The sequence below is a fragment of the Watersipora subatra genome, chromosome 2, assembly GCF_963576615.1.
Source record: "Watersipora subatra chromosome 2, tzWatSuba1.1, whole genome shotgun sequence".
Classification (NCBI taxonomy): Eukaryota; Metazoa; Bryozoa; class Gymnolaemata; order Cheilostomatida; family Watersiporidae; genus Watersipora; species Watersipora subatra.
In genome coordinates, this window is record NC_088709.1 from 18,882,095 (window position 1) to 18,954,183 (window position 72,089).

A 72,089-nucleotide genomic window follows, 5' to 3' on the forward strand; every position below is an offset into this window, starting at 1 on the left:
TTGACTGTCATATAGCAATTTAACCTGAAAAAAGCTAAAAATAGAAGTTCAAGCAAACTTAAAAAAGCATTGTGTTTTGTAGAGTCAACAATAGTTTCAATCATACGATCAATCAATGATACGTCATTTAGCATGTGCATATGCTATACAGTAAATAATGTCGTTGATTAGTACGCCTTGTATTGCTGAGTGTTAGAGTGTGTGGATTTGAAATTACATTTACAATATCCGCCAGTTCAAATCCATCAAAATGCGAAACTTTAACTCCAAGATTTGAATAGCTATAGCTGAACGTACACAGCTACAGAAACACACCCAAACTTCAAGACATATATAGAGATGCATATGTAATTACAAGTGTATATACATGTACATGTACATAGATGCTTTTAATTAGTGTGAAGAATAGCTACTAGATACTTGCAGCTTTGAAGATTTAGTGCATCCTCTCATCAGGTTGATGTTTAAAATAAAATTTAGAGAGCTATTTTTATAGTTATTGTTAGCTAACTTGAACTACAACGTAAGACCAATAGCAACACTGCTTTCTTAGTAAAATTTAGAAACCATTAGCAACAGCTGAACAAACATGAAATGAAATTTGCAGTGTTTCAGAAAAAAGCACAAGCACTTTACCAGGACACAGACACACATGGTTCTTTAGCATGAATTAAGGAAAGTTTAAAACCTTCAGAAAAAAAGGAACAGGTCAACTTCTAGACCCAGACGGGAGTGCAGTGCTGAAAAACAAAAAAGCTATTAGTGTACTACGCTGTACACTTTGTCGAGCTGCTAAATACTCATGGAACTGTATATAAAGATTCATTTGCACAACTCCTATTGATCATTTCAGGCAAAAATCACTAACATATCCTAGATTTTCAGAAAACTTTAAAGAGCAAGCTTGTCTACAGAAATTAATAAGACACCTGGTTATCCTGGTATTCCTGGTCAGCATTGAATACATGGTAGACTACAATGGCAAAAACTGATGCATTGTACAATTGTACATATCTGGAAAATCAAAGCTAGTACTTACGAGCTTGTAAGATGCAAACATTTTCCCAGTGTTCATACGAGACATCAGGAAATAATATGGCTATTATAGAAGAATTTTTCTTTTGTACATTGAAGGTAAGACCGTAGCCCTTACCATCTTTAGTTAATTATATTAGATATGCCATCAGGTCCTACAAGGGACTTGAAGCGAAGTTAAAAAACTAGTAGTTTTTTAGTATAATTATTTAATATTACAAATTTGTTTTATAAGTGCGTATCAAAACCCTTAAACATCATAACTATGCTCTTCAGTTTTTTTTCAAATTTAGGAAAAACATATTCACAATATATAATCATTCAAGAATGTCTGTCAGGGAGTGTGCATACAGAAAATACATAGTGCAGATCGTTTAAACCTCTCCGTTTTAAAACCAGATTACATACCACACAAAAATTTGTTCTAGAGATGTTATTTGCTGATGATAGCGCATCAGTTGCTGCGGTTGACATACAGCTACTTCTATACAACTTTATTAGGTCTGCATGTCTGCTTAGACTAAAGATTAATATTAAAAAAGCAGAGTATGTGTATCAATCAATCAAAATTCCTCTTCATTTTTCTGAATTCAAAGACATCTTTATCAACAAAGAATTACTAGTTCCAGCCACACATTTTACTTGCCTTGTAAACATTGTATATAACTTGTTTGGCATGGGCAAATTATTGGCAAACCCAGTGCTATTTTTAGCAAGCTCCAATCATAAACAAGTAGATGTAATTAAAATTGGTAAGTCTCATTTCAGCTCATATCGCAGTTCATATGCTCAAAATGGTTTATTGCCGCATATGGCTTATCCACGAAATCGGTCGAGGTTCATGGTCACCTGATATCGTCGATGGGCATTCTGCAACGTATATGGTCAAGTTGTCCCAAACGATCCTGCAGCCACTGGAAATGTGCGTTTTATCTCTATGTCTATGCTGGGCCGTAAATTTCTTTGTTAGGTGCTCTGTTGTATTTAGACAGCACAGCTTTCGGAGAGATAAATTTTTATTCTTTCACTTGACAACTCTTCAGCACTAATAACTTAAACATAACGCTACGCTAGATAACTAAATTACTAAGCTCCATAGATTTTGACTCATAGAAACACTCAAAGAACTTGTAGAGTGTGGTCGTGTCAGGAGAAGCAGAATGAGAAAAGGTCTGAACTGTACTGTACCATCTGTAATATTTGTTACATTTACTGTATTTATTATTATCTGTTATTAATGTATCTAATACAATAAACAAATAACTGTTCTTGTAGTTAAAAGTGGTTTATTCAATCTTGATTTATAATAATGGATGGGGGTTTATTTGGTAACATTTGGTGAATGATAAACTACACGGTGGTTCAGCAAGACCCATTGCTGGCTTTATATTTTTTAAGCATTCATCATGACCTACCACACTGTCGAAAAGTTTGACAGTGATGCAGTTTCATCATTATACCATGTGTAGCGTGATTATGAGTTTCATGATTCTTGCTTAGCTGTTTCCATGCAGTGTACGTTTCAAGAAAAGATGCAGAGTAAGAGCAAAAAAGCCCAGAAGAGTCTCCATAGATATAAGAATGCAATTGACAACCACTTTTAATGGTGAGAGCTGGTGCAAAGGAAGCACTATTATTAAATCAATGTGCTGTGGTGTGCTTTCTATTATTGTTCGTATTTTTGAATTACCAATATTGATTTTCATATTATAGATACTTCAGCTTGTGATATGGAAATTGGTGATTGCAGTAGGGATGATGCCATAACAGACTCATGCTGCATAGGTATTAAAGACCTAGCACACCTACCACAGGAGTTATCAGAATCAAGTGAATCAATTGGTTGCAGGCTCAATTAACCACACGCTTATACCCATTTAGCACAACCTATTCAAGGTGGTTGTGCCAATGGATCAGTACAACGACATGATGATGAAAACAGTCAAAGTTAAATCAAATCAAGTGCTGCCTTCTCTTCAAATAGAATATCTTCATAACTACATGTGGTGTCTGGAACAACTTGGTATGGACAGTCTTGGTCTATAGCCAATGAAGCTGGCCAAGTTTGGTGGCATTTGTGCATGGCTGGCTGTTTGTATTGCCAAAAATCTTAGACCTAAGGTCATTTGACTAAACAAGTTTGAATCTACCGCTATAATGAGCCTGCTGCAATCTGATTGGTTTTTTTTATATAGTCTGAGGGGGTCTTAAAATGAATATTTGTTTCCGTATACATCATATAATCGATTTATATTTATGTTTAACTATCACACTGGTTGTACTATCTAATGTGCTTTTGCTATTGTACATGTAGATGAAACTATTTTGACCAGACTGAAAATTTTTAGACACTGTAAAAAGACTTACATCTATACCCAGAAAGGGAATTGGGATCTACACAGAGAAGATATAGGGAGATTGTTTGCAGATAGGATAAAAGCACAAAAATGAGAGTTGGTGAGCATAGCTTTGTTATTCTGTTATTTGAGATGATCATGAATATATTGAATATATATCCCAAATTCAGAAGATAATAAAAAGCAATTATGTTTTTCAGTTTTCATAAAATTAAACAGATAATCGTCAGCCTGCCATTCATCAGGTTTGCTCAGACTGCAATGGAACCGTGTTTTGTCCACCTAGTAGATATAATATGGTTAGAATTATTTCTTTTGAATGTATGTTTTCAACTGAATTGAGTAGTTATACAAACATAGGTTAGCTCTACTATTAGCATAAGCTACCTTGGGTTACGTGTGCTAGCATAGGCTACCCTGGGTTACCTGTACTAGCACAGGCTACCGTGGGTGATCTGTACTAGCATAGGCTGCCGTGGGTGATCTGTACTAGCATAGGCTACTATGGGTTACCTTTACTAGCATAGACTACCCTGGGTTACCTGTACTAGCATAGGCTACCATGGGTTACATGTACTAGTATAGACTGCCCTGGGTGACCTGCACTAGCATAGGCTGCCCTGGGTGACCTGTACTAGCATAAGCTACCCTAGGTTATTTGTACAAGCATAGGCTACTTTGGGTAACCTGTACAAGCATTGAAATGTTTGGATGCACCCAACGCTATTATATGATGTTTCTTTGTTAAAAATTTTGATGTACAAAAATGTTCTTTGCATTCTAACAGTATATGTTCCAAGCTGGGCTAGTGTCTGGTAATTCAAAGAGGAAGCCAATTTTCATTCATTTTTTTTAATTTGATTCTCGTCATTGATTTTAGTGTTTCATCAGGAATTGAGGAGCCGAGTCAGTTTTTCATTTCTACTAGTGACGTTGAAGAGCAGATCACACGTATAAAGAACAGCAAACATAATTCGGTAAGTTTAGGGTCGTGAGAACTATCTAGCAACTTCAATAGTCTTACTTGCAGCCAAGTTTCCAAACCATGGTGATTAAAAACAATATAATCACAATTCAGTTGAGATGCATTTTTGATATCACATACCTTATAAAGACCCAGCATAGGTACCCATAGGTATAGCAGAATCAAGGGAACTGATTGTTTGCAGGCTTAATTAACCCCATCCACAAACTCATCTAGCAAGGTGGCTGTGCCATTGAATAACCAATCAGTGCACTGAATTGATAGTGCTGCCATCCACCCAAATTCAAATATCTTACTAAGTTTGATGAGTAAAATGTAGAATATCTTGAAAACTATATGGAATATTTTGACAAGAAAAGTGCTGGGCAGTCCTAGTTTATAGCCAATGAACCTGGCCAATTTTGGTAAGCAGGCTAACAAATTTACACTTAGGTGTTGTTATTGCTAAAAATCTAAGAGCTGGTGGATGCCATTTGACTCAACAGTTTTAATCAACCACCATAATGAGCCTGCTGCAACATGATTGGCACTTTTGTCTTCATAGACCACAATTACCTAGGTCGTTATTAAAGGTCTTCAATAGATGTGGTGATAGAAGGCTCGTCTGCCAAAGTAAAAGCATTTTCCAAGAAGGATGAGACTGGTTGTTTGCTAGCTAACTGCCGCCATTGTTTCCTGCTGAAGGGATTAGATATTACTAGAGGAAGATATATGCATATCCATACACTGTGCAGGTATCTGTGGTTGATCATAATACCTCATCATCGGTCCATTCAACCTTGTTTTTATTGTCGCAGAAAACATTCACAAGCCTCCTTAAAATCTACAACCTCTTTTCTGGCAATAGGAGTGTTTTATCTACTTGTTACAAAAGTCTTTCTATTGCAGAAATCTTAAATAGGTTTTGCTATGATGCTCGCTCCATAAAGCTAATGTGTTGTGTTTTTAGAGAGATTGTCAAGGTGCAAAATTCATTGCCCTTGATACAATGTGCAAATACTGGCTTTGGCTAGAGTGGCTGGATGGGCTACCAGAGCAGCAGTGCCCATTCCTTAGTATCATGCATGCCAAGGTTCACCATTGGAGTTGTCAGTAATCTGTCTAATGACTATTATAGTAATCATTCAACTACTTAATTTTAAGTTTCGTATTACCTAAATTTTCATTTTTTGCTTTTTTTCAGATGAAAGGGAGTGGAAGAGTCACTGTAGGAACAGGATTAAGTATTGGGAAAACCACAGAACTTGGTAATAGCTACATGTCCCAATTGGAAAATGTAACAAAGACACATGACATCAGATGGTGAGTTTATTCAGTGATTACTATTATGATGGTGAGTTGATTCACTATTTTATATATTGTCAATTGGAATATTCTTTAGTCTGAAGGCCTATCGGGTAAGTTATTAGCTTTGCATTTGAGAATTTTGAATGTACTGTACCACTGTGAAATGTTTTATAACTTGGTTAATGACAATACACATTGGTAACTTTGGCACCTATCTAAATCATAACAATGAAAGCTCTATAATCTCACAAGTGCCAACTTGTTGATGATATGACTTCCCAATTTATTCTCTTGTTTCAAGGTAGACGGAGACGCTTGGAGCAAGGAGCAGCTTTTTGGAATCTTTGAAAGTTTGTCAATCTGCCCAAACAGATATTTACATCTCTTTCCAAAGTGTGTATAAACAAGAGTCAGGAGACAAAATCATACTGTTCCGCAGGTTCAATTTGTTTAAACTATTGACAAAAAGTCAAACTTTTTCAATAAATAATTGGCTTTATTGCAAAACTGGAGTTATACAACAAGTGAAGAATTATAGTGCCTTGCGCGTTTCGTTTCAGGCCAAGAAACAACTACCCATTCTAGAGGCACAAGTGGATGCATACTGCCACTCATTTGGGTTAATCTATGCTGAACTTGAGGCCAGGGCAATCTTTGTTGCCAAGCCTCCACCAAGTGAGTTTTTTACTTATACTATTTCCGCATGCTTAGAGGATAAATGATTGTTTTTCTGTGTCAATTAGCAGTGGATGATTTGTATTTCATGATAATGCTCATAATAACATAAGTATAATGAAGCTCTGATGCAAAGATGAAATTTTGAGATTTATGCTGTATGGTGAAAGATGATCATTGTAGTTTATATTAAAAATGAGCTGTGCCTTCCGGCATTTCCCGGGTATTAAAAATCTTCTTATAAACAATAAGAAGTGATGAGAGTTGCTTTCCACTTTGCTATTAGCCTGGCACATTGCCAATGGAAAATTCCATTAAGCTTGCTAATAATCGCTAAGTTTTTAATGACAATACACCATGACGTTGCGTCAGCATTGTCCAGCTACAGCTATTTTAATGATAGCTATAGCCGGAATGACACACATACATACTTTTGAGAAAACTATATATATAGATATATGATTAAAATGTTGTGATTGTTATATTGTATTATTTTTCAGATTCAGATGACGTACAAGGTGTCTTAGAAGACCTAAGAGTCAATATCCTGCGTCAAGAAGATGTTCTTAAGAAATCAGGTAGGTTTGTCAGGTGATCTCTTTGAAAAAACTATCACAGTTGAAAGGTTTTTTATGTACAGTCAAACATGGATAACTCGAACTTCACGGGACCGAGCAAAAGTGTTCGAATTATCAGAGCGTCCAAGTTACTAGAGCGCTGTCACAAGTCCATGTATTTACTTATTTATTAGTAGATACATGTACATATACAAACTATAATAGAAATCAAAAGCACAAATGGCTTGTTTCAAATTAAATGCTTCTAATGTAAAGTTTAAAACGTTTTTATCAAAAAGTATAGAGATTTTTTTATCACTTGAGATTGGTTTGTTGTTTGAGGTGATGTTATTGCCAGGACGTTTTTTACATTGACATTGGCAAAACTTGATCGTTGTTGAAATGCTCAAAAGAAAAGACATCTTTTTCTTGTGAGCGTTTTACCCACGATCAATTTTGCCAATTTTTCTTGAAGTTTATGCAAAGACTACTTCACTTCACCTCGCTTCCGAAGGTTGATCGCTAAGCGGATGTTAGGTATAAATCAAATTTCACCAAACCTTTAAAAAAGTCGTTGACAAAATATTTTGCCGATGGTGGTAATAACGACGCTTATGAATTACGAAAAGTTGAGATTTACCTCTATGGCTTGGAATAAAGTGACTTTCTAAAGCGATAACAACCGTTTCGGTAGCCGTTGGGTAAAAAACAGTTCGAGTTATCAGTGTTGAGTTCGAGTTATCTATAGCAATTTATCATTACGTAGAAACGGACCAAAGAAACCATTCGAATTAACCATGTGTTTGAGCTATCCGTGGGCGAGTTATCCATGTTTGACTGTATTGTTATATCGAAAATGTCATTGCTGTTTATATTAACAGAGGGTGAAAAAGCTGCGCAGAAATTAAGAGCGCGTCGGCAAGCAAACCATGACAGCTATAAAAAAGGCTTTAGAGTACAGCAACCTCCATCCAGAACCAACAACAGAAAAGCAGCAAAGCTGTTTGAAGTCAGGGTTGTTTCCATGGTCAGTTGTTCGTGGAGGTAAGTTTTTTCATGAAATATCAATTACCTGCAACAAATCTAGACATTCCTTGTTCAACCCTTACACATGAAGACCCTAAATGAACAGGCCATTTTGAGGTCACTTTTAATGTTTTAGATATAACCCACTCACACGATGTTCTTAAGGCATTAGAGAGCTATCAATTGTGGCAGAGAACTCTAGAAGAAATCTTGATCCTAGAGCAGGAAAGGCAAACGATGATAAGAACAATATGTGAGTTTATTATCCGTGTTTTAGATGCTTAATATACATGATACTGTAGCAATAAAGATATCTCAGTTGTTTTTGCAGGTCCATTCTATAACAAAAAATCTGCAACATCACTTTGAAACACAATATACTATTTTCAGTATTGAGTTAAGCTCTGAGTTCCAATTTTTGGCTAATTTGGTCCTTTTCTTTTTCAGTTCAGCAACTGGATACATGCAATGGTCAAAAAATCATCTGTTTTCTTCTCTGAGGAAGTTAAGGTACGTACTATTAAATTTGGGAAGAACAGTATCGCAATTTGATCAAGCTGTTGCCAATCACTGTTTGCCAGGCAGCAACAATATTTCATATAGCAGAAAATGATAGATTGAAGAAACATTCAGCATTATTTAAAGCCATGAATAATGATTTACCTGGCTAGATCAAGAAAACTCAACTTGTCTATTTCATTCTTGGAATTATTTTATTGTCAGGGTATGCAACTAGCAGTGTCACTATGCCAGGACTTAGATATATCTGATGATTAGGAGGACGACCATGACTCTGACGGCACTGTTTATGGGGAATATTATGCCATGATCTACATGTATGACCACTTTTTGAAAATCATTGTTCTGTTTGTATGTACGATTCTGATTTAGCTTGCTTTTCACATGAAGAGTTTATCATTATTATTCATTTTTCTCGCATTTTTTATTAAATAGTTTCTTACATACGTCGAAGTATCAGACCATGTTAGACAAGGAACTATATTATGTAAAACACATGAGATTGATGCAATTATCAATTATTTTAATTTAGTTGTATTCAAATTCACGACAAAAAAACAAAAACTTTAGAATTAGATAACAGACTTTGCTCCAACATAAAAAAGCAGCTTCTGATGCTATTACGTTTTGGACTGTTCCTGAAGAGTTTTCAAATCATCTGTGTACAGGTTTTAAAGTTTTCTGATCTAGTCTTAAACCAACTATTTTGGCAAACCTGAAAATAAAGTGTCAGATTTAGACATTAGCTATTTTGCATCAGAATATAGATCTGATGATTGTAACAATTGGTGTTTTTAACCATGCTCATTATTAAAAATTATGATAGCAACAACAAAAACAATGAAATCATTCATTAATATTGATGCAATTTAGTCAATATTACCATTTTGTGACAAATATTTAACTGTTCACTTTTCATTATGAATTCATGAAATCAAAAACCTTGTATGTCAAACTGACTGCCTATTAGAGGCAGCAACTAATCAGAGAGTGGCGCTGTAATTTTCAACCCTTCCCTATTAGTGGAATTTTTTCAAAGGTCGAGTTTATATAGAAGTGAGATTCAAATAAAAGTTTTACAATGTTTCATGCTAAACTGGAACATTCAGGCATGTATATGCATAGTTGAACAGTTACATTGACATGTATCTGTTCCATAATGCCTCATTAACATGGTACTTCAACAAGACAATACTTTTGTTTCTGTTGAGTGTCTATTAGCAGTGGCTTCAGCAGTACATTCATAAAAATATTACATCTATACTCCAGACAGAAAGAACAGTCAATACACAGTGTGTATGTGTTGAATCCCTTCCTGACAGCGTATAGTATAAGTCATTTTCTTAAATGCTCACACAAACAGATTCGTTTTAACTAGATCATTTGAAAATCTGCAATCAAGAAGATGACTCATTTAAAAGTATTTACACAGATCAATGATACTGGTAAATACAGATGAAATACAGTGCAGTTTGCGTAGTCAGGTCCCTTTAGGCCTGAGCTCTTGGCATCAATAAGACAGAATAGCCCAATAACGGAAATTTCTAGTTGACCCATAACGACATCTGTAATGACTCGTGTACACAGGCGCATACATACACTACATGAATTTGTTATGTTGTACTATATTGTCTTGCAATGAGTTAGTGTGTGAGCCGCATTAAACTGAATTATGTACATATACATATATAATAGTGAATCATCTGGTGAATTGAAACATTTGGGTCACATGAGCTAGCGTTAAACCGTAGTTACTGGTACATATACATACATGTGTACATGTGTACATGTATATCAAATTTATGTCACTTTTTAGAAACCAAGAGTTTTTCTTTAATGAGTGTTGTATTCTTTACAATAGAATGTTGACGCGAATATATGATTTTGCGAATTGACTTTAATAGTTGTATCAGTATGATAATTATATAAGTTATCATTGTGTTTGCCCAATATAGTCTTTTGTTAACCGATGTATCAAATGCCGTAAAAACCACTACTTGTGGACATTTCAATCAGCTGCGCTTATCCAGCCGACAGCCGGATAGTCATTAGTTCGTTGGCTTCTAAAGCTATCTTATAAGCCATCTGCTGGCATCTCACTAACTTGCTTATTTTGATAGCTTGCTCATTAGAAGCTACTTCATGCTTTAATAATTGCTAAAAAAGATACAACTGATCAAAAAGGATTCTCCAACACGATTCGTAACACTTCTACTTACGGCGGTGTTTGAATTTACTCTCCTGAAAACCTATCATATAACCTATTAGCTGATGGTGGCACTTTGATTGTAGGTAATCTTTCATTTCAACTTTATTCCTTACAGTGTAACAAAATGTTATATAATTATCTTCACACACTACTGACATGTGAAGATTGTATTGTACTTTAACTATAACTATACCCAAGCCTTCATTCCGGCGCCGACCACAGAAGGAAGCCAAGGCAAAGCAGCAAGTGCAATATCTCTTCAACAAATGACTCATCGAGCTTGCTGGAGGTGCTTAGAGCTCCCCGATGGGGCTGGTCCAAAAGCTGGATGAGAAAAGGCTGATCTGTGTTGACTACCATCAGGTGAATGCATTTACGGAACCGGACAGTCACCAACTTCCTCAGATCAATGACCGTGTTGACCTCTTTCTCTGGCAGAAAATTCTTTAGTACACTGGATCTGTCCAGCGGCTACTGGCAGGTGCTGCTGGATGCTAACACTCAGGAAAAATTGTTGTTTTTTAGACGCTCAGTTTGAAAAGGTTGAAAGTTCTGCTATTTGGACTCTCTCTTTCGCACTAGTCACCTCTCAGAGTCTGATGGAGCATATGCCGCACGGTCTGCACTTGCAAACCATGCAAGTTGAAATTTATTACTGCAAGTGAATAAACTATTCAATAATTAATAACAGCATCGTGCATATTCAGTGTGTATATAGGTTTAAATAAGCAGGTCTTAAATATACATAATATTTAGACATGTATTTGGCTAACTAGAATTATGAATCTGAGTTAGCTACTGTAATTCCAATAAATATACTTTGTATAAAAACATTTGCTAATCACAACCATGATTTTGGCAATTTGTTTTGTTTTAACCATATGTAAGCATTTTTTTTTTAATTTTTTAGATTATTTTAAAAGTTAATGCCATGTGTTTGCTGCTTATACACAATTCAATGACTAGAACATTCTTGAACAATAAAATGCTAGTATTTGGTCAATGTTTTATGATCTAAAGCTAATATGATAAACTGAGCTAAAAATTAATTTGAAGCAAGATCTCATTTCTAAAAACAAAAAAATTGTAATTTAGAACAGCGAAAGTTGAAGACAGGTAAAAATATGGTTACAACTTACGGTTGTATATATACACCCATATATTTTTATATTACTATAATCAATTCAATTTGGTATCTGTGAAATTGGTATATAAGAGAACATTCAAGTTTATGTGGAGATATCAATTGTCAAAAGTGAGTGTGCAATGAATCATCAGTTGAGGCCTGCACGTGCTCTTGAACTCCGAATGGTTGTATAAACCTTGCTTTCAATTATATGTACACGGAATAAATTTGGTCATTATTCTATGAAATAAAGGACTCAGAAAAATGTAACAACGCGATTATATTTTTAGCATTTGCAGAATGTAAAGAGTTAGGCAGACACGGGCTGGATAAATTTTGGTAGTGAACTCGTAAGCATAGATAATATAGTCAGCTCTCATGTATTTGAGTGGACAAAAAGAGCTTTATATTTATGTGTGCCTTTCTGGCTTGATTGGCTGGCTGACTGTCTGAGAGTGTGTTCTAACCCTTTTACAAGCAGAAGGACTTTGTAATCCTTTTCCAACGCAGCTACACATCATGAGTATAGCTAAGGGAGTATTTTTTGTAACAAAAAAACATTATTGGTTAGCGGCATGTGTTTGTTTACATTTGTATTCAATATGAAAATTCAATATATCAACATTCAAAAATGATATATTTTAAGTCTCATAGCTGTGAACATTTATTGTACTTGCTTGCTTTTGCATGGTTTGAATTTTATAATTTCAATTTTATCTCATTGACTTTCACACAAACCTGTGATAAAGTATCAAATGTAAGTAAAAATGTTCCCAGTGCTGAATGATGCCCGATGGAAAAAAGAAAATGTGTTCAGTTTGTGGTAAACCATGAAAAATGGGCAATGGATACAAAGGAAGAAGGAATCTCGACCTGGTTTCCTGATTGTGGTAGGAGACTCTGCAAGGGAGAATTATTTTGAAATCGTCATTTTATTTAAAAGTATGCATGTATATTTATATATATTCATATATATATAAATATATATATATAGCATCCACTTTGTGTATATATATATCAGACTACATATATATATATATATATATATATATATATATATATATATATATATATATATATATATATATATATATATATATATATATATATATATATATATATACCCATATTTCCGAGTTAGGAGTTGAATAAATATATACCAGTTAGGAGGTTGCGGAATATAAGGGATTAGGAGTTAACGCAAATATATATGGGTAAGCCTCCTATATGGTCTAATTTATCTACATTGTAGATATATATATATTTATTCACCTCCTAATTATTATATATTTTTATGGAAATTTTAGGAGAATATGGTATCATACAATATATATTCATCGCCTTATCATACTTTGTATATATACATACTAGAAAAACTGTCAAAACTTGGAGAATGTCTAGATGGTTGTTGTAAATTACATATCAATTTGAAGGTAAAATAATTCATACCTCAATGAGTAAGCAAAAATAATGATTACCAGTTAGCAGATTGCTACAAATTACACATAAATTAGAATGTTACCATTGTAACTTATGTAATAGTTACAATGGAAACATTACATAGCATGGCATAGCTTACATACCCTTTAGTAAGATGCCGTAACTTATATCATTTAGGAGTTTGCTATAACTTGTTTCTTTTAGAAGCTGCTCTGATTTACATATAATAAAGTATGTTGCTATAACTTATAGATCATTTGAGAAATTGATATAATTTGAATTTCACATAGTTGGTAGCAATTATCTATATATCAGTTAGGAGGCTGCTATGGATTATATATTAATCAGGAGGCAGCTGATATTTATATATCATTTAGTAGGTTGCTATAACTTACATATCATTGCAGAGGCTGCTATGAGTTTCATATAATTTAGGATGATGCTATCACTTATAGATCACCTAAGACTTTGCAATATTTTGAATTTTCCATCGTTGATAGCTATTATTTCTATATCAGTTAGGAGACTGCTATGAATTACATATTAATTAGGAGGCTGCTGATATTTATATATCATTTAGGATGTTGCTATAACTTACATATCATTGCAGAGGCTGCTATAAGTTACATATAATTTAGGATGATGCTATCACTTATAGATCACCTAAGACCTTGCTATAATTTGAATTTTCATAGTTTATAGCTATTATTTATGAATCAGTTAGGAGGCTGCTATGAATTATATATTAATTAGGAGGCTGCTGATATTTATATATTGTTTAGGAGGTTGCTAGAACTTACATGTCATTGCAGATGCTGCTATGAGTTACATATAATTTAGGATGTTGCTATCACTTATGGATCACCTAAGACCTTGCTATAATTTGAATTTTCCATAGTTGATAGCAATTATTTATATATCAGTTAGTAGGCTGCTATGAATTATATATTAATTAGGAGGCTGCTGATATTTATATATCATTTAGGAGGTTGCTATATCTTACATATCATTGCAGAGGTTGCTATGAGTTACATAGAATTTAGGATGTTGCTATGACTTATAGATCACATAAGAGTTTACTACAATTTGAATTTCATATAGTTGGTAGCTATTATTTATATATCAGTTAAGAGGCTGCAATGAATTATATATTAATTAGGAGGCTGCTGCTATTCATATATCAATTAGGAGGTTGCTATAACTTACATATCATTGCAGAGGCTGCTATGGGTTACATATAATTTAGGATGTTGCTATCACTTATAGATCACCTAAGACCTTGCTATAATTTGAATTTTCCATAGTTGATAGATATTATCTATATATCATTTAGTAGGCTGCAATGAATTATATATAAATTAGGAGGCTGCTGCTATTTTTACATCATTTAGGAGGTTGCGATAACTTACATATCATTGCAGAGGTTGCTATGAGTTACATAGAATTTAGGATGCTTCTATGACTTATAGATCACATAAGAGTTTACTATAATTTGAATTTCATATAGTTGGTAGCTACTATTTATATATCAGTTAGGAGGCTGCAATGAATTATATATTAATTAGGAGGCTGATGCTATTTATATATCATTTAAGAGGTTTCTATAACTTACATATCATTGCAGAGGCTGCTATAGGTTACATATAATTTAGGATGCTGCTATCACTTATAGATCGCCTGAGAGTTTGCTATAATTTGAATTTCATATAGTTGGTAGCTACAGTACTATTTATATATCAGTTCGGAGACTGCTATGAATTATATATTAACTAGGTGGCTGCTGCTATTTATATATCATTTAGGAGGTTGCTATAACTTACATATCATTGCAGTGGTTGCTATGGGTTACATAGAATTTAGGATGTTGCTATGACTTATAGATCACAAAAGAGTTTACTATAATTTGAATTTTATATAGTTGGTAGCTACTATTTATATATCAGTTAGGAGGCTGCAATGAATTATATATTACTTAGAAAGCTGGTGCTGTTTGTATATCATTTAAGAGGTTGCTATAACTCACATATCATTGCAGAGGTGCCATGTGTTACACATAATTTGGGATGATGCTATCACTTATAGATCAACTAAGAGTCTGCTATAATTTGAATTTCATATAGTTGGTAGCTACAGTACTATTTATATATCAGTAAGAGGATGCTATGAATTATATATTAACTAGGTGGCTGCTGCTATTTATATATCATTTAGGAGGTTGCTATAACTTACATATCATTGCAGTGGTTGCTATGGGTTACATAGAATTTAGGATGTTGCTATGACTTATAGATCACAAAAGAGTTTACTATAATTTGAATTTTATATAGTTGGTAGTTACTATTTATATATCAGTTAGGAGGCTGCAATGAATTATATAGTAATTAGGAAGCTGTTGTTATTTATATATCATTTAGGAGGTTGCTATAACTTACATATCAATGCAGAGTTGCCATGGCTTACATATAATTTGGGATGTTGCTATCACTTATAGATCAACTAAGAGTCTGCTATAATCTGTACAATAAAACAACAATCTGTATAAAACAACAATAATTGTTGTTAGAACTTACATATTGTATAGTATGTTAAACTTTAACGTAGGAATCAATAAATTTGTATTTAAAACAACAACAGCCACCATGCTTGATACTAAAAAATTCAACTAGTCAAGTACCATAGAATGGTCGTTGCTTAGTCACCAAACGGAGTAAATTTATTCAGTCGTCAAGTTTAATGCGATATTACAAAAGCCTCAACAACAAGAAGACCCTGCTGCCAGTTTAATTTTGCAGCTTCTTGAGTAAGTTGTGGGCTCGGGCATAAGTCATCATTATAATTTTCAAACACCAATTTCTTTTAACAGTATACAGCTCTGGCATTTTTGGTAGTTTGCCTCAATCTTCCGATCATGGCTTTTTGAACTCTCAATTTTCTTTTAGGCTGCATAACTTTCTGCTCACTAATATAAACGAATAATGTAACTCAATATTTGTAAATATGGTCTATGTTATAGTTTCTTATTCAGTCACATATCGCTGCTGCACTGCATACAAAAACTTAAAAAAAATTAGTTGGTAACAATGCATGGACGCAACTCAGTTACTGTGATTGCTAAAATGAAACACACACATTTTTGCTTGCTGTGCATATTATCTACAGTAATAATATGAATTACTTGCACAACATACTTAGTTACTCAATCTAACATACAATAACAGCAATGTCTTTCTATTCATCTTAAGCCACTCTTAGAACGTTAAGTAAAAACATTTCCCCACTCGGGAATGGAGTGTCAGGTTGCAAAACCTGCGCAATACCACAGCACCATAAATTGGGTAGATTCCAAACAAGCCCATTGTGCCTATGTAGAACCCAGGGAAAAACTTAATGTCACATAGAGAGCTAATAAAAATACAATAACATTCTATCTTGAGGGCATTTTCGCTTTTCAAAACTTCTTTCTTACTGCAATTTATTGTTAGCAATGATCAGTCGGGCTGGACCCAGCACAGTACCAAATTTTTTCTAACTTTAGATCTCTTGACTTTGGGTGGTTTTATTGATCAATAGTAATACTGAGTGCTATTATTCACATTTTACCAGTAATAATAATGCCCTGAACTGTCAAGAAATTGATAGAACATTCTACTCAGACACATTCACTTAAATTTGGAAAATGACCCAAAAAGATATATTTCTCATTGTGTAGTGAATTTCTGATTGTTTTTAGTCAAGCACAGCGTTCTAAGTAATTTTTTTGTGCTTGTCGGTTTGACAGTAAGTTGTCAGTAGACTGGCTGCTGCGGCATATTTCCTTATATTTAGTTTTTCTTTAAAAGAATTATTATAATTTATCTTAGAGCTTGTTTCTTGAATAATACATCATAGTGTACAGTGCAGTACAACAGATAATATCTATTGTCGGTATTGTATTATCTATCATAGTCATTGTTTTATGCACATTTTCTGTACATAAAATAATAGCTAAGACTGCTTGATACAAAATAACTATACAAGTGCATTACTGCGGAGTTGGTCTCTTTTAGTCTTCAAAAAGAGCACATTTATTGACAAATACAACGCAATGATAATAAGAAGGTTCAACAACATAAAAAATTCAGCTGGCATTTTTTCTCGCAGCCTTCTTTAGCAAGTTGTTGGCTCGAGCCCGAATCACTGTAACACTTCTGTTAGGCAGCGTTGAGTGTTTAGCATCCAACACTGATCTTGTTGGCAGTTTGCCGGATTTTTCAGTCCAGTACTTGTCAAATTCTGCTATTTCCTCTGCACTTTACCGTTTTCTGCTGACTGAAATAGTAAATAATGTGAATTATCATTTATAAAAATCTGATAAGCTATGGCTTTGATGAATCACATATCATTGCTCAGCTCCATTCAAAAGTTAAATAAGCTGGTTTACGTGCTGCAAGTCAAAACAGAATTGATGGTTTCTAAGATACAAGTGAACAATAAGGACATTAATGCTCGTTAGTGTCATTTCTCATTTAGTAATATAATACTTAACCAATGTATTGTTATTCAAAACACACATATACTGTAGAAGGTACTTTGATGACCACTTCTATATACTACTTTAGTAGCTAATTATGAAACTAAATGGGGTGCCACTTGCATGCATGCGATAGAGCAGTTTGGATTTCTATTTGCTTCAAATTATTAGAGAAATGATCAGGATTAACATTTATTGAGCAGTCTCAATGGCCAGTGTTCAGAACGATTGCTGCTAAGCTGAGTGTGACCTGACTGGGTAGCTATTTATTGAGTCATTAATTAGGCTAATACTTGACCTATGGGGTCAAGCAATGTGGTTAAACACCATTGTTCAGGTGTTCATTGAAACCACTAATGCCTAGATTGCTCTAGATACCTAAATGCCTCTGACTAGGAGAGCTATGTTTTGTAACCTGACAGCAGCAGAACACAAAGACTAGTGTCAGCATTTATGTAGGCAACGAATTTGACTGAAATACTTGAAAAGTTAGACACCTTTATTTTTTCTACTGCATTTGAGCTACAGCAAAATAATCCCGCTTGGTTCCCTAGTACATTGTGTTAGTTTAAAGCCACTTATCATAGCATCACCCACATTTAATCTGATGTCTGAAAATCACTCTTCGGTGTTGATAATCCATGTATGTCACTCTGCACTTATTTAAAATCAATGCATTTTTGATTAGATGCTACTACACAAAGAGAAATATACCCTTGGGTTCTTTTTTTAAATTCATGCATTAGTGATTTGCAAATATATGAAAGCAGAGCCTTATTTAAAACTAAAATCTTGTTGCGTCAATATTTGCAAAGTTATGCTTGCTATTTTAACCTTGACCCAAAACTCCAATATTATAACATTCTGAAATACAGCTAAATTGACATAAGGTAGAATCTTAATTCGAAGGCCATGTTCATTCGAGTGCTATTCTAGAAGTGTTGAAAACTAGAGTGTCACCCTTTAATTGACAACCACATCCAGCTGACTGCGACTTCAACATTCTTTGATCTTTGGATCCGATTTTGGACAGGATGGATAGAAAAGTGTTGACAAATTTTTACTAACAATGACTCAGTTACAACAATAGCAATTAATACTTTTGTCAATGCATATTGAAGCGAGTTTTCTAACTTCTTAGCTTTACAGTGTTTCCGTTAAAGCTTTGAAAGCAGCACCGTGGAAATAATTAATAACTCTATCAGGCTGATAATAATTTTATTGTTTAAGCGGCCTTGATAGTTCGGCATATATGAAAAAACGGTTTAGCAAATATGATGAAATCTGTTCTACTATTTGAGGCTAAAATTTCTTGCACATGCTACAGCATTAGAATAAGCAGTTAACGATGGCATTTTGCAAGCTCAACGCCCAGTGTATATGTTATCACTGAATCACAGCTTAGTTTGTGTGTTATATAGTTTTTTATGAGTTTTTTTCAAAAGAAGTAACGTTCACTTGAACGGCGGCGTTCTATCTTTAACCGTCATCTATTATAGTACAGGTCTAGTAGAGGGGCGTTTAAATGAATGGGGATTCAATTAGAGATTACATAATATTTTATTAACCCTTTCACCGCTGCATGCGCATTTAGGCGAAATCAATGGACGACCGGCATATGTGCATGTTGCGAATTTCCTGGCAATTGCGTAGTAACTTAATTTTATTATTCGTTGACAACATAACTAACAGTCTTTAAGACTTTTTATGGTATTGGCAGTGTTGTCCAAAAGTTTCCCTGTAAAATTACCCTAAACTCACGAAGCAATTTTAAATTTTTGTTTAGGACTTTTCAACATAAAAAGAAACATTTGTTCTTTCTGATTTTCGAAATATTTATTGCTATTATAGCTTTCGCAAGTACATCCAGAATTGAAAACAGATAATTACTTATGTTGATAACATTATTGATGATTGTTGATGACTGACGGATTAAGATCTTAGTGATTACACATATAATTAAAGTAGCAGCTCCAATAGTGACTCCAATGGTGGTCAAAGTAATAGTTTTTGTAAGAGTAAGGAACATGGTAGAGCATTGTTTTTTGAGATTCGAAGGGATCGTAGCTTCACATAGCATTAGCAATGCACAAAGTAGGAATGCATTAAGTTTTTTGAATAGTACTATTTTTTAACGTGTTGGAAAAATAAAATCTATAACAAAAAGGTTTTAGATAGAGTTGAAGCTAATAAAGATTGAACATATCTTATGAAGCACAATCGACAATTTTTGCCACTATAATGGGAAGGGTTAAAAAGTGCAGTGCCATGGTATTCAAACATAGATTTTATAGTAACATTATTTCTTATAAATTTTTTGAAATAAAACTTTTATTAATGTGGCACGCTCTTGTGGAAACTAACCGTTAATCAGCAACATATCCCCTTCAAGAAAGCGTCCAGCTGTGCTTCGTACCATTTTCCATCTGGTGGATATAGTGCTTGGATGCGGTGACCAGGTTTCTACCAAAATAAGCAAAACAATTTTAATAGCCCAAACAGATGTTATGCAGATTAAAAAGTGATGCAAAAGATGCCTGATGTTTTTAGGTTTTTCAGCAAACCCGTGTCCCTACCTCCCATTACTAAAATTCTATGAAGCTGTAATATTTTATCTCATGCGATATTCTTCTACAAAATTGAAACATAGGTTTTAAAGCTTCAACAAATTAAAGGATTTCATTTACTCCAGTCACTTACTTATGACTCAGCCTCTAGTTTAAATCCGTATCAAATTACGACTAAAATGCATCAACTTGTTAATTACAATGAAAATAATACATTATCATAACTTTATACTGCCCTAAGCAAGCAAAACGCCCTATCTGAAAAGTTTTTCAAAATTCACTTTTTTGTGCTTATATGTAATTTAGGTTGAGATCTAACATGTCTCGAAATTTCATATATCTGAGACCACCAGAAATAGCACTTTTCACAATGTGCAAAACGCCCTATCCACATTTACCACACATAAAGTGGCAATCAAAGCGCTCTATCTGCAGATACAGCGTTTTGATTGGCCTGAACATACACAAAGTTGGACATTATGAGCAGCATTATGTAATCAAAGAGTATATAAACAAAGGGAAGCGAAACTGAAGCATATATATTTGGTTCTTTCAAGGCAGCTCATACAAGCTAGTGCACTTCTAAGTGCTCAATCTTATTGCTATATTTTTTATCATAATATATTTATTATGACAAGACGATATCTAAGTGACAAAAATCTCGATTTAAAGATCCGACTCAGAGATTTGATGAAAAATTTGTTTTAATTACATGTCCATTGGAAGGTTTTGCTTTTTTAAAATACTGACATTATTGCACTCAGTTGTTTGCTTTAAATTATTTTTAATAAAAGCGTTTGATCTTTTTTAAACTACTATTTTACTTATTCCTTTCATTTCATGACATCTGGTTTGAAGGATACCTAGATCTTTGATCATCTCTTAACTTTTGAGCTAAATATGGCTATTACAGGGTTTTAATCCATGTGTTGACTGGATGAGTAATAGGAATTGCAACATGTATCATTTTGTTGACTAATTGCGGGTTAATATCAGAATTTAAACTTGTAATCCTTTGATAATCCAGTCATGGCAAATGGTCTTGTGGCAAACTAACAATGAGAAACCAGTCCAATTAAGCAATCAAAAGGCCCTATCTGCAGTGATAGGGCGTTTTGATTGCCTAGTGCCAGCTTAGTAAATTGTCAATTTAAGCAAACAAAATGCCCTAAGTGAAATAACTCCTTTGATTTTAAAGTTTCACGAAAAAAAAATTCAGTAAAGATTGTTGGATATCTCACCATAATAAATAAAAAAAAAACAACTAAAATACTGCTAATACTGATGTCAGGCTCGACCAAAACGTGTTTGTTCTTGTGCTGAACAATTTACAAATATCAAGATACAGCGTTTTGCTTGCTCAGGGCAGTATAGTATAGGCTACTAATAATTCTGCCTGTTTGGTGCTATCAATCAGCTAACACTACTAATCAGAATAAAAAGCATCCATAATTATTTTAATGCTTTTTAAAAAGTTACAAAAGTTAGGAGCATCGACAGAGTCACAGATATTCATCAATTGCTGGCTACTGTGCTATATGTTACCATAACTATTTTAATGTGTGTCGGTTAATCTCACAAAGCTACCCTTGTGTATAATTACAAAGTTATCATTTTATGAAAATTAGTAATAATTTCATTCTTTTAGCATTATAAAGTTGGGGTTTCTTGACCTTTTTAACTTGACAATATTACGATCTTGCAATTAAGGCAGTAAAATCCAAATCCAAATTAGCTGCGAAAACCTATGCATTGTTGTTTGCCGTCGCAAATTGATGACATGAGTAAGTTGCTTAGATATAATATTTAAAGTGGCTCGCCCTAAAGGTCAAAAATGGCCACTACCGGTCTAACCTTTTGCATTGGTATTGAGGCGAAGTAAAATACTTTTTCATGATGCCTTTTCACCATAATATGGTACAATTAATTCAATGACAAAATTGGCAAAAGTAATATAAAACAATTGTGACAAACAAATATACCAATTGTGACATGATTAGTCTGTTCTTCTGTTGCTGCAAAACCCTAAATGACTAGACGCGTGAAAAAAGCATGATGTTTAGCGGCTACAATCTCGCTAGAAGGTTGAACTTATGTGATAAGTCTTTAGGTTGTGTAGGAATGAGAGGTTGGCTTGTTTCTTACAATCTATTTAATCAATTGATTAAATAGATTGTAAGAAGATAGCATGCAAGAAGATAGCAATTGCCATGCCACATTAGGAGAATGAGTCACTTTAAGCACAAACCACAATTGCATAAGTACATAGGTCATTTCTGTTAGTGAGAAGACCTTGGAGAATAAGACCACATTATGCAATTCTGTGAAGATTTTATTACTGCAGTTATACTTGTGCTGCAATATTTCTAATAGAGTGAAAAGCAAATGAGCTGCCCAACCACAACCTCCTTCATTATAAAGTTACAAAGAATAGGAATAACAACAATAGCTTTCATTCGGAGGCTGAGGCTATTGAGAAGTAGAAAGTGAATTAGCTAAGCAGGCAATAGTAGAACACACATAATAAGAGCATAGGCATCATGATTGATGTGTATGCAGGCAATGAATTTATGTACAATTTCACTACCAAATATTTTAGTAAAGCTAGACACCTTTGGCTAAAGAGTGCTAGATATAGGTCAAAACAAGCCAGTGACAAATCTCATGTTATGCATTCTTGTTTGGACACTTTATTTCTAAAGTGTTTAATGCATTGGAAGTTTAACATAAAAGTGTGCCAAGAATGCACAAAGAACATTGACAGCAATATATGCATAGTACTGACAGCAATAACTGAATAGAACATGATGTTTAATTAAAATGTAACATAAAAATAAACGTTTTATTTTGTTTTGGTAAGCTTGCAGCAAAAATGTTTGCTGTGCACATAAAATATTGTTTTGCTCCAAATACTTTACAAACAAGTAATAATAACTTTATTGATGCAAATTGTACTGAAATTATATTTGCTACGAGCACCAATGGAAGTCAAAATAAGTAATACAATTCTTACAGACCTTTTAAAAACAATGGCCTTTGCTGCTACAGAAAAGTGAGTAGACCCATAGGAAGAGAAGTATATGTTCTTATACTGCTAAAACTACCTTTGGTTCAGAAATGAGATTTGAAAAGAGCAATGAATTATTATAAGCATTGGCAAAATGTTTGGGATGGATAGGAAACAAAGCTGGGTATTGCACATGCTGGTAATTTAGCTAATGTAAATAGATTTCCTACACTACCTAATTGAAAGCATCAATGCAAAATCTAAATACATGTAAATACTTACTAGCCATAGTACAGAGTGACCTTTTAATGTTTGTCAACATAACATCCGTACCGCTTTGAGCATCTTGAAATTATATTAAAGTTGCTTTCATTATGAGCTCCCTTTGACATTTTAAAGTATTAAAATGGCCAAATACAAGTTGCATTTTCAGAGAACTTTTAAATTCAAGTCATATGCCACAAAAAGTTCCTCTGCGTTGTTTGTAGTATATTCTAAAAGTGCTAACACTACATTTGTTTTAAATTTTAAAGTTGACACAAATAATTGAGCAAATTATGTAGCTTATTAGTAAAACTTTTGTTAACATCAGCAAACAAACTGCATACATGCTGCCCGATACCGAAGGCCAAAAATAATAATATATATTGCTATTTATATTTTAACCAATAGTTTTGCAGTTTTGTTATTGTACAGCAATTTGTATAAAACCTACTGTATTTCAGGTTTGAGTAACTATGAGTTTTAGTAGTGTTCTGGCCCTTCCTATCGCGTGTTTTCAATATTTTGAGGTAATAATTAAAAGCCATGAGTTGAATTGCGCAACTTCAGCAGCATCTTATATATATATATCATTCGCCAAACTCATTGTCTTGAATCATCAAAGTTCACTAAATCATTCAAAAGGAAATACATACACTTGTATCTCTAATTCTTTTATAGCTTTACCCTTTTACTGCCACCCATGTACAAACTAAGCTACCGGCCTACCGCCAGTCATTTCACCGAAAATTGCCAATTTAGCTTCATGATATGTACATGAAGCATGTATACTATTTTGTTTCAACTTCAAAGTTTATCTATAAACTTTTTGTAATATATTTTATTTTGCTAAAATGTTAACATATAGTGCTATGCAAAAATCAATGTACCTTCACTTTGTGCATTGCTAAAGCTATGTGAAGCTACAATCGCTACGAAGCTAAAACGATGCTCTACAATGTCCCTTACACTTAAAAAAACTATTATTTTCACTATCATCAGAGTCACTGCTGCTAATTTAATTATCTGTGTAATCACAAAAATCTGAATTTGAATTGACTATAGTGTCATCAACATACATGTAAGTAATTATATGTTTTCTGACTTGCGCGATACTTAACAAAACTTACACAAAAAATGTCCATTTTTATTTTGGAAATTCTCAAAAAAAAATTTGAAACTGCTTGGTTATCTTAGACTAATCTATTAGAGAAATATTCGAACCACACTGACAATACCATCAAAGTTTTAAAATCATCCATTATGTTTTTAATGGATAATAAAATTAGGTGACCACGCAATTGTTGGAAAATTCGCAAAAATGTGCATACGGCAGTCGCTGATAGATTTAGCATAAATTCGCATTCGCAAAACCAACAAAATATTTGTCAATCTCCTGCCTCTAAACATGATATCTCAAATCTGATAATTACTCTCAGTGTTGACTGAGTAACTAAAAGTGGTAATGAGTAACCATGGAAAACTATTCATTTTATATAATTATGCAATTGCTCAGCAATTGCCTCCATGACTCATAAAGACTAAGAAGAGCAATACTAAATCTCTTTGCTATGCTACATTCCTTTGATTGGTTTGCGCTATTTATATTATGTAATCTGCCAATAATAGGTGAATAGAACACAAAAGTGGCATAATGGTTTATGTAAGCATTTAAATAATACAATGCCTGTAAAAATTAACAACTTTTCTTACTGAAGCTATGGCTATATCAAATTATTACACTAATTTTTGGCTCGCATGTATAATGTGCTATTTTACAGCAACTTATTGCAATATCGCATACCTTTAATTTGATGTCTGCAAATCAGTCTTTGGTGTGGGCCATCAATGCTTCTCATCCAGCAGTTATCTATAACTAAAGCGTCATTGATTATTTGCAACTATACAAAGAAAAACTACTTTTGGGCATGCTGTTACATTCTTACGTCAGGTATACATTTGCTAGTTACAGTAAAACTTTGTACAGTATATTTTGTGTTGGTGAATTTAAAGTTTTGCTTATCATAGTGACTTTGCCAAAACGTCAAACTTTACTACATTTCAAAATACAACCTTACTGATATAATGTTTTATAGTTTGTAATCTATAATTATGTATATGTTAAAAAATATTATAAATTTCGGTAGATGAAACCTTGATTATTTTGACATATTTTTTATGCAAATCAACGTGTAATTAGCAACATACCTTTTCTAGAAAAGAACATCCAACTTTGTCTAATACTCTCTGCCATCTGATAAATATGCCATCTTGGCAATAATGCTTACCAAGTTTCTACAAAAATGAAAAGATAATTCAAGTAGCATAAACAGATATACAAACCAAAATGAATGCAAATACACATTTTAGTTCACTGGTTAGGTTTTTTTTGGCGAACTTGAATGTCTGCCTCCTACTACTGAAGCTCTATAAAACAGCTAAGCTCTTAATTACCACACAATTACTACACAAGATTCAAACTAAATACTAAAAGTTTCAAAATTCAAAGGCTGCATATACCCACTTACTTGCTTATGCCTATGTATGTACTACTATTACTTACAAAATCATAACTGAAATACGCAAACTCTCACTATTCATGATAACAATAATACAATTACTTTATGATCATGTTATTCTAATAACAATTTTGACTGTTGGTAGAACCACATTAATAACGTTACTTATCATTATAAAAAAACATCAAAAATTATAATAATAATAACTGAAAATAGATTAAAGTTGGAGAATTAACTGATTCACTAAAATAACTATTAATTATCAGCTGGCGTGTCTGTGTTGATGTTACAAAACTGAACATTCGTGTAAAATAATAAAGTCAAAAATTAGGACTTTACAAAAAGTTATGATTTTTTCCTTTTTGGTAATATAATGCTGACCTTTCTTGACTTTTCTATGCAGAACAATATCAGCAGTTGGATGACATAAACGGATGTAAAAAAATATATCAAACGTGTTCTGTGCTACATTCCTTAAAAATTATAATAATTGAAACATACTTTTTTCACGCTAGTCCTATTTCAATATTAAATAAAGTTTATACTGCTTTTCTACAACTGTATGTTTCAAGTAAATAAACTGTAAATTGACTAAAATAGCATGAACAACTTACCGAATGTGACTTGCTCCCTTACATGTAGTCATTCTGCTGCTACCAAGCTCTAGTAGACTACATGGGTGAAGAACTAATAGTCCTAACAGCCACAGCAACATTTTAACAGCCACATCCCTCTAGCTGTTATATACTGTGGTTATACTTTTGCCACTTTACTTCAATAAATTTAAAAAATCAATTCTTCGACTAAAAAACCATCTCTCAGGTATTGCGTTTGGATGCAAAGTTTCAAAAAAAGATTTATTTTGTGGCTGGATGCAACGGCATCGAAAATATGAATTGTACTGATTATAGACTTATTTAAACTTTTACTACAGCCATGCTTAAACATCAGTTGAAACCATAATGTGCAATTATTGTGAATCTTCACAAAAAAGAGCAGATCAATGAGAAACCTTGCAAAAAAGGGAGTGCTTAAATGGCAGTCTTGAAAACTATAAAGAAGGTCAGCAAATAAATTGTAATGTATTGTAGTTTGTTAATATACAACTTTATTTCTCAAATCTAATAAAGCTATCATGAATATTAGCAAAACTGACTGTATCCGACATAGCTGCTAATTCTTTGTATTTGCTGATGCTTAGTCATAAACTTATTGCAATATGTTTTTAAATAGATTGTGCTATTAACTGAAACGATACCAAAACAGTTAAAAGTAAGAATGTGTTAAAATTGATATATGCCTCCTAGTTCCATATATAAGAGCCTCCTAGGGTTTATAATTTATTGATAGAAAATTACACATTTTTGTTGGAGTTGTCTCCTCTTTTCCATATATATGAATATAGATATATAAGGCGATTATGGGAATCATGTTTAAAATACTTCTATAGGGTTGTTAAGCACTATAAACACTGCTAGAATTAGGAGGCTCCCTGGACGCCTCCTAATTTTTCAGAGCCTCCTAACATGGATTATATATCGATAGAAGCCTCCTAGTTGGGAAATATAGTTCTATATATATTTATATATACACAAAGTGGATGCTCAAGTGGATGCTCTTTAGACATTTTATCTGAAGAATGTGATACTTATTGTACCACATGAAACTATTAGTAATAAAATGTTTAACTTATAGAGTGAAGTTCCACTTATACATATTTTATATATATATTGTAAATTCTAAAATTCCAAACTCTCATACTGTGTTGAGGCAAGGGAAAATGCTCCAGACTGCTATTTAAACAAAATTGAAGTTCTTCAAAACCGTTTACTCAGAACAATTAACAAGAACGCTTACGATTTTTCTGCTAATTCGTTATTCAGCCTAAATAGCATTTTAACTATTAAAAAGTTATACAAATACAAAGTACTGATAAAAGCACACAACACATTTTATGAAACAAACCAAAACAGGACAATGACACATTTAACTACTCGTCAAACACACATAAACCTAACAATATCATTGTTTAATTCAAAAGCTGGTCAATGTTGTTTGGATTATCAAGAGTCATTGCTATGGAATCTACTACCGGTTACACTGCGTAAGTTGTAAATGCTAATTCTTTCAAAAATGAACTGAAGCACTACCTCAGACAACCAGACTAGACTAAACTAACTAGACAGACTTCTGCTGACTCTACTTTCGGGTTCCGCACCTTGACTAGCCTCGCTATTGCGCACAGGGACTTCATCATCACCTTCGCTGGAGTGACATTTTTTATTCTATATTTCTTGTTCTTGTACAATGTAAGAAACACTCTTTATATTATTTTTTTGCAGTTATATTATCGATGAAAATAAACAAACAAACAAATTAATGGAGTTCTGTTAGATGGTTGTAGTTCTTAGAGTTTAGAAAAAAGTATAGTCAGAGTATATATTTTTTTAGAAAAAACTATGTCATTTTTAACGAAGTTGTTATATCGTCCTGGTGCATGATTACCTTTATCTACATTCTTTCAGCTATTCAAACAATTCAAACAGTTTAAATTTTATAAGCTAATATTATATATTTACCGCTGCAAACCCTTATCTTTAAATATTTTTATTTAAAATTATATGTGTTTATTCATATATATAAGTTTATTTTAAATATTTTATATCAATTTTTGGTAGCCTGCTCTGACTATTATGAGGCTTCAATTTACAAGTATAGTTTTATTAGATCACCTTTATATTTTCCTTATTCATTACCATTGCTCAGACATTTCTACTGCAGCCGATACATACAGTCACTAACAACGCAGCTAGAAACAAAATTTTGACTGGTTACAGAAAAAAAAATCGTTGGAATATTACTATTTTTATGTGGCAACTTTGAGAGAATTTAAGGAATACTTACTAGTTTATTGTTAAGAAGAACAAGTTTGTCAGGTTTCTGCATCTGAACTTTAGTTAAATATTCTGTTGCTAAATGGATATAAAAAACAAACATTTTTTAAGTTGAAGACTCATCGATATGCATCAGAGTGTTCAAACAAAAATAAATCAGCAAAACTCTGCTGATTAGTTATCCAATATAGTCAGTCATTTTCATGAAATTTTAGGTAAATGCATTTAGTAGCCAACCTATTAATTTTTTACCAAGCTACCTAAAACAACTAACAAGTAACTCAATCCTTGCTGGCAGCTACATGTCACCCAAAAATATGATTTCTTAATAGCTATTTTTTCAAAAGCTTTGCATAGCAATTGATACTTGAGAAACTTGTGGTAAAGAGATTCAAGATTCACTCAATGTCTAACACATTCTGAGTGGCAACTTTTTTTATGTAAATGTTGTGAGCTGCCATTAGCAAAAATACAATGATGGCTCCAAAAGTCATACCACTAGCTCTTTTTGATATATTTTAGTTTTTGTTACATTTATACTAGTTTTTGTTGAACACACACAACTACATTCTCATACCCATTTTTCTATTTGTGTTGAAAAAAGTTCTTGACAAGTGAAATACACTTTTAAAGTGCTCAAGTTATTGGCCAGATTGTAATAAATATACTCCAAGGAACCCTTCGATTATCTTCTTTGTAATTTGTAGATTGTTTTTACAGCTTTACTTGTTACTACATTTTAAATCATTGGAGCTCTGTTGGATGATTGTAGTGATAATGTTTGTTAGTGTTTTTATGTTTTATAGTAAAGAAACACACCACCAAGACTAATTTTTTATAAGCTACCTTGGGTGTTCCTAACACTTATTCTGGAACAGTCAGATTAGCTTGAAGGAAAGCATTTTGCAGCGCATCCAGTCTGACAGAGCCAGGTAGCCATTTCACTTTTCCAGTGTGTGAAGGACAGAGGTGGATCATTAACATGCCCACATTGTCAGTGTGATACACAGGGCCTCCAAGTTATGGTCTAGATCCAAAGGACCCAGCAGTTTAAGGTTGAAAACTTGCTGAGAGCTTTTTGTCAGATCGGCATTAAGCAGGGCTTGAACCACCAACCCAATGGTTGATAGTCAAAGACACTACCACTAGGCTACCCTGACATCCTAAAGTACAATAACTACAACAGCAAAAAAGTGATTTTAATTGCATATATTTATAAGCACAAAGCGGACATTATTTTCTTGGGAAAAATATAATCTTATTCATGACTAGCAAACAGATAAAAAAGCTAAAGCAGCAGCTTTTAAGGAAATTGGCTAAAAGAAATGTCTAATATCTACATAGGTAGCTTCTAAAGCATCAAATATTCATATGATTCTAAAAAGACTGTCACTCATTTCACGACATTATCTAGTAATGGAATTCTATGAGCATATGTCAGTTCATTTTTGGTAACAGTTCACCATCAGTAGCTGAGCTCATCTCTTTGCAAACTTTAGTCTCTCTTGGTTTTGGCTACAGCTCTTCATGATGCACTGTTGAAAGAAGTTACATATAATACATACAAGGTAAGTGGTAGTAGGTGTGAGCAATAGTTTGTTCTTTCAAATAATAGCTAGATGTAATAAAAAAGCATCACAAATGTAAGTAAATCAGCCTTTGCTGTTTACGATGTTTAAAATTTATCAGATGTTGAGAAGATGCTTTAAAAAATCTGCTGGTCTACAGTCTCGGTTACATTAAGTGCACAAACAACTATATTTTACTAGATAGACTTCATAGGAGCTTCTGGAAACAGCTTCTCACTCTTAAGAAGCTGATGAGATTTTACTGGTGAACATTGCTAATAGTAATAAATGGCGAGTAATGACAAAGACAACTGGATAGTTGTTTCCGTTCAACTATAGTGACAGTTTTATTCACTGTTACTCACTCTATTATGATGTATTGAGCTTATAGCAATTGTACCTGCTGTGTTTGGCTTAGATTTGAGCTGGTTATCTTGACTAGCTTGCAGGTGCTTTCGCTGCAGTTCTCTGTCAGCATACAGAATTTGTCTGAGTTTCTGCTTTCTCTCTTTGTTAGGAGTTGTCACAGTCTTTATGCCATTGCTGTTCAACTCAAGGAATAGATTTGTTGTCTTTTTAAACTCTGGCCAAACAGGTATACCTTCTGCAAGTGTTGTAGGCTCATTTGGATTTCTGAAAGTAATATTTACCTACCAGTAAGATTAAAATACAACCTATCGTAATAATTCTAACAAACCGTTCATTATGTTCTGGCAGTGGTGATACAAATTACCTTCTAGAGATTGGGCAATACATATTGTGAAAGTTGGTAAAAATTAGCGGGTTGTAAAGGCAACCGTCATGTTCTCTTTATTGCTCCACAAAAATCAAAACAACTGAGTGCAAGGCAATAAGAAATATATATTTGATAATATACATAAATATACAAGCAATTCAATGTGTGCACATACACTAAACAGCATGCAAGTGTCGGCCAAGGATCTCTGTCTTCTTTGACTCATTCAGGGTTCTCATAAACTTTGTTGTCTTTGTCTGGCTCTGCCCCATCAGTAGACTGGTATACTTTGGAGCTTGTCTAGCATTCTTCCTATTTTTAAACGCTACAAGAGTATCTTGCAGACCCTCAGAGGCTTGCTACAATTTGAGCAGCTAAGGCTCTCCCCGGTCAGGAGGTGGTTTTGCCTCGGAGCACTCTTTTCTCTGTTCCTTTTTTCTTACTATTACTTCGATAGCTTCGGTTCTAGCAGCTTTCTCATTACTATCATTTTGATAGCCTCGGTTCTAGCAGCTTTCTCATTACTATCACTTTGATAGCCTCGGTTCTAGCAGCTTTCTTATTAATATCACTAGAATAGCCTCGGTTAGAGCAACCAGAGATTCGTCGCATCTTGCGGAGTCAAGATCTTTGATCCTACCGTGTTCCCTTTACTGCTCCTCAAAAAAGCAACACCACTGAGTGCAAAGCAATAAGAAATATATGTTTGATAACATATATAAGCATACAAGCAATTCAATTTGTGTGCATACACTGATCAGCATGCAAAGGACTGCTTGGGATCTTTGTCCTCCTTGGCTCATCTGGGCTCATTGTGTACTATTTCATCCTTTACTTGCTCCACCCTATCAGTAGATGAGTTGGTCTCTGCAGCTGACCTTTGGTTGACTGAATGTCTCACTGGCGGCCATGTCTTTTTGCTGAACCAGGGCTCAGCTTGGTAGTGACGTCACTCCTAGGTCAGTTAGGAGCCGACCTTCACCTCGACGAACTACCGCCATTGGGTAATAATTAGGTTTAATCTGCTTAGTCACTAATCATAACTCTACGAAATCAATTTAAAGTTTAATATTTATTTTTAAAGTACAGCCAGAATCATTAGCAAGCATTACATTTAGCTTTCTTAAAAGTATTCTTTTATCTAATCTATTATACATATATTGCCTGACCTGGGTAGGACTAAGATAAATAAATTAATTTACAGTAGTGTTATTACAAGAAACTTTATTGACCTCTTCTAATTTTTAAACTAAGAATAACCAATGGCTTAATAGAATTTAGCCTAGTTTACAACTAAGAAGGAATGCTATCTACATATATGTAAAGTTAACAAGTGGCATCAAAATTCAGAGCAATTTGCATTCACATTTACTTGTTGAAAGTCAACTTTTGCCTCGCCATTCCTGATGAAGGATGATGTTTCAAAGAGCTTGAATCAATAGGTCAGCATAAAAGGTCTAAAAACTTTCAGTATCTGCTCATTTTTTTACAGAACCAAACAATATGCCACTCTAATTACTATAATATATTTTGCAGTAAGCGACTTGACTGAACTAGTGTTCCATGTGAAGACCGGTTTCAAAATTTAAGCTAGTTAAAGATGCCATAACATAACTAGCTATGACGAGCAAAAATAAATTATATGACAGTAATTGTGCACGGTTTATTACTATAAGACCTATACTTTAATATATTACAGTCATACTTCGACTTACGAGCTTAATGCGTTCCGAGTCTGAGCTCGTATGTTAATTTACTCGCATGTTGGTGCACTTTATTTATATATAGAACCATTAAATATATATTGATTGGTTTCCATACTCTAAAAATGCAAATAAAACACTCAAAACAAGATATTGTAACAAAAAGAACATGTTGGTTATTGTCCTAATTTACCAAATGTTTTAAAAAAGCAACAATTAAAAAATAATGCAAGGAAATGTGATTAATTAAAATGTAAAATTAAATACATACAATAGCAGCTAACGCTAGCATTTGCCAGAGAGGGAGATATAAGTTATCATTCATTACAACAGTTGACTTTGATAAATTTGGATTTTATCAATGTTTTAAAAGACAAAAGTAAAAGCAAACCTAAAAGCAAACTTTCATTTTTAACTTAACGTAATTAAAATTTCTTCGACGTTCGTAGTTTGAAGTTTCTCGCTGGTTAGCTAATTTTTCCTTTTTTCGCTTTCACGACTAGCCGGCCGTTTTAAAATAATCCTATCTAAAGACGTTTGCCTTTGTTGCCCTTTCAACATGTTGCGATTAGGATGAACACAGGTGTCATCACAAAAGGTTAATGCACGACCACTAGCCAACTTGTCCGAATGTCTATTTTTTATAGTTTTGCTAGATAGAACTGGCTTTTTCATATACATTTGTAGCATCGTTTCAGTTACGCTGTCGCCGGCCAATTGTTTATCCAATGCCTAAGCAGTCTCTCCATCAGCGATCGTGAAGATCGCTGCGCCGTTTAGAAGCTATGGCCAGTCATTTTGCATTCTAAATGCCCTGAGTATAATCCTTCGGTTTGATAATTGTGGATGTATTTCTGTCATATTGCTGAGCTAGCTCAATCACGCATACACATTCTGCATATTTTTCAATAATTTTCCGTTTAATATCAACTGTTATCATTCGCTTTTTCTTTGCATTATCTTTCATTTTACTGGCAAACTTTCGGTCAACGCAGAGTACCTTTAATTCACATAATTCTGCACTGAAAATCGCACCAAAAAACATGGTACAAAAGTATAACCTGAGCAGTTGAAAAATACAGAGTGATGCTGTTCTCATAAAACACTTCCGGTATACTTGGCAACTGACTCAAGTGCTCGTATCTCAAACATGGCCTGTATGTTAGTGCTAAAACTTGCTTAAAAGCTGGCTCGTAGCACAAGTTTCTCGTACGTTGGAGCACTCGTAAGTTGAAGTATTACTGTATTTCATTAACTGTTAATATTTCAAAAATTTATTAAATTTTTAGCTGAAGTGATCTTACGTCAGTCACTAAAGTTTATAATAATAAGCAACAAAATCATATTCACGATTGAACAAAATATGATGAAATTACACTGTATTATGATATTCATCGATAATGATCCATCATCAACTGGAAATGCAATGAGACTACAATATGATTAGAAAGAGATTTGATTGTGACTGTCTTGTAACTATAATGAGACCATAACATGACTGTAGTATGACTATGAAACATCTAAGTAGCTATACCTATATATAATTATCATGTTACTATAATATATTTATTGGAATGCAATCAATAGTAAGTCAACTATTATTTTAGAGGTTTTGCTGTGAGAATTGTTTCTCTAAATAATAACCAACTAGAAATAACATCCTGTATATCAAAAGCTATATTTGGTTGGCCTCAAAACTAAGGATTACCAGTTTTAAGGTTTTATACCCGTTTAATGTTACAGACTCAGGAACAGCTAAGTTCTATAAAAAATATGATGCCAAAACTAAATTAATAAAATAACAGAATAAAATTTTTCAAATAGAAAAACTCATAGTGGAATACATTTGTTAGCTTATGAAAGTCTAAAAGGAGTTACTGGATAAATATTGTTAACTATAATGTTAGTAATACTCAACCAGATAGAACACAATCGCTTAAAATTTACATAAAATCAAAATTAAATAATAAAGAACTACAATTTAAAAGCTGATATTGCATAGGAACTAAAGAAGATATTAGCTCAGCACACTTAACCTTGTATTTCATATCAGGTAGTTTACTATCTACCTTTTTCATGAGCTCTGGCTAAGGTATGACTACCTTAAAATGAATAGTTCTGTTAAAATATATAAAGAAGGAATGCTATATAAAATGGTTTAGGCAAGCACAAATTGCAGAAGTGTGGTCCAAAAGAGCAGTAAAAGCAGGTTACACTGATCAGCTCAAAATATAGTTTACCCTGATTTGGCGAAGTTGCTCCACAATTGCATGATTACATTGGACAAAGCCTTGTCTTCATCCTCTGATAAACTTGTTAAACCTTTAGCTACGGTGGAATCTGCATCTCGTAGGTCTACACAATTAAAAACACTATGTAATTTCTGTGCTTATTAGCATATCTTATATCAGCCTATACAATCACACACAGTCACTGACACTATACATCAGATCAGTCCATGTAATCATACAGAGTCACTAACACCATACTTTAGATCAGCCCTTACAATGACACAGAGTTACTAACACTATACTTTAGATCAGCCTATACAATCACACAGAGTTACTAACACCATACTTTTAATTTGACTATTCATAGATAGCTACACAAACACCCTATTAAGGTCACAGCAAAAAGGTAAGAGATTTTTTTTAATCTGTCAAGTTGAAAATGCAATCTATCCATAGGTTTGTCTACTCTTGGCAAGCTTAATCAACTCTCGGTGAGACAACCCTAACTATTTTTATAAACTGAAATAAAAATCATCTCGCCTAATTATAAAATATTGTATAATGGTATTGACTCACCAAAAATTACCACTTTCATTATTCTTAGTTAGAGCACATAAACTATCAGCTAATAAAGAAGTAAGTGTAGCTTGCCTGTATGTAGTTTATGATGCAGCTATAGAAAATACCTTTTATTGTATAGGTATTAGCTTCTTACGTCATGACCTTAACTAAACTAATAGGAGCTACTACCATACCTGTCCAAAACTCAGATTTATCATCCTTCAAAAATGGAGCGCCAAATACAAATAAAATTTCATCAGCATGATCGGCAGCCACTTGAGCATTCCAAGATGGATGAGGCCACATAGTGTTAGTTCCTTTTCGTTCAACCAGCTCAGTGAAGTAGTAGGCGTAAGTTGATTTGGAAGACTCTGAGTGCTCTTCTAAGTTGAATGTTATGTCGATGCCAAATAAATGATCTCCTGCGCAATATAATTTACACATTGTAGAGGGCTCACTAATTTAACAGACTGGTAAAGTTAAAATACAGGTACTTTTCCTGCAAGCAGCTAACATTAGCACATCTTATGCCACCAAGTTTTGAGCAAAAGAAAAATTTTGAGATTTCATTAAGAGATGAAGGCACGTTTTTGGTCCAGCAAAAAAAGTGATCCATGTTCACTAAAGAAATTTTCTTAAAAAAGACAACAAATACCAGTTATTTGAGCAAAGATTTGTGTTTTTAGTTATACCAATAGCATGTTCTGAATATCAAATAGAACTAAATTATTTGGCCGAAGTATTTCTTTCATAATCCATTAAAAACTAAAAAGTTACAACAAAGATTGCATGGCACTATTCATAATAAAATAGCAATAGTGTGGTTTCAAAGAACATTTGATATCATCAAACATTGCTGGATAAACTGGAAAAATGAATGTGCCTTCATTCTGTGTGTTTTAAATAGCAAAGGTCAAAAGGTTGTAAGAGTAAATCCAAAGATTTTTTAGGGCTTGTGAGCACTTAACCGTAACTTATGATCTTACCAAGGAACTCAATAAGGTGAGATGTTCTTTCAAAATCATCATCCGTAGAATTCAATTCATAAGCTGTAGTGATGTATTGTAAACACAGCTGTGGAGAAAGAGGAGCAATCTCTGTTCTACATTTCCTCAACAAATAGTCTTCCATGGCCTCATTTGATATTCCCTCGCTGAACAAGGATGCATTAAACAATAACAGTTCAAATGCATAGACTATTAAACCTTCCTGACCATTCACTCCAGACATCAGATCAAACCTGTAGGACAGAATAAGCAATGCTTAGAGAATATTCTTGCATTTAACATTATTTTAGTCAAGAGAGAAGTATTCTAAGAGTTATATGCATTTGAAAATAATAGAACAACTGCAACATAGACTAGTAAACTTTTGTGAGCTTTCACTCAAGACATCAGATCAAACCTATTGGACAGAATTAGCAATGCTTAGAGAATATTCTTGTATTTAGCATTATTTTAGTCAAGAGAGTGGTATTGTAAGTTATATGCACTTGAGAACTATAGAACAACTGCAACATAGACTAGTAAACCTTCCTGACCATTCACTCCAGACATCAGATCAAACTTATTGGACAGAATTAGCAATGCTTAGAGAATATTCTTGCATTTAACATTATTTTAGTCAAGAAAAAGGTATTGAAAGAGTTATATGCATTTGAGAATAATAGAACAACTGCAAAACTACTATGAGAGGTAATTTTTCAATTATTTTTATGTTTTTTGTTTCAGCTGATTAGATAGTATAAAAGTGGCCACCGCTCTAAATTAATACAACTTACAATTGACTGGCTAACTAACTTGCTGTAGTTGCACATTGAAGCAGTTTGTCTAGGTCGGAGTAAAGCAAAAATTAGGAATTTCTAATGAGTCATTCCTTAAAGAGTATTGCTTAACTATTTAACAAGCCTTGGTATTTTCTTGAATTTTTTCAGCTCCAAACAAAAATAGGAATCGAATTTTGCAAAGAAAACTGAGTGCACATTACTAAGAGAGCTACATTACTACATTACAAACAGAGCAAATCTAGTATTATGATTGGCTTAGGTTTAAATTTTATTTTATACTCAACCTGTAACCACACTGAGAGAAACAGCTATTATATATGAGAAGTGATAGAAAATAAACACAATAGTTTACTAGAACCAGTTTAATATACTGACATGTGGCACACCTCAGTTATTGGTAGTCTGTATTCGTAGTGAAACCAACTGTTATTTCCAGAATTTCCATTTTACTTTTAAATTGAGGTGTTTTTAATGTTGTAACCAAACTGCATGACAGGGAATAAAGAAAGCCATGATCCGTTGCTAATATTCCACAACATGAATAAAACTTAATGTTCTCCTATATTCAATGTTTGTAAGTTATGCTTAAACACTATATTTCTAAGTATTGATGATATGTTGAGTCCTTGATAGTAGACATATACAAGGTATGAATGTATTTATTGTTTGGTATTCGTGACATGGCAGATAATGACAATGTATGGCTACATATAATAGTGTATACCTCTGATATGACAGGTAAGTGCAGTGTATGGTTATATATAATAGTGTGTACCTCGATATAATAGATAAGTGCGGTGTATTGCTGTATATAGTAGTGTGTACCTCTGATATGACAGGTACCCACAGTGTATGGCTATATATAATAGTGTGTACCTTCGAGATAACAGGGATCTAAAGTGTATGGCTATGTATATTAGTACGTACCTTTGGGATGGCAGGTAGCTGTTCACATTTATGTCATCTGGAAAAAAATCCCCATCAGCTGTTGGCTTGAAGGCTGAATTGAAATGTTGTTTTATTTTTGCACTTGCAAGCAAAGAACTGAGTGGCACATTTCTAAGGCACTCATAAATGGAAAGATTTCCACCATCTGGACAGTGATTTTGACGGAGTGTGTTTTCCATTTCTTTCTTTGGGCTGGTTACCAAATCCCAGCTCCACGGTAGGAAGAGAGTACCAGACTAGAACATGATTTCACATATGTCTAGTAAAGTGAAAATGATGGATCCCTCAAACATCACAGTCATTGGACAAACAGACATTGTTAGTCTTTCTTAGGTCTCTGCATACAAATCTTTATTTACAAGTATGTCTACCTTGAATGGTATTTTATACTTCAACAAAAGCCTTCAGCACTACTACCTTTTTACATTAGAGCTGCTTTACTTAGTACAGTCAGCAATACAATAAAAATTATACTCCCTGAGAACGCTTGCATTTTAGGGATTTACATTACATGAACAGTAAAATACATGAGAATTACAAATCAAAAAAATAAGTAATGGATAATGGGAAAAAAGCTTTTAAACAATTTTCTAAAAAATAATAATAGTAAAAGGTAGTAGTAAAATATGCATATTTAGTGTGTGGTATCGCAATAAGGATATACCTATATAATATGTAAGAACATTAGAAATAATAAAAATGGCTTAGCCTAGTGGTTAGGCATGTTAGCATGCTTTTTAGCGTGCTAACATGCTTGTTAGCAGACTTGCGATTGAAATGTCGCGAGTCGAAAACCTCTGCAAAATGGATTTTTCATTGCTAGATTTCTAATTGCTATAACTCGACAGCGGGATGAGAACACAAAGCTCAACAAAAAGACAAACAAATAATGATATTTTTATATAAATCAATTTAATTAGTATTAAAAAGTTTTTTGTTTTATAACATATATTTATATTTAAATCCATGTTACAAAATATAACACAAATTTTAAAGCATAAATTTTATGATACATTTTAAAATGCCTTCAATGTATATTTAAATCGATTTTCCCATTTTTCTAGTCTGTAAGGTTTATGCTGAAATAAAAAGTAAAAAATAATATATGTGTCTAAGATAAAGAAAAACTAAAATATAGATTTACTAGCATACTGTAAGAGGAGAGCTTGTATGTCAGTTGTTTTTTCCAAAGGCAGGGTTAGAGGTTGAGATAAAAGATGGATTTCAGTGAGCCTCGAACTCGTGACATTCAGATTGAGTGACTAATACTGTAACACCTGTACCAATCGACCACCTTCAGGCATTTTTTCAATAATCTGGCAGTTACATATTATCCTCTGCTTTATCGGTACACCTGACAATCTGTCACGGCACAATAGACTGGGAGAGTACTAGTATATAATAAAAATATCTCAACGGGTTATTTTCTATCCCAAGAGCAGAAAAAGAGAAAACAATATTTTAAGGCTAACCAAAGATTTCATTATTCAAATCAAATTTGAGAACTCCATCAACTTGAGGCTTTGCGTTATATGGAATTTTTTATGTAATACGAAGCCAAAACTTTACATAAACTGTTTGCGATAAGTGGAATGTATGTTATAGGAGGCATAAGTTATAAGACCGTTGACTGTACACTGCTTTTTATACAGGTAAAACCATCACATGGCTATATTAAACATCTTTAATGATATATTACTACCAGTTGCTGTTGTTAAATGTGTTTGATTGAAATATACAAATGTACGGAATTATAGTTCCTGGTCTAAAGGCTTGACAACTCTCAAAGTCATATCTCAAAAGATAGTTACCGTAAAACCTCTAATTGAACGCCACTATAGAGGATGGGTTGAAAAATAATGTTCTATGATGTTTAATTACAGGTTTTACAGTATTCTGTCATTCAATACAGCTCTCACAATTCAAAGCTAGCAGTATCACTTTAGACCTTAAAGGAGGTTCTGCAGCAGTAATGCTTGGGCACTTCAAAAAAATTATTGTAGAGCAGATAACCCCATCAATTAAGAGTAAGTACCTCATGAAACTACCTACCACCATTCAGCGCGTTTATGCATAAGTGGGAATGTAGGTCAATAAAAAATACAAATACTTGTTACTTAAGTTACCTAATTGCCAATCCACTTGATTAACTAAAGTACATGTATTTAGTGCTTAAATTAATACATTACTAAAATGCCATTCAAAATGTAGATAGTTTAGTATTTGTCATAAAAGTGAATCTTGAGACTGTTAGAATTATAGATACTCAGATGCTAGAGATAGTAAGTTTATTATCACTGTCTAAAAATAGGAGTGTTTGTATATTGCTATTACAGTACCTCAAAATTCATCAAAGTTTGATATTCATTTGATATCAAACGCTGATAAATAGAATGAAAGTCTAATCTAATTTTGATTACACTTTTGTATTCAAACTTAGATATTCTAAAAATGGTACATGCAAAATATCCTATTTTTAGCTGCTCTAAAATATAAAGACATTCTCATTGTTAAATTTATTTTGCTTCTGTTAAAATATGCAGGACTGTGTATTCAGCAGTTAAATTTGATGTTTTCAGAATTTTAACAGCCCAACACAGTAAGGTCAGACCAAAGTCAGCAAATACATCATCGGCTTCATTGTGCATTTCACTATGAATAAGTTATTATATGACAAAGTGTTTAAAATTTCGTATTAATCTTTTTTTAAAAGAAGAATTTATAAGTATTTGTTTACAAGAGCAGAGTTCATCAACTAGCAAAAGTCGAAAACTGAGCACCATCCTACCTCTTGTATAGCACGCTGAAAAAGTCCTTCACTGTGCGGACTCTGTGTGTGAGCTGCAATGCTGCCTCCTCCTGCTGACTCACCAAATATGGTAACTCGATCAGGATCACCTCCAAATTGTGCAATGTTTTCTTGAACCCAAATCATGGCAGCCCTCTGGTCCCAAAGACCAAAGTTTCCTGTTCCTGTCACAAGTAGCTCAATTTCATTAAATGATCTGTTACTTTTTATAGCCTGTACATGTAGTACATGCAATATTTGAAGATATGGAACGAGCGACATTGGGCCAAGTTTTACACTGATAAGGTGCTGCATTCTCTTGCACCCTTTTATAATGACAGCAGTGGTAATTTTAACATATTTGCCTAAAACACTTACGTCCTTCCTACATATTAACTCTGTTACCAACAAGCTGAGTTGCTTGGCCAAAGGTTCCTATCCTGGCAATGATAAGCTTGCAATTACGGATTTTTTTTTCATAGCAATTAAAATTGTTGAGAATTATTTAATAAAATAGCCCTAAACATGCAGCTTCCATTACCACCATATTATCATCATAGAAATCCCTTTTACCTATAGCATTGAGCTATAGCAATGAGGTATACTTATAGCAATTAGCTATACCCATAGCAATGAGCTATACCTAATGCAATTTGCTATACTTATGACAATTAGTTATACTGATAGCAATGAGCTATACATATAGCAATGAGCTATACTCACAGCATTAGCCTATATCTGTGGCTATAACCTGAACAGCTACTGTGAACTGCATGTATAACAATAGTTTATACCTATGCTTACCCATATAGCAATGACCTATAGCTACAAATATTATATGCACATCTAGCAATGACTGTATCAATTATTTATAACTATAGATAATACGTGCACATATAGCATTTAGTTATACATATAACAATGTGTTATACTCATGGTTACTGCCTACACTTGTAGCAATGTCCTATAGGTATGCTATACAACATGAACCATGGGTCTATACAGTGTACCAACAAGAATACCATTGGTCTTTGCTTTTTCTAACCTGGTCCATCATAAAGAAACCCAAGTGGACCTAGTCGGTAGTTGATAGTAACAACGATAACATCGCCAAAAACTGCCAATGGCGCTCCAACATAGCTTCGTCCAGATCCAGCTACATAGCACCCTCCATGGATCCAAAGCATCACAGCTTTTTTCAGCCCTTTCTTTACACTTCCAGGGACAGTAACATGGAGAAACAGACAGTCTTCATCTCCAACGACTCGGACATGGTCTGAAAAATTCTGACGATGTTAGAAAATAATGCTTTGAAAGGTTCCAGAATAACAATACTGATAGTGGCTACAGCTTTGTCAAGCAGATTCCTTATGGCATCAAAGTGGTACAAGTTAGAAGTGTCTCTGAATGGCTCTGAATCTCTTAATTAGAGAATTGAAGTGAACACAGAAAGAGTGTATGAAGTAGTAAGAAAGTGAAAGGTAGGTTCAACAAGAGGTACAGTTACATATATACTGACTTTGTAGCTTTACAAAAAATACAATAGCTGATCCAATTCGTGAAGCATCTAGAAATACTAGTTGCATTTTGAACATGCAGCATAATCAAAACTTACTTCTCACTGAGTTTAGGCATTAAACAGCCTTGATATACTAGCTACGTAAATCAATATACAGGCTTCATGTTTAAACTCTGTCATTGAAGATACATACAGTAAGCTCAGCTAGCTTAATGGTTTAGAATGCTGGTTTTCAAACCATAGGTCGAAGTTTGATTTCCACTTTAGCAATTGGAAATGGCATCCAATGACAATCCTATGACATCTAAACTCTCTGCAACTTTGCAACCAGTTTTTGAGGTCTGCTTTCTCTTCGGCACACACATATCCAGCCAAGATCACAGACACCTTGTTTGTGCAACAAAGCTCTTAAAACACCTACACTCTCTGCATGCAATAAGCTAAGCAAACTTCATATTTGATCATTGAGGATATGCTCCCATATAAACTCAGCTATTGGACGATTGTGGGAATTAATGCTTCATCCAATGGCAATCAAACCAGCAAAATAACTGGCCGTTGCTTTTAATTAAACTAATTGATCAAACATCTTTGAAGATTGACTTACAACAAAGTTCACATTACAGTTATTTGGTTTCAAAAGATTCACCATGTCGTACTCTGTTGTGTTGTAGGTGCAGAATATGTGGAAATGTAATTACAAGCTCTTAAAATCTTCTCATTGTCATTACATTTGGTTATTGTTTTGTCACGTGATGTTTTCCCTGGAATTGAAAGGCCGATAAAAAGCTCAATATAAGACTTTTCATAGCACCAGTTTATGATAAACACTTCGGGTTTTACCAAAGACCTCGTATCAAATATAGATACTCGCTACTCTACAGCTTTGTTTCGGCTTTGGTCTAATCGTCTAGTCGTAATCTGATCATGTGACCCAATACTTTGTGATTAATTTCTGCAGCATTTTTTGATTATCAAAGGTGACCAACAGGCTCGTCATGTTTATCAGACAATGATATGTACTCCTTCGAGCTAAGGTGAAAAGATTAAATAAATTTTTTTGGTAGGTTATAGGATATCAGTGCTGAAAGTGACAGCATTACAATGACGATAAAGTAGATGCGTAAGAACGATAGACAGGGTTTTATTGAATGTGTGAAGTATATTTGTGAAAATATATTGACGAATGAGGTTGCTTAAAGGTGTAAACAGAAACCATCTCCTACAACTACGTCACATTTGAGCCGTTTTGGAAAGAGAATCCAATCTACAGCGATCTTGTGTGGCTGCGATTAGCTGTTCGTTTTTGAGCTTTTAAGAGCTTGTAATCACATTTCCACATATTTTGCACCTACAACACAACAGAGTAAGACATGGTGAATCTTTTGATACCGAATAACTGTAATGCGAATTTTGTTGCAAGTCAATCTTTAAAGATAGCGATCTTTATAGAACAACTAGCCCAGCTGGTCCAAACTCTCGCGGACAAGGTGGAACGGCTCCAGGAGCAGATTCACATTCAAACCAAGAGGAGCCAGCCAGCTACTCTTTGCTGGGGATGTGGTCAACCGGGGCGCGTACAGAAAAATTTCCCTCGCCACACCAAACCGGCTTCGGGAAACGAAGGGCGGCCACAGCAGTAGCTCCGACTACTGGCTGTGTCAAAGCCAAGCAAACACGAAAAAGCAATAAGATTTCGCGAGACTCGGCGGCTGACGGCTGGTCTCAACCAGCAAGGACTAGGCCAAGGGAAGTTCATGCACAGGAAAGGCCTGTGGTGACGCGGAACTATTACCAGTCCTTGGATGAGACTAGTCTGGACAGCCCCCTGTCCCGGACACAGCCTACACCCCTTGATGCGAACGGCAGGGATGTAACTCAAAACGCAGGAGGGTGACCCCCAAATTCCTTCCACCCCAGACACTGAGAACCATTTCCACTTGACTGGACAGTTGGAAGCTGTCTTAAAAGCGGCCAGGTTGACCCCTTCTCCACCTTGGGAGTGGCAATCACGGGAGCAGCAGATTTACTCCGGATGTGGGACAGCCCGAGGGAGCGACCTCGCCCCACCAGGTCGCAAGCCTTCAGCCAATCGCACTCTACCAGCTATCTCCTCCCGAGAAAAGTGGAGGGGCGGCTCATTCAGATCCTGTTGGACATCGAATGCACCACCAATCTGATCAATAAACAAATATTTGATCGATTGCCAGGAGCCATGCGGGACCGACTCAAAGAGAGTGACAGCCACGGACTATTGGCTGACGGAACGCGGCTCCCCTTTTATAGGATAATTCGTCTGACTATCCGTTTGAGAGATGTGAAGACAGAGGAAGTTTTCGTAGTTAGACGACTGAGTGAAGATGCCATACTCGGAATGCCGTTCTTTGTGGCCCATCAATGCACTCTCGAGTTTGAGCAGCCAATGGTCCAATTAGATGGCAGACAGCTAGTCTGCGCGGATCAGCATGGGCAGCTGCTACAGAAAAAAGTACCAGTGATAAAGGGGGTAATGGTTCTCACTCGGACAGAGATGGCGATACACTGTCGCATCACCACGCGGAACTATTGCCCCATGGGACTAATCGAGAGACTTCCCGACAGACCTCCCGTAGCCAGTAGCCTGAACCAGCTGGGACCCAAGGAACAGATAATCACCTGCTGCATGAACACTACGGAGCAACCTTTGACCTTCCGGTCCGGAGCCACTATCGGCACTTACACGGGAGTGGAGACCCCACAGGTTGAAGAGGACAACCCCTTATTGTGTGACGCTGGTCCGACTTCAATCAATGGAGTGCTGGCTCACCTTGAAGAATTGTTGTAGGCGGCCCGGCCAAACTGTGAAGACATAGGACAAACGTCAAGGTTGGCATCCCTGCTGCGTCGGTATGCCACAGTGTTCAGTACGGGTGACGACGACGTGGCAAGGACCTCGGAGGTGGAACATTCTATTCCACTTAAAGAGGGCACTCGGCCAATCCGACAACCCCTTCACAGACTCGGACCGGAGGAGGCAGAAGCCGAGAGGCAGGTCCAGGATCTGCTCAAATGAGGGCTCATCGAGCCAGCTAGAGCAGCTTGGAGCTCCCTCTGTGGTGATGGTCCAGAAGAAGGATGGAAAGTGGCGCTTCTGTATTGACTACCGGCATCTCAACGTCGTCCTGGAGCAAGACGCCTACCAGCTACTTAGGATCGACGACATCCTGGACTCCCTGTTCGGCAGTCACTATTTTAGCACGCTCGACCTGGTGAGCGGGTATTGGCAGGTATCCCTGGATGCAGAAAACCACTGAAGAACGATGATGCTATCTATATCTGGATGATATCATTGTCATCGCCCCGGATTTCGATACGCATCTACATCAGCTGGAAGAGGTCTTCCAGAGACTCCACAAGGCTGGACTAAAGCTTAAGCCCTCCAAGTGTGGGCTATTGCAACCCCAGGTCCACCACCTGGGTCACATAGTAAGCCAGGACGGAGTCTTTACAGACCCCGACAAGGTGTAGGCAGTCGCAAAGTGGCCGAGTCCGCCCAGAGTGAGGGAACTTCAAAGATTCTTCGAGACGGTCGGCTACATATCCCAAAGTTCGCCACTATAGCGCAACCCTTGCACCGTCTGACTGCAAAGCGAAAGCCCTGGAGAAGAAGAGCATCAGCATTGCCCCGATCTTGGGCTATCCGGATCCTCGGAGGCAGTACATCCTGGACACGAACGCCAGCGGATGTGGAGTGGGGGACGTGCTGTCCCAAGTACAGGAGGGCTGCGAGAGGGTCATTGCCTACTACAGCGAGACCCTCATCCCTTCAGAACACAATTACTGCATCACCCGACGGAAACTACTTACGGTAGTGAAGGCGGTCAAGCACTTTCGGCTGTATCTGTATGGCCAGGAGTTCCTCCTACGGACAGACCATGCATCACTCCGGTGGCTATGCCGGAGGAGGGAACCTTCAAACCAAGTAGCCCATTGGCTTGAGATCTTGGCGGAGTTCCGCTACATCCTGGAGCACCGGTCAGGAGCTCGCCATGGGAATGCTAATGGATTGAGCAGGCAAACCTGCGAGGACTGCCGGCAATGCGCGAGCATTGAACAGAGAGACGGGGGCCCCTCACGGAAGGAGCTGGCAAGGGAACAAAGGCCGTTAGCTGCGTGGGTACCAATCAGTTGCCTGGATGGAACTCCTGCTTTCGATAGAGCGGGATCAACCCTGGGCAACGTCGCATACCCCGAGGGCCGGCCATCAACTCGCACGGGATTCCCGCCCCAACCGTGGCAAGATTGAACTTGGGTGCCGGAGGTTCCCCAAGAGGCTATCAGCCCCACCAGGAGTGACAGGACCAAAAGGCGAACTGGCAAGGACACAGGCTACAAGATAGGGACCAGTGGCCATCATGTACTGTGCCATCGCCACAGGAGAGGAGGTGCCTGCAGAACATATGGAGGTCGGGAGCAGAGAGCTGGACAGCCTGCATCACATATGGGGCTCTCTGCGCAAACAACAGGACGGCGTGTTGGAAGCACGCGTGGCCCCGCAGGGCCATGCCAGATGGTGCGCCATCTGCCCCCAGCCATGCGAGAAACCGCGGTGTGGAAAACGCACGCCCTGACTCACTCTGGGGTAGGAAGGAGGCTAGGTCGCCTCCAACTGACATGATACTGGCCCGGAATGACGTCCACAGTCAGACAGCTCATCAAGAGTTGCGAGGTGTGCCAAGCCGCAAAGCATGGAGGAACAAAGGCGGCCGGAGGAAAAAGGAGGCTCTATGCAGAACGACCCTGGCAGAATATGGCTGTGGATCTGGTGGGGCTATTTCCTGCCACGCCAAAGGGGAACAAGTAGGTCCTGGTTCTCACCGACCACTTCAACCGGTGGCAGGACGCCTTGGCACTACCTGACGCAACGGCCCCAATGGTCGCCAACGCACTGGATGAGCGGGTCTTCTGCTACCTGGGATTGTCTGAGCAGATCTACAGGGACCAAGGGGCGCAGTTCGAGAGCCAGCTGATGGCCAAACTGTGCCAACTCTGGAATGTGGGGAAGACCCACACGACTCCGTGTCATCCACAGGCAAATGGAATCGTGGAGCGGAATAACCGGGGACTCGGAGACTCCTTGAGAGCGCTGCTCCTGGCTCGGGGACAGGATGAGTGGGACCTACTGCTCCCCTAACTGATAAGGGCATACAGACGCACCACCTACTCTGCGACTGGAGAAACGGCCAACATGCTAATGTTGGAACGGGAGCTGAGGTTGCCAAACCAACTGGAAAGCCACCTTCCACTGACCGAGTTCTTTCCTGCTCACCAGCACGCTCTGGAGGTGCAGCGGAGACTGCAAACAGTGCATGAGGCACTACAGCAAAGCCAGATGGAAGTGCGGCAAGAAGACAGGGAAGAGCCACCGCTGTACGCCCCAGGCAACTGGGTATGACTCACGAACAAACGCCGGAGATGGAGAGAAAATCCCAAGCTGCAGGCAAAGTTCGTGGGACCATACCAGGTCCTGAAAGCCTGGGGGAACCACACATATCTGGTGGAATGGCAGGGCCAGTTATCCATCTAGAGCGAAGGAACTCTAAAACCCTATCATGCTTGCCCAAAGAAGTTGTGACAGGCCCTAACCACTCTGGAGCCAAGGAGGGTCCCAACATGAAGGGAGCTCGACACAGCAGGCCGGAGAAAAGGCAAGAAGAGGCTAGAGTGGACCTTGTGCTGATAATGCCACCTCCCAACTGGGAAAGGCTGCTGCTGGAAGCTGCTGAAAAACAAGGACAGGAAGTAACTCCGGGAGAAAACCAGGTCGGACCGGAGGAAGGAGAACACCAGAGACGCCAAGGACGCTCTCCAAGTTCGGTAGAAGCCAATCCGTTCCCGCTAGAAGAAGTTTCGGGTGAACCGAAATCAAACCCGGAGGAGACCGGAATGGCTCCCACACTGAAGACTTCATCGGAACCTGTCCGCCACAACCCACGGCCAGCCTAGACTACTAGAAGGCCGGACCAGTACGGGAACGGAGTGTGCTACTCGATGGAATCACCGGCAAATGACCCGGAGGTGGGACAAGAGGACAACCAGGTAGTTCTCACGGCCGCTACCAAGGACTTTCTGTTAGAGCACTCGCTCACCCTGGACGCCCTCAGTTTGTTGGAGAACTTTGATGACGCATGTGATGTGTCTTTGCCAGAACTATTGGTTTTGGTCACCAGGAGCTTGGAAGAAGCTGAAGAAGCTCTAAGTGCCCCGAAGCCAGTCGGTGTGGCAGCAGACCAAGGAGATCGAGAGTTGGAGAAGGCAGCCGCCGAGGCCGGCACGAGCTGCCCCGGGGCAGCTGCCTCAGACACAAACGTGGAGGGCCTGGACAGAACCCTGACAGGAGAGGAGGAGGTCTGCAACGTAGCTACCATAAGCTCTCTCTCCCAAGGTCTAGATCGGAGACTATGGTCATCAATGGGGGAAGAGTGTTGTGGAATGTGGTCCACTGGGAGCTGAGCATAGGGCTGAATTAAGCCGAGCCAAGCTGTGTTCAGTCAAGTGTGTTAATGAGGTCGGAGTTCAGCCAAGCATGCCCAGAGTCATGCCAGGTCCAGCCAACTAAAACGGAGGCGGAGCTTACTAGCTATATAAGCTCAAACATTTGTGTAGAAGAGCAGAGCTGTTCTGGGCCTGTTCATTGCCTGTTACTTGATTCTTTCTTGTACACATTGATGAACTAAGCAGAAATATAGGTATTGAATTCATGCACGAGTCTTGTACTAATGGAGGAAAGTGAACGTTGCACAAACCTTTACAATATAAAATGAGCTTGACTGACATTGCTTGCTAGAGGCCAATGAACTGATACAAGTGATTTGGATTTTAGATATCATTGTTAAAGCAATGAAGCATATAAAATACTTTTCATTAGTATTCATGGTGGTCTTGGTTTTATCAGATAAATTGAGTGACTCTTAACTGCGCAGACTACAGTTTTTGCATTAATGGTCTGCGTTGTTATTTGTTATGTTTTGTCAGCTATTATTTGCTAGTGTTGTTATTTTGATAAAAACAAATACTTCACTTGTATAGTTTTACCAATCAAGCTTATTATCGCACATGGCGTTAGATCGAAAATTTTACTTCCATTTTTAACACCTTTCAAATATCTTTATTCACTTTCTCTGTTATAATAACAATTTCACTAGGACTATATCGCGAAAAAAATTGATGTAACTCGCTTGTTGATATCTAAGAGACAATCGTAATGCAGTGGGAAAATTATATGATACAAACATTAATTTTGAAGATTATTTTTGTTCATAAAAACATGAACGTTTACTCAATGAACATGATTTCACTACAACATTACTTAAAGGTTTCAAAGTCATACGAATTTTTATGGTTTCAGCTCGAAGAACTGTGAAACAAATTTTTTTATATTTGGTGATATTTGCTGTGTGTTGTTGGACTGTTTTACCGATTATCTGATTTTTCCTAATTGTGTATCTTACCAATTATCATCAGATTATGACCCTATTTTGATATATTTAGTAAAAGCTTTATAACTTCCTATCTTTTGGCAAATTGCCCAAGGATACTGCCACACATGGACAAAAACAGCCAGGTCTCAAAGTATTAAATACTTCCTTTCCAAAAATGTTACCAATTCTTTCAGCTGTTGAAATATTATAATGAAGAAATAATGGAAGCAATCGATGTTTTAGAAAATAATGAATTTTTTCCCAACTTATGAATAATTGCATGTTAAAAAGTGTATTGAAACTTTACATATATGTATTTACAAGCTGTAGGATAATAAAAAAGTTTTTTAACAAAAAATTTATTTGTATTTAACATAAAACAACATTTGTCATTCTAACTTTTAAACTACATATCATGAGAAAAGTGTTTTGTGTAGTTGAAATAATTTAAGAGAAAATAAAAACAGCTGTAAAGGTTTTTAAACTTTGTCATACAACTGTAACTTTTAAATTTCATATCATTAGTAAAATGTTTTGTGCAGGTCAAATAAATTAAAAAAATAATAAAACAACTATAAAAAGGTTTCAATGTAAATGTGAAATATTTAGCAAGTAATAGCTAAATTAAGGCGGTGTTGCTATGATTAAAATAAAAGATGATTTGGTAATGACACAAAAGAACGAACTGAGAAAACAAAATAAAAAGCCTGAATATAATGAATTAATAATAACGATTTGTTGCATAGAAGTGTCTGTATTAAAAAGATTACTGTTCCAGCAGAACTTATCCATCAAAACCTTGAGTACAACGATACTGGTACCAGTCGATACTAATACAAATATAAAAATGAGACATAGGACTGTTTTTGTCTGACCAAAAGGAGAGATCGTTTTGAAGCTATTCCTACTCGAGATAATATAATTGTCCGCGTGAGAAGAATTGGCTTTGACCCTATATTTAGTAAATGAACCTTAAGAAAAATATTTTTAACAAGGGCGTGGTGACTTGTAGCCACATTGGTAAAATAATCAGCATGCGCTATAGTTATAGCTGGAGTGACAGACAGACAAACTTTGAGAAATATATATAGCTAATGATGACTAGGTCTACATAAAAATTATTTAACAACCAACTGTAAGCCTGTGTACGTAGCAAGCAATAGTTTTAGTGAGTGAGTCACTCTTAGTATCACCATGTGTAAAGGAATCTGCCGGATCCCTTTACTCTCCACAAGGCAGTCAAACAAAAACTCTGAGTGTTAAGTGCCAATGAAGTATATATTTACTGAATAAATGCATATGATTATACATGCATGATAGGCAACCAAGAGCATACATGCAGGGAGTGTGTGCACAGTACGACTCTGTCTCAAAGATCGATTCCTCTACATTTTATATTTTTAATTACAGTCTAGGATCTGTCCCATTTATTTCCACACACAGTTTCTTCTTCGTGGCCATTCGGTCTTCTTCTCGGTAGTCTGAGTTCTTACCGGTGGCCGGGCCTCCTTAGTACCTCGGAGGCTTGATCCTACGACAGGGGTGACCAGGAAGTCTATCGCTGCAGCCCTTACCACAGTTCTCCGCCGTTAAATATGTTTCCATGGTGCGCATGATGCTCAATTCTGAGTTAATCCACATGAGAACCGCATCATGCAGATGACCAAATCGGTTAAAATTTGGTAAGCACAAATCTTTATCAAATTCATCACGCTTGCAAATAATGGAAACAGCACTTACGAATGATGAAGGCTATTCCATCCTAAACCTTTTCATGCTTCAGTAGTTTTTATTTCATTTGAGCAGTTCTGATGCGCTAATATTCCAAATGCTGCTAAGTGTGACAAGAGTGTGCCACTACTTACTGACTTATGAGAGGGTCAATAATTAGCAATGGAGTCTGGTCTTGTTACCAAAAAGTTAAAAGTGCATCCCGCGAATGTTCATAGAAACACTTAATTGCTCGGTCACTCAACTTGGGCACAACTCCAAATGCACATCAAGAGCTTAATGAAAACGTTGCGTATATTTTATATAGTTTAGAAGAAAAATCGTGCTGACAGAAGAAAGATAATTTCTGAGTTTATGTGATACCCTGAGCATTAAAAATGATTAACAGTGAGATGTTTGTATCTGCCAAAAATTTTACCATCTGAAGACTCTATCAGTACTAATCAGTCTAAATAAACTGTTAACACAGATTATTAAGAAATAGAACCCTGGTAGTCTCATGTACTGTAAGAGATTGTCAGGTGTGCCAAAATACCATTGAGAGTAATTATATGCACAGTTATTCCAAAGTGTCAATGAGTGGCCGATTGGTGCATTTTGGCGAAAGTGAATGAATCCCATATGACGCAATATTATTTCCAACTTCTAACCACGAATTCGGACGGACAGATAGACAAACTGACAGTTGGATACAAGTACAGACTAACAGGTGGAGTCGGCTCTTAGTAAACTAAAGAATGCCATTAAAACTTTAGCTGAGGTCATCTAGGTATCGAAGTGTTAAACTGCTTAAACTCCCTATTCTCAAATGACATACAGTTGATTTACCTAGAAAATTGAGATGCGGACAAACATTTCCACTCTCTTTAGCATCTACTACTCCTTCCCACGAGGTTGGAACTGGTTTTTTGAATCTTAGGTCACCTGTAGGAGGCTGGGCATATCTCACACCTAAAATATACAAAAAGGTTTTGACTTATTCTACACAAACACTTTTGTGTAGATTTGAGGGCATGAGCAAGAATACACAGTACAGCTGTGTAACCTTTGTTTGAAGATAAACAAGATATGCTGGCGAGTCGCAGTTACGAATAATTACAGAGAGCCAGCAACAAGATCGAACTAGTTAATTACAAGAGCTCTGACACTACATGTATGTTTCCATGACTCCCATGGTGCGCAAATTTGAGCTAATTCGTGAGTTAACCGCATCATGGAAACGGCATAAATCCGCAAGATAAGCGAGTTTTGCAATTCACAAATCGTTATCGAATCCATCATGCTTGTGAATAATGGAAATGGCACTTGTGAATGACGCGCATTAAAATATAGCTGGCTATTCCATTCTAAACATTTTTACGCTTCAGTCATTTTTATAGCGATTCAAGCAGTCTCAATGCGCATATCATTGAACTTAAAACCCCTAGAATGGCAATCACGTGACTTTTACACTGATCGAAATACGTAATGCATGCGCCATATTGGAGAGTTAATCGCGTACTAGCTCCGTATGTAAACAAACAGTGAAAAATGACAGAAACGTACATGTTGAATGGTTATTTTTCGCCTGAGTGTTAATGAAAACTTTTCATAAACAAGGTTTAGAGTGTCCTGATAGAAGAAAACCTATTTATAACATATGGAGTAGGATATAATAAGTAAGTGGATGTAAAATAGGTTTTCCTGGACCATTTTATTCATACAAACTGTTGTTTTACAGATACATAAACACAGCAAATGATATACTCAGGCAAATAACAACTGTTCCATTGTATTGCAGATTATATTATAGATGCATAAACCATAATGGAGAAACTTAGCACATGAATTGTTTCGATAAAAACAACACATATGCTGCCAAAATAGCATCCGTTTTCAAGATTTAAGTAATAACAGCTCATGAATGTATGATATGTATAATATAGTATCTGTGAAAGATGGAATAAACTCCTGCAACAACTAAGCGGAAATTAAAACAGTTGTAATAGAGGATAATCAAAACAATGCAAACAAGGAAATGCAGGAATTGGTGTAATCAGATGATTAAGCTCATACATGCACGTTACAGAAACTGTGTAAAAGGAGATTTGCATATCACTGGATATTGAGCAAAGGTGCATCAGAATTTCTTAGAACTAAATCTGATTAGAAATAACAGTACAAAAACAGCTAAAGATGAATATTACAGTGATTACATTGTTACTGGCCTTTAAAAAGTACTGTTTTAGTGTTTTATGCCGCAAAGATGCAGCTTGAAGTTTGAATGTACGATTTTTAGCATAATGATGCTGTTGGAGTTCCCAAAATGACTGAATGAGGTTTTTTATCAATGAAGCACAGTGGTTGGTATGCCATCTGCTGTGTTCGTAAGGAGTTTCCCAAGGCATAGCACATCACTAGATCCTACACTGCTGATGACATAACCACACAATGGAGTGGATCTGGCTTTGAATTAATTCGAAAGTATCGATCTGCAACTAGCAGGTTCCTGATGACAATGTCTAATGTCCGCACCAATCCTCCATTGTTTTGTAGCTCGAGTACAGTATAGAGATGTTGGTACTGGATACTTGACTTAGTAGTAACCAGCGACTAACGACCAATGTCACGTGACAGCACTTTAGTTAGCTTTCACACAATGTAGCCAGCTATATAGACTATACTGTTACTTATAACAGAAGTTTGACATCTGAAATCATTGTGTGCTCCACAAACTGATCAACTCCGAGAGTAGCCTGTATGATGAGAATCTCGTTTTGAGCAGTAACATTATCTGTCTTACTAGCATCTGATTCTCCACCACATTTGCTGATAAGTTTGTGAAAGGTAGCCTTAAACTGAGTAACAGTAGGATTATTATTCCAACTACCTAAACAAATGCATCAATTGCAACAATTATATAAAATCAACAAAAAATGAATGCCTTATTCACATGAAACATAGCACCCTTAAGATACAACAATACAGTTATGATCATTCTGCTGTAGTCATGATCCTGAAAATAAAATAGGTCAAAATGCTACCATATCGCTTTGCAAAATGAAAATGTGGCAAATTTTACTGGAACCAATTCAAACACATCTTAGGCATAACGCTTAATGGAAATTTCTTTATCAAGCATCCAAAATGGATTGCATCCATGAAATTATTTCAACAGAAATGACAACAAACAAACTGCAAAAATACTGCACAGAAGTACTAACCATTGCCACAGATGCATTACTAGAGAGATTTACATCAACATATTCTGCTAAGCTGCAGACATATTTATAAGCACTTGCAGTGGGAGCTGTCGCTGTTTTGCGTGCTGCTTGAGGTTTCTGAAAGAAATTTAGATATATCTACTCTAAGTTGAAAAACCTGGCAGCTCTTTGTTTGACAATATTGTTTGGAATTCAATCATTGAAAAGCACCATTCAACATTAAAAAATAAACCATTAAATGGCTGGGCAGTGTAAACAGTGTGGACACAGCATCTGGTTTCAGTTGAACATTTTGGCCTGCTCCGTCAAAACATGAATCATTGAAATGTTCGTTGCAGACAAGTGCCCAAGGACCAGGCTTATTCATTATTCTGCAGTTGAGATACCATTGTAAATAACAAGAGTTCTCAGTTACATCATTTGGTAATCTAAAAATTAAAATGAAACTGTACTAGTTAGTTAGCAACGGTAGTAATAACAATAGTATTATTACTCTTACCTTCTTACAGCTAGCTATATCCAGGTACAACAATAAATAATATTATAGACACTACAAGCATTTTTTCCAAATATTTATTTAGAAATAATGCGATGGTTTGAAGTTCTTAAATATTGATACAATAAAAATTTCAAATTTAAATAATAAAAACCTTTGTTCTAAACAAGAAAAATGTTCACTCACTAGCTTATAAATTCATCGAATCACCGACAACATACGGTCACACTCGCACACTCAGCAGTGACACTGATCGACTTTCACTCACCCAATGACCAGTTTAGTAGAACTAACTAGTGGCAGTACTAATTAGTAGTAGCACAACTAGTAGTGGTAGTAGGCTTTAGCAATAGTAATAGAACTAATAGTAGAAGTTACTCCCTTGTGAAATTTTATGCCCTTTCCTTTGAAAGTCCATCCCTGAATTTTTTTTCAGTTAATGGAATAGCACTGTGCACCTACATCCTTATGTCTCTTACATAAATCATTAGTAGTAATCTCAGTAGTCTGTCCCTTTTATTTAGCTGTGTATTCGTGATCTTCCATAGCTATTAAATCTGAAACTAGACTTCTTTCTCACATTGAACACAATGAAATTTACTCACACGCTTAACCCAACATGGTGCGGGTGGATTTCCGTACTCCCAAAGACCTTGGCCATTTCAGGGGTTTTGAGATCAATGGCTCCAATGTTTTGTACAATTGCTGCTAAGCTTAACGTCAAAAGACTGCGGAATCATTTAGAGGCATTAATTAGGTCAATATTTGACCTATGGGGTCAAGCGCTGGCATTAAATGCTCATCTTGCAGATGTTCATTGAAGCACTCGATTGCAAAGTAACTCAACTTGCCACAGACCCAAATGCGTATCATGCAATTCATGGAACCATAGTGATTACGTCAGCAATAAGAGAGAACAAGTTAATTATGAGAGCTCAGAGTCAGGAATAAGGGAGAACAGGTTTATTATGAGAGCTCAGAGAGTCAGCAATAAGAGACAACTAGTTAATTATGAGAGCTCAGAGAGTCAGCAATAAGAGACAACTAGTTAATTATGAGAGCTCAGAAAGTCAGCAAAAAGAGACAACTGGTTAATTATGAGAGCTCAGAGAGTCAGCAATAAGAGACAACTGGTTAATTATGAGAGCTCAGAGAGTCAGCAATAAGGGAGAACAGGTTAATTATGAGAGCTTAGAGAGGCAGCAATAAGGGAGAACAGGTTAATTATGAGAGCTCAGAGAGGCAGCAATAAGGGAAAACTAGTTAATTATGAGAGCTTAGAGAGTCAGCAATAAGAGACAACTAGTTAATTATGAGAGCTCAGAGAGTCAGCAGTAAGAGACAACTAGTTAATTATGAGAGCTCAGAGAGGCAGCAATAAGGGAAAACTAGTTAATTATGAGAGCTTAGAGAGTCAGCAATAAGAGACAACTAGTTAATTATGAGAGCTCAGAGAGTCAGCAGTAAGAGACAACTAGTTAATTATGAGAGCTCAGAGAGGCAGCAATAAGGGAAAACTAGTTAATTATGAGAGCTCAGAGAGTCAGCAATAAGAGACAACTAGTTAATTATGAGAGCTTAGAGAGTCAGCAATAAGGGAGAACTAGTTAATTATGAGAGCTCAGAGAGTCAGCAATAAGAGAGAACAAGTTATTTATGAGAGCTCAGAGAGTCAGCAATAAGGGAGAACAGGTTAATTATGAGAGCTCAGAGAGTCAGCAATAAAAGAGAACAAGTTAATTATGAGAGCTTAGAGAGTCAGCAGTAAGAGACAACTAGTTAATTATGAGAGCTTAGAGAGGCAGCAATAAGAGACAACTGGTTAATTATGAGAGCTCAGAGAGTCAGCAATAAAAGAGAACAAGTTAATTATGAGAGCTTAGAGAGTCAGCAGTAAGAGACAACTAGTTAATTATGAGAGCTCAGAGAGGCAGCAATAAAAGAGAACAAGTTAATTATGAGAGCTTAGAGAGTCAGCAGTAAGAGACAACTAGTTAATTATGAGAGCTTAGAGAGGCAGCAATAAGGGAGAACAGGTTAATTATGAGAGCTCAGAGAGTCAGCAATAAGGGAGAACAGGTTAATTATAAGAGCTCAGAGAGGCAGCAATAAGGGAGAACAGGTTAATTATGAGAGCTCAGAGAGTAAGCAATAAGGGAGAACAGGTTATGTAAAGTTTGCAAAATACGAAATCAACAAAAATAAACCAGTTCATAGGATTTATACGTACAGCACTTATTATTGCTTGCAATAAAAAATGACTGTAGAACAGCTTGATTGACCTGTTTACAAAGACAATAAAACAGCTGCCTTTTCTCACGAGTCGCCAAACATTTAATGGGTTTTCCCGGCCTTTACACTTGCCATGGTGGTCGTTAAATAATCATCTTCTACTTAATTCTCCTATAAACTGTCATCAGACATTATTTCGAGACAAATACACAAAAGACTGTCTGACACCTGGCTCGATCAAGTCAGTTGCGTGTGTGCCATTGACGAACTAACATTATTCTAACGATATTACGGACAAGAAACTTAAATATATTTTCTGGAGTATGGCAGAGATATGTTTTGTGTTTACTTGTCTTTTATCTAATTTTTCTGGTTATAACATTTGATATCATGTAATTTACGTAACATTTTCTGATTCAGACAGCAACTTTGCCTTAAAGATTGTGAATCAATTTGTCTTTAAAAACCTTTCAGGTTTCACTGTCAGTTGGAAATAAAGTCACAGTCAACAAAGATCTAACCACCGTTAAACTTTGGGAAGTACTCTAAATACAAATATACACACACGCATGATAAATAACTTCTAAAAATCAAAAAACTTTATAGGTTAATTATGAGATCTCAGAGAGTCAGCAATAAGGGAGAACAGGTTAATTATGAGTGCTCAGCGAATCAGCAATAAGGGAGAACAAGTTAATTACAAGAGTTCAGAGAGTTAGCAATAAGGAATAAATAGTTAATTATGAAAGCTCAAAATATCAAATTTTAACATAAAAAGTTTTTTAAAGCAAAGAAAAACCTGCAATGACCTACTACTTTTCTCTTTGTTTTTTTTTTGAGAAATAAGCTAGAGAACAAGGTCTCTAAAATATTCTACCATTTTATTCCTATTAACTGATACAAGTATAATACTACCACTGTATTCCCATGAGCTGATACAAACATACTGCTAAGTACTGTATTCCCATGAGCTGATACAAATACACCAATACTGTATTCCCATGAGCTGATACAAGTATACTACTTCTGTATACCCATGAGCTGATACAAATATACCACTACTGTATTCCAATGAGTTGATACAAATATACTGTTACTGTATTCCCGTGAGCTGGTACAAATATACTACTACTGTATTCCCATGAGCTGATACAAGTATACTACTACTGTATTCCCATGAGCTGATACAAATATACCACTACTGTATTCCAATGAGTTGATACAAATATACTGTTACTGTATTCCTGTGAGCTGATACAGATATACTACTACTGTATTCCCTTGAGCTGATACAAATATACTACTACTGTATTACCATGAGCTGATACAAATATACTACTATTGTATTCCCATGAGCTGATACAAATATACTACTACTGTAGTTCCATGAGCTGATACAAATATACCACTACTGTCTTCCAATGGTTCAAGTAGATCTAAGATAGTTGGTTTGTTAGTTGGCTTGCAAACTGATAAAATCTGACACTGATAGTGCCAAGTATATAGACCAACTTTTCTTCTTACTTTAAACTAATGAAACACTTGTCTGCTGAGCCACCAGGAGTACTACCATATTCCAGTATAACCTATGTTATAGCTACTGTAAGTCTTGTCCAACGTATCTATCTTACCTAACTCATTTCATTGTCAATGCTTTATGGATCTGGTTCAAAATCAAGATGTTCTACTTTTTCACATGCAATGGCAGACATCAGGGTAAGACAATGCATATTACACTATTGTATATTCCAGTAAAACAAGTTGAAGGACTTGATGGCTTACTACCATAGCTCAAGAGCTATTTATATGTGATGCAAAGTCATCTGCTTAGTTACTTTTAATCATTTAATGAGTAGGTCTTTTAGAGTTGTATGCATCATTTATTTTAATAATCAACTTACCCTGAAAAAAATCAACTGGTTTATCCAGAAAGGTTAGACTAAGTCCCCTCAGTTCTCCTCCATGGCTCAGTCTTACCACTGGATCACTTCTCACTGTAGCGAAGTTTACTAAACTTACAACTAGCAACAAAAGTGCAAAAGGAATCATTTTCATGACAAGGCAGCTCTGACTTGCGGTACGCTTGTGCTTGACAGCTTATCTGCCCAGCAATAATAACATTAAACCGGCTTTTGTGTGATCAAAGAGAGGCCAATGACAATCATAGCGCAGTAGTTTGTCAAGCCCCAGTAGTTGTTAGTAATGTCAACACTAGGCTATGATAACCAATGAAATGGCTAGGCCAAAATTGTTTATGCTGAAGAGCAGATAAGATCGTTTCAGCAGTGTGGCATCTTCTACAGCAAAAATTGCAGTTGCCTCTCGCCAGGATGAGTTGTGCATCCACATGTGTTTTAATCAGTAAAATTATAACTAAGCAATAACTTTTGGAATGACCAGTTTGTATGTTGCCAAAGTTATAATGAAAAAAGAAAGGGTACTGCTGGTTGAGAAATGCAATATTAGCAGTCAAATGGCACTGCAGTGCAATAGGAGAACTGCCATGGTAGCTGCAATGGTAGTTGTAATGTACTGGGTGTTATTATGTACAACAAACAGCAATAATGAAAGGAAAATATTATACATGTATGTTTATATCTCTCTCCTGCAATAGGAGAAATGCAATATTAGAAGTAAAATGGCAAGCTGCTGTGTAATATACACAGGCTGGGGGCTGTATTTCATTGGTCGTAGCAACCAATATCAAGAAGTTGTAATATTTATCTAGATTTCTGTATTTATATTTAAAAAAATTATGCTGAATTTAAAAATCTAAATAGATTTTAGCTGGTTGTCATAAAAATAGATGTGTATCTATAAGAAAATGTAGGCCTATTACTTAATTTTGTAGATATTAAAATCGGCTCGGCAGTACCGCGATATTGGGCCCAGCCGCAATATCATCAACAAAATCTTTAGAAAAATAATAACAGTAACATATTGCACACTATCGGTCACTATATACTTCGATCTTGTAAATTCGAATGATTATTCTTATAACTAAATCTTATAATAATCTTATAAAATCAAATAATTATTTTACAATTAAATATTGTAATAATCTTATAAGAATCGTTAGAAAAATATCAATATTAGCAGTCAAATGGCACTGCAGTGCAATAGGAGAACTGCAATGTTAGCTGCAATGGTAGTTGTAATGTACTGAGCGTTATTATGTACAACAAACAGCAATAATGAAAGGAAAAGATTGTATGTTTATATCTCTCTCCTGCAATAGGATAAATAAAATATTAGAAGCAAAATGGCAAGCTGCTGTGATAATGGAATTTGGTGGTTTGAATTCCGGGGTTTGAATCTGATATTTTTCTAACAATTCTTATAAGATTATTACAATATTTAATTGTAAAAATAATTATTCATTTTTATAAGATTATTATAGGATTTAGTTATAAGAATAATCATTCGAATTTACAAGATCGGAGTATATAATGACCGATGGTGTGCAAAATGTTACTGTTATTATTTTTCTAAAAAGTTTGTTGATAATGCGGCTGTGCCCCATATCACGGTACCCAATATCACGGTACTGCCAAGCCGTTTTAATATCTGCAAAATTAAGTTATAGGCCTACATTTTCTTTTAGATATACATCTATTTCTATGACAACCAGCTAAAATCTGTTCAGATTTTTAAATTCAGCATAATTTTTTAGATATAAATACAGAAATCTAGAAAAATATCACAACTTCTTGATATTGGCTGCTATGAGCAATGATATACAGCCCCCAGCCTGTGTATATTACACAGCAGCATGCCATTTTACTTTTAATATTGCAATTCTCTTATTGCAGGAGAGAGATATAAACATACAATATTTTCCTTTCATTATTGCAGTTTGTTGTACATAATAACACCTAGTACATTACAACTACCATTGCAGCTACCATTGCAGTTCTCCTATTGCACTGCAGTGCCATTTGACTGCTAATATTGCATTTCTCAACCAGCAGTACCCTTTCTTTTTCCATTATCACTTTGGCTGTTTATCTGCCCAGTACATCAACAGTGCGTGTGTGTGCGTGCGCGTGTTCATGCGCGTGCGCAAGCGCATGAGCGTGTGTGCGTGTGTGTGCGTGCGTGTGCAAGCGTGTGCGTGCGTGCGCGCGCGTGCGTGCGTGTGCATGCGTGTGCGTGCGTGTGTCTGTGCGTGTGTCTGTGCGTATGTCTGTGTGTGTGTCTGTGCGTGTGTGTCTGTGTGTGTGTCCGTGTGTGTGTCCGTATATGTGTCCGTGTGTGTGTCTGTGTGCCCGTGTGCGCGTGTGCGCGTGTGTGCATGTGTGTGTGTGTGTCTGTGTCCAGCTTTACCCATTAAATATTGAATTTTAAATTTTTGAATTCTGATGGATTTGAGCTAACAGAGATTGCAATTACCGCTCTACCGCTGAGGTATATAAGGCGTATAGATCAAAGGCATTATCATATACCATATAGGTTATGCACACGCTATATGATGTATTAGTTGAAACTATAAATTGTATTAATTCTATGAAACACAATGCTTGCTTTTCTGAGTTTGTTGGACTGGTATTATTGGTTTTTGTAAGGTTCAATCGTTGTATTCACGATCAAGGCCAATTATTTTGCGTGTTCGGTTGTTCGCTTGTTTGCATTTTCGCAGGTTTGCGTTTTTGTATGTTTGTTCGTGTGTGTTTGTGCATGCGTGCGTGCATGCGTGTGTGTGTAAAAACAGGTTATGGTTCCAGCAGAACCTATCCATCACAACTTGGAACATGATGATACTGGTACCTCTCGATACTGGTACAAATGTAAAATTGAGTTATCGTATTGTCTTGGTCTGACCGAACAGAAAGAGAATGTTAAGGTTCTTGTTACAAAAATAGTACAATATTTGTCTGTATAAAAAATTGGCCTTGACTGTGATATAGCAATTTAACCTGAAAAAAGCTAAAAATAGAAGTTCAAGCAAACTTAAAAAAGCATTGTGTTTTGTAGAGTCAACAATAGTTTCAATCATACGATCAATCAATGATACGTCATTTAGCATGTGCATATGCTATACAGTAAATAATGTCGTTGATTAGTACGCCTTGTATTGCTGAGTGTTAGAGTGTGTGGATTTGAAATTACATTTACAATATCCGCCAGTTCAAATCCATCAAAATGCGAAACTTTAATTCCAAGATTTGAATAGCTATAGCTGAACGTACACAGCTACAGAAACACACCCAAACTTCAAGACATATATAGAGATGCATATGTAATTACAAGTGTATATACATGTACATGTACATGTACATAGATGCTTGTAATTAGTGTGAAGAATAGCTACTAGATACTTGCAACTTTGAAGATTTAGTGCATTCTCTCATCAGGTTGGAGTTTAAAATAAAATTTAGAGAACTATTTTTTATAGTTATTGTTAGCTAACTTGAACTACAACGTAAGACCAATAGCAACAGCTGAACGAACATGAAATGAAATTTCCAATGATTCAGGAAAACGCCCAAGCACTTTACCAGGACACAGACACACATGGTTCTTTAGCATGAATTAAGGGAAGTTTAAAACCTTCAGAAAAAAAAGAACAGGTCAATTTCTAGACCCAGATGGGAGTGCAGTGCCTAAAAAAAAAAAAGCTATTGGTGTACTTTGCTGTACACTTTGTCGAGCTGCTAAGTACTCAGGGAACTGTATATAAAGATTCATTTGAACAACTCCTATTAATCATTTCAGGCAAAAATCACTAACATATCCTAAATTTTCAGAAAACTTCAAAGGGCAAGCTTGTCTACAGAAAATAATAAGACACCTGGTTATCCTGGTATTCCTGTTCAGCCTTGAATACATGGTAGACTACAATGGCAAAAACTGATGCATTGTACATATCTGGAAAATCAAAGCTAGTACTTACGAGCTTGTAAGATGCAAACATTTTCCCAGTGTTCATACGAGACATCAGGAAATAATATGGCTATTATAGAAGAATTTTTCTTTTGTACATTGAAAGTAAGACCGTAGCCCTCACCATCTTTAGTTAATTTTATTAGATATGCCATCAGGTCCTACAAGGGACTTGAAGCGAAGTCAAAAAACTAGTAGTTTTTTAGTATAATTATTTAATATTACAAATTTGTTTTATAAGTGCGTATCAAAAACCTTAAACATCATAACTATGCTCTTCAGTTTTTTTCAAATTTAGGAAAAACATATTCACAATATATAATCATTCAAGAATGTCTGTCAGGGAGTGTGCATACAGAAAATACATAGTGCAGATCTTTTAAACCTCTCCGTTTTAAAACCAGATTACATACCACACAAAAATTTGTTCTAGAGATGTTATTTGCTAATGACAGCGCATCAGTTGCTGCGGTTGACATACAGCTACTTCTATACAACTTTATTAGGTCTGCATGTCTGCTTAGACTAAAGATTAATATTAAAAAAGCAGAGTATGTGTATCAATCAATCAAAATTCCTCTTCATTTTTCTGAATTCAAAGACATCTTTATCAACAAAGAATTACTAGTTCCAGCCACACATTTTACTTGCCTTGTAAACATTGTATATAACTTGTATGGCATGGGCAAATTATTGGCAAACCCAGTGCTATTTTTAGCAAGCTCCAATCATAAACAAGTAGATGTAATTAAAATTGGTAAGTCTCATTTCAGCTCATATCGCAGTTCATTTGCTCAAAATGGTTTATTGCCGCATATGGCTCATCCACGAAATCGGTCGAGGTTCATGGTCACCTGATATCGTCGATGGGCATTTTGCAACGTATATGGTCAAGTTGTCCCAAACGATCCTGCAGCCACTGGAAATGTGCGTTTTATCTCTATGTCTATGCTGGGCCGTAAATTTTTTTGTTAGGTGCTCTGTTGTATTTAGACAGCACAGCTTTCGGAGAGATAAATTTTTATTCTTTCACTTGACAACTCTTCAGCACTAATAACTTAAACATAACGCTACGCTAGATAACTAAATTATTAAGCTCCATAGATTTTGACTCATAGAAACACTCAAAGAACTTGTAGAGTGTGGTCGTGTCAGGAGAAGCAGAATGAGAAAAGGTCTGAACTGTACTGTACCATCTGTAATATTTGTTACATTTACTGTATTTATTATTATCTGTTATTAATGTATCTAATACAATAAACAAATAACTGTTCTTGTAGTTAAAAGTGGTTTATTCAATCTTGATTTATAATAATGGATGGGGGTTTATTTGGTAACATTTGGTGAATGATAAAATACACGGTGGTTCAGCAAGACCTATTGCTGGCTTTATATTTTTTAAGCATTCATCATGAACTACCACACTGTCGAAAAGTTCGACAGTGATGCAGTTTCATCATTATACCATGTGTAGCGTGATTATGAGTTTCATGATTCTTGCTTAGCTGTTTTCATGCAGTGTACGTTTCAAGAAAAGATGCAGAGTAAGAGCAAAAAAGCCCAGAAGAGTCTCCATAGATATAAGAATGCAATTGACAACCACTTTTAATGGTGAGAGCTGGTGCAAAGGAAGCACTATTATTAAATCAATGTGCTGTGGTGTGCTTTCTATTCTTGTTTGTATTTTTGAATTACCAATATTGATTTTCATATTATAGATACTTCAGCTTGTGATATAGAAATTGGTGATTGCAGTAGGGATGATGCCATAACAGACTCATGCTGCATAGGTATTAAAGACCTAGCACACCTACCACAGGGGTTATCAAAATCAAGTGAATCACTTGGTTGCAGGCTCAATTAACCACACGCTTATACCCATTTAGCACAACCTATCCAAGGTGGTTGTGCCAATGAATCAGTACAACGACATGATGATGAGAACAGTCAAAGTTCAATCAAATCAAGTGCTGCCTTCTCTTCAAATAGAATATCTTCATAACTACATGTGGTGTCTGGAACAACTTGGTATGGACAGTTTTGGTCTATAGCCAATGAAGCTGGCCAAGTTTGGTAGCATTTGTGCATGGCTGGCTGTTTGTATTGCCAAAAATCTTAGACCTAAGGTCATTTGACTAAACAATTTTGAATCTACCGCTATAATGAGCCTGCTGCAATCTGATTGGTTTTTTTATATAGTCTGAGGGGGTCTTAAAATGAATATTTGTTTCCTCATACATCATATAATCGATTTATATTTATGTTTAACTATCACACTGGTTGTACTATCTAATGTGCTTTTGCTATTGTACATGTAGATGAAACTATTTTGACCAGACTGAAAATTTTTAGACACTGTAAAAAGACTTACATCTATACCCAGAAAGGGAATTGGGATCTACACAGAGAGGATATAGGGAGATTGTTTGCAGATAGAGCAAAAGCCCAAAAATGAGAGTTGGTGAGCATAGCTTTGTTATTCTGTTATTTGAGATGATCATGAATATATTGAATATATATCCCAAATTCAGAAGATAATAAAAAGCAATTATGTTTTTCAGTTTTCATAAAATTAAACAGATGATCGCCAGCCTGCCATTCATCAGGCTTGCTCAGACTGCAATGGAACCGTGTTTTGTCCACCTGGTAGATATAATATGGTTAGAATTATTTCTTTTGAATGTAAGTTTTCAACTGAATTGAGTAGTTATACAAACATAGGTTAGCTCTACTATTAGCATAAGCTACCTTGGGTTACATGTGCTAGCATAGGCTACCCTGGGTTACCTGTACTAGCACAGGCTACCGTGGGTGACCTGTACTAGCATAGGCTGCCGTGAGTGATCTGTACTAGCATAGGCTGCTATGGGTTACCTTTACTAGCATAGACTACCCTGGGTGACCTGTACTAGCATAGGCTACCATGGGTGACCTGTACTAGCCTAAGCTACCCTAGGTTACCTGTACAAGCATAGGCTACTTTGGGTAACCTGTACAAGCATTGAAATGTTTGGATGCACCCAACGCTATTATATGATGTTTTTTTGTTAAAAATTTTGATGTACAAAAATGTTCTTTGCATTCTAACAGTATATTTTCCAAGTTGGGCTAGTGTCTGGTAATTCAAAGAGGAAGCCATTTCTCATTCATTTTTTTAATTTGATTCTTGTCATTGATTTTAGAGTTTCATCAGGAATTGAGGAACCGAGGCAGTTTTTCATTTCTACTAGTGACGTTGAAGAGCAGATCACACGTATAAAGAACAGCAAACACAATTCGGTAAGTTTAGGGTCGTGCGAACTATCTAGCAACTTCAATAGTCTTACTCGCAGCCAAGTTTCCAAACCCTGGTGATTAAAAACCATATAATCACAATTCAGTTGAGATGCATTTTTGATATCACACACCTTATAAAGACCCAGCATAGGTACCCATAGGTATAGCAGAATCAAGTGACCTGATTGTTTGCAGGCTTAATTAACCCCATCCACAAACTCATCTAGCAAGGTGGCTGTGCCATTGAATAACCAATCAGTGCACTGAATTGATAGTGCTGCCATCCACCCAAATTCAAATATCTTACTAAGTTTGATGAGTAAAATGTAGAATATCTTGAAAACTATGTGGAATATTTTGACAAGATAAGTGCTGGGCAGTCCAAGTTTATAGCCAATGAACCTGGCCAATTTTGGTAAGCAGGCTAACAAATTTACACTTAGGTGTTGTTATTGCTAAAAATCTAAGAGCTGGTGGATGCCATTTGACTCAACAGTTTTAATCAACCACCATAATGAGCCTGCTGCAACATGATTGGCACTTTTGTCTTTATAGACCACAATTACCTAGGTCGTTATTAAAGGTCTTCAATAGATGTGGTGATAGAAGGCTCGTCTGCCAAAGGAAAAGCATTTTCCAAGAAGGATGAGACTGGTTGTTTGCTAGCTGCCTGCCGCCATTGTTTCCTGCTGAAGGGATTAGATATTACTAGAGGAAGATATATGCATATCCATACACTGTGCAGGTATCTGTGGTTGATCATAATACCTCATCATCGGTCCATTCAACCTTGTTGTTATTGTCGCAGAAAACATTCACAAACCTCCTTAAAATCTACAACCTCTTTTCTGGCAATAGGAGTGTTTTATCTACTTGTTACAAAGGTTTTTCTATTGCAGAAATCTTAAATAGGTTTTGCTATGATGCTTGCTCCATAAAGCTAATGTAATGTGTTTTTAGAGAGATTTTCAAGGTGCAAAATTCATTGCCCTTGATACAATGTGCAAATACTGGCTTTGGCTAGAGTGGCTGGATGGGCTACCAGAGCAGCAGTGCCCATTCCTTAGTATCATGCATGCCAAGGTTCACCATTGGAGTTGTCAGTAATCTGTCTAATGACTATTATAGTAATCATTCAACTACTTAATTTTAAGTTTCGTATTACCTAAATTTTCATTTTTTGCTTTTTTTCAGATGAAAGGGAGTGGAAGAGTCACTGTAGGAACAGGATTAAGTATTGGGAAAACCACAGAACTTGGTAATAGCTACATGTCCCAATTGGAAAATGTAACAAAGACACATGACATCAGATGGTGAGTTTATTCAGTGATTACTATTATGATGGTGAGTTGATTCACTATTTTATATATTGTCAATTGGGATATTTTTTAGTCTGAAGGCCTATCGGGTAAGTTATTAGCTTTGCATTTGAGAATTTTGAATGTACTGTACCACTGTGAAATGTTTTATAACTTGGTTAATGACAATACACATTGGTAACTTTGGCACCTATCTAAATCATAACAATGAAAGCTCTATAATCTCACAAGTGCCAACTTGTTGATGATATGACTTCCCAATTTATTCTATTGTTTCAAGGTAGACGGAGACGCTTGGAGCAAGGAGCAGCTTTTTGGAATCTTTGAAAGTTTGTCAATCTGCCCAAACAGATATTTACATCTCTTTCCAAAGTGTGTATAAACAAGAGTCAGGAGAAAAAATCATACTGTTCCGCAGGTTCAATTTGTTTAAACTATTGACAAAAAGTCAAACTTTTTCAATAAATAATTGGCTTTATTGCAAAACTGCAGTTATACAACAAGTGAAGAATTATAGTGCCTTGCGCGTTTCGTTTCAGGCCAAGAAACAACTTCCCATTCTAAAGGCACAAGTGGATGCATACTGCCACTCATTTGGGTTAACCTATGCTGAACTTGAGGCCAGGGCAATCTTTGTTGCCAAGCCTCCACCAAGTGAGTTTTTTACTTATACTATTTCCACATGCTTAGAGGATAAATGATTGTTTTTCTGTGTCAATTAGCAGTGGATGATTTGTATTTCATGATAATGCTCATAATAACATGAGTATAATGAAGCTCTGATGCAAAGATGAAATTATGAGATTTATGCTGTATGGTGAAAGATGATCATTGTATTTATATTAACAATGAGCTGTGCCTTCCGGCATTTCCCGGGTATTAAAAATCTGCTTATAAACAATGAGAAGTGATGAGAGTTGCTTTCCACTTTGCTATTAGCCTGGCACATCGCCAATGGAAAATTCTATTAAGCTTGCTAATAATCGCTAAGTTTTAATGACAATACGCCATGACGTTGCGTCAGCATTGTCTAGCTACAGCTATTTTAATGATAGCTATAGCCAGAATGACACACATACATACTTTTGAGAAATATATATATATAGATATATGATTAAAATGTTGTGATTGTTATATTGTATTATTTTTCAGAATCAGATGACGTACAAGGTGTCTTAGAAGACCTAAGAGTCAATATCCTGCGTCAAGAAGATGTTCTTAAGAAATCAGGTAGGTTTGTCAGGTGATCTCTTTGAAAAAACTATCACAGTTGAAAGGTTTTTTATGTACAGTCAAACATGGATAACTCGAACTTCACGGGACCGAGCAAAAGTGTTCGAATTATCAGAACGTCCAAGCTACCAGAGCGCTGTCACAAGTCCATGTATTTACTTATTTATTAGTAGATACATGTACATATACAAACTATAATAGAAATCAAAAGCACAAATGGCTTGTTTCAAATTAAATGCTTCTAATGTAAAGTTTAAAACGTTTTCATGAAAAAGTATAGAGATTTTTTTATCACTTGAGATTGGTTTGTTGTTTGAGGTGATGTTATTGCCAGGACGTTTTTTACATTGACATTGGCAAAACTTGATCGTTGTTGAAATGCTCAAAAGAAAAGACATCTTTTTCTTGTGAGCGTTTTACCCACGATCAATTTTGCCAATTTTTCTTGAACTTTATGCAAAGACTACTTCACTTTACCTCGCTTCCGAAGGTTGATTGCTAAGCGAATGTTTGGTATAAATCAAATTTCACCAAACCTTTAGAAAAGTCGTTGACAAAATATTTTGCCGATGGTGGTAATAACGACGCTTATGAATTACGAAAAGTTGAGGTTTACCTCTATGGCTTGGAATAAAGTGATTTTCTAAAGCGATAACAACCGTTTCGGTAGCCGTTGGGTAAAAAACAGTTCGAGTTATCAGTGTTGAGTTCGAGTTATCTATAGCAATTTATCATTACGTAGAAACGGACCAAAGAAACCATTCGAATTAACCATGTGTTTGAGCTATCCGTGGGCGAGTTATCCATGTTTGACTGTATTGTGTTATCGAAAATGTCATTGCTGTTTATATTAACAGAGGGTGAAAAAGCTGCGCAGAAGTTAAGAACGCGTCCGCAAGCAAACCATGACAGCTATAAAAAAGGCTTTAGAGTACAGCAACCTCCATCTAGAACCAACAACAGAAAAGCTGCAAAGCTGTTTGAAGTCAGGGTTGTTCCCATGATCAGTTGTTCGTGGAGGTAAGTTTTTTCATGAAATATCAAACACCTGCAACAAATCTAGACATTCCTTGTTCAACCCTTACACATGAAGACCCTAAATTAACAGGCCATTTTGATGTCACTTTTAATGTTTCAGGTATAACCCACTCACATGATGTTCTTAAGGCAATAGAGAGCTATCAATTGTGGCAGAGAACTCTAGAAGAAATCCTGATCCTAGAGCAGGAAAGGCAAACGATGATAAGAACAATATGTGAGTTTATTATCCGTGTTTTAGATGCTTAATATACATGATACTGTAGCAATAAAGATATCTCAGTTGTTTTTTGCAAGTCCATTCTATAACAAAAAATCTGCAACATCACATTGAAACACAATATACTATTTTCAGTATTGAGTTAAGCTCTGAGTTCCAATTTTTGGCTAATTTGGTCCTCTTCTTTTTCAGTTCAGCAACTTGATACATGCAATGCTCAAAAAATCATCTGTTTTCTTCTCTGAGGAAGTTAAGGTACGTACTATTAAATTTGGAAAGAACATTATCGCAATTTGATCAAGCTGTTGCCAATCACTGTTTGCCAGGCAGCAACAATATTTCATATAGCAGAAAATGATAGATTGAAGAAACATCCAGCATTATTTAAAGCCATGAATAATGATTTACCTGGCTAGATCAAGAAAACTCAACTTGTCTATTTCATTCTTGGAATTATTTTATTGTCAGGGTATGCAACTAGCAGTGTCACTATGCCAGGACTTAGATATATCTGATGATGAGGAGGACGACCATGACTCTGACGGCACTGTTTATGGGGAATATTATGCCATGATCTACATGTATGACCACTTTTTGAAAACCATTGTTCTGTTTGTATGTACGATTCTGATTTAGCTTGCTTTTCACATGAAGAGTTCATCACTATTATTCATGTTTCTCGCATTTTTTATTAAATAGTTTCTTACATACGTCGAGGTATCAGACCATGTTAGACAAGGAACTATATTATGTAAAACATATGAGCTTGATGCAATTATCAATTATTTTAATTTAGTTGCTTTCAAATTCACGACAAAAAACAAAAACTTTAGAATTAGATAACAGACTTTGCTCCAACATAAAAAAGCAGCTTTTGATGCTATTACGTTTTGGACTGTTCCTGAAGAGTTTTCAAATCATCTGTGTACAGGTTTTAAAGTTTTCTGATCTAGTCTTAAACCAACTATTTTGGCAAAACTGAAAATAAAGTGCAGATTTAGACATTAGCTATTTTGCATCAGAATATAGATCTGATGATTGTAACAATTGGTGTTTTTAACCATGCTCATTATTAAAAATTATGATAGCAACAACAAAAACAATGAAATCATTCATTAATATTGATGCAATTTAGTCAATATTACCATTTTGTGACAAATATTTAACTGTTCACTTTTCATTAT

At 35.8% G+C, this 72,089-nt stretch overlaps 2 protein-coding genes across 2 annotated transcripts; both read right to left on the reverse strand.

Moving 5' to 3' along the window:
- Positions 1-30,241: 30,241 nt before the first annotated feature.
- On the reverse strand, positions 30,242-38,706 carry LOC137388800 (carboxylesterase 1C-like). The gene is made up of 6 exons (XM_068075249.1): positions 38,487-38,706; positions 36,760-37,013; positions 35,968-36,195; positions 35,222-35,336; positions 30,943-31,175; positions 30,242-30,509 (listed from the first exon to the last, which is right to left on the reverse strand). Exons 1-6 carry the CDS (start codon positions 38,684-38,686, stop codon positions 30,490-30,492), a joined length of 1,050 nt encoding a protein of 349 aa, XP_067931350.1. The 5' UTR covers positions 38,687-38,706; the 3' UTR covers positions 30,242-30,489.
- On the reverse strand, positions 38,687-59,985 carry LOC137388020 (acylcarnitine hydrolase-like; the record flags this gene model as incomplete). Its single annotated transcript, XM_068074540.1, has 5 exons — positions 59,838-59,985; positions 52,834-52,956; positions 42,341-42,571; positions 41,296-41,480; positions 38,687-38,743 (listed from the first exon to the last, which is right to left on the reverse strand). Coding segments are annotated over exons 1-5 (744 nt in total), but the record flags the coding sequence as incomplete, so codon positions are not given.
- Positions 59,986-72,089: the final 12,104 nt, after the last annotated feature.

Coding starts and splice junctions, on each gene's coding strand:
- LOC137388800 (XM_068075249.1), bottom strand. CDS start 38,686: ATGGAAAACACACTCCGTCAAAATCACTGTCCAGATGGTGGAAATCTT. Junction 37,014..38,486: donor AGCTACCTGCCATCCCAAAG/GTACGTACTAAT, acceptor TCTGTCCTACAG/GTTTGATCTGATGTCTGGAG. Junction 36,196..36,759: donor TCACCTTATTGAGTTCCTTG/GTAAGATCATAA, acceptor TATATTGCGCAG/GAGATCATTTATTTGGCATC.